The sequence below is a fragment of the Colossoma macropomum genome, unplaced genomic scaffold (assembly GCF_904425465.1).
Source record: "Colossoma macropomum unplaced genomic scaffold, Colossoma_macropomum, whole genome shotgun sequence".
Classification (NCBI taxonomy): domain Eukaryota; kingdom Metazoa; phylum Chordata; class Actinopteri; order Characiformes; family Serrasalmidae; genus Colossoma; species Colossoma macropomum.
In genome coordinates, this window is record NW_023494801.1 from 26111459 (window position 1) to 26183547 (window position 72089).

General features: G+C 38.7%; 4 protein-coding genes across 4 annotated transcripts in view; 1 reads left to right on the forward strand and 3 right to left on the reverse strand.

Moving 5' to 3' along the window:
• The first annotated feature begins 24408 nt into the window (after positions 1 to 24408).
• Positions 24409 to 27464, forward strand: atoh1b (atonal bHLH transcription factor 1b). Its single transcript, XM_036590559.1, has 2 exons — positions 24409 to 24761; positions 25281 to 27464. The coding sequence occupies exons 1-2, from the start codon at positions 24602 to 24604 to the stop codon at positions 25865 to 25867; spliced, it is 747 nt and encodes a 248-aa protein (XP_036446452.1). The 5' UTR covers positions 24409 to 24601; the 3' UTR covers positions 25868 to 27464.
• Positions 27023 to 43242, reverse strand: dok3 (docking protein 3). Its single transcript, XM_036589444.1, has 5 exons — positions 42811 to 43242; positions 37005 to 37298; positions 35087 to 35174; positions 31268 to 31437; positions 27023 to 27949 (listed from the first exon to the last, which is right to left on the reverse strand). The coding sequence occupies exons 1-5, from the start codon at positions 42865 to 42867 to the stop codon at positions 27023 to 27025; spliced, it is 1536 nt and encodes a 511-aa protein (XP_036445337.1). The 5' UTR covers positions 42868 to 43242.
• Positions 43243 to 43738: 496 nt separating this feature from the next.
• On the reverse strand, positions 43739 to 59797 carry LOC118821433 (probable ATP-dependent RNA helicase DDX41). Its single transcript, XM_036590033.1, has 17 exons — positions 59658 to 59797; positions 57684 to 57776; positions 57315 to 57468; positions 57060 to 57134; positions 55475 to 55535; positions 55051 to 55187; positions 54864 to 54936; positions 54556 to 54709; positions 52904 to 53040; positions 51564 to 51726; positions 51210 to 51341; positions 49088 to 49159; positions 47175 to 47271; positions 46685 to 46834; positions 46460 to 46531; positions 44606 to 44716; positions 43739 to 44271 (listed from the first exon to the last, which is right to left on the reverse strand). The coding sequence occupies exons 1-17, from the start codon at positions 59682 to 59684 to the stop codon at positions 44135 to 44137; spliced, it is 1845 nt and encodes a 614-aa protein (XP_036445926.1). The 5' UTR covers positions 59685 to 59797; the 3' UTR covers positions 43739 to 44134.
• A 3360-nt stretch (positions 59798 to 63157) lies between these two features.
• Positions 63158 to 72089, reverse strand: part of fam193b (family with sequence similarity 193 member B) — a 20255-nt gene continuing 11323 nt past the window's right edge. Inside the window, exons 7-10 of the mRNA XM_036590232.1 lie at positions 70201 to 70434; positions 68037 to 69126; positions 65301 to 65376; positions 63158 to 65199 (exon numbers count right to left, since the gene is read on the reverse strand). Coding sequence (XP_036446125.1) covers positions 65103 to 65199; positions 65301 to 65376; positions 68037 to 69126; positions 70201 to 70434 — 1497 coding nt within the window. The 3' untranslated portion in view covers positions 63158 to 65102. The remainder of the gene's footprint in view (positions 65200 to 65300; positions 65377 to 68036; positions 69127 to 70200; positions 70435 to 72089) is intronic.

Consider the following 72089-nt stretch of genomic DNA (forward strand, 5'->3'; position numbering starts at 1 on the left):
TACGTGGAAGAAGTACCACATCGGCAGATTGTGAAATGTTTGTTAATGTTTATCATCAATGGGAGTCCAAACCCCCTCACCCCCACCCCACTGCCACTTGCCCTAGTCAGTAGCACTCATGCTAGCCACCAAGCGCATGCTCAGCTGCCATAAGTGATATCAAGCTAAAAAAGACCTTTTTAATTGGTGCAAAATGTTTAGTTAATGAAAGGGATTGTCAAAGTTTACAGTTTATAACTATCTGAGCTGTTTTTCAGTCCATTTCTGTGACATTCATCTAAGCACTGTAGGAGAAATAAAAATGGGTAACTTTAGTCAATGGAACAGCATCTATGACACCAGATGGACCACCTCAGCAGGAGGACTTGAAAAATTGAATTGTTTTGAATTGAATTGAATTGAATTGAATTGAACTGAATTGAATTGATTTGAATTGAATTGAATTGAATTGACCTGTCCTTTGTGTTTCCTGCCTTTTGGCCAATGACCCTGGAAGATGAGTGGCTTACAAGATGGATGGATGAATTGAATTAAACTAAATTGATTAAAATGAAATGCACAGACAAACTAGGTAATTATTTATGATCAATAATCAATCATTATTTGGCTAATTGAACCATGATGCCATCTGTTTTTTCCTCTTGCTTTTTCCCTGTTACAGCGATTACTTATTTTATAGTGCAACAAAACAGCAGTAGCCATATCGCCCCCTACACTTCCTGTAATGTACTGCAATCTGGCAGAATTGCCATGTGGTCTATATGAACATTGCAGAGCATTATGGAGAAATGTTCCTTTTAAATAATCATCGCATCAGCTTCTTTCAATAGTCAACGCTGTTGATGACTCGAATAATCGTTCAAGCCTTCCTGAAATTAAGGCAAATATTTAAGTTATTAAATCTTCAATAACTTCCACTGGATTGCACTGCTTTCAGGAAACTATAAGACCGACCTAATAAGATCTCTCTAAAATGATAAACGGTTAATTAGAGGAGCTCTAAGAACATTGGCTTCAGCAACAGCAACACTGGACAGAATACAGAGGGACAGAAGGAGCCATTTCAGAAAACTGGGAGATAGCTCCTCATTTACACTCAACAAATATGTGCTTAACCCAGGTCCAGCCGCTGACGCGCTGAACAAAGACGCACGAGCCAAGGTCTACGATTGATGCCTGAAGACTCCCTGCAGACGACGCAGGCATGATATGATTTACAACGTTCATATTTAACACAGGAGATTAATTACAGGACAGAGAGTGACAGAGACAATGGGAGGAGGAGCGTGATGCATCGCTCTACTGCTCTCTTCCCTCTCTCTATCTCTCTCCCTCTGTCTTACCTACTCTCTCTCTCTTTTTCCTGCCTTTATTCCTCCCTCCTCTTCTCTGTCTGCTCTCTTTTTTTGTATCTCTCCCTTTTTTCACTCTCTCCTCCTCCCTTCTGCTGTCTCGCCCCTCCTTTTCTCTTTTCCGTTTCTCTTTCTCTCTCTCTTCTTCACTATCTTTACCTCTTTTATCTCTTTCTCTCCTTTTTAATGTCTTTCTCTCTCCCCCTCTTTTCTCTGCCATTTTCTCTTTTCTCTCTCTCTCTCTCCGCCTTCCTTCTGCTGTCTCACCTATCCCACACTTTCTGTCTCTTCACTGTCTGTCCTTCTCTCTCTTCAGACCCCATATCTCACTCTCTCTTCTGTTCTTTTTTTTCTCCCTCTCTCTTTTTCTTTCTCTTCTCCTTCTCTTTCTTTCTCTCCCTCTCCTCTTCCCTCTCTCACTCATTTGCTCCCTCCGTCTCTTGCTACCTCATCTTCCCTCTTCTCTGTCTGCTCTCTCTTTTTTTATCTCTCTCTTGTTTTTCACTCCCTCCTCCTCCCTTCTGATGTCTAGCCCCTCCCTGTCCCTTTCTCTTTTTCCATTTCTCTTTCTCTCTCTCCCTTTTTTCTGCCATTCTCCCTCTTTTTCTCACTCTTTCTACCTTCCTTCTGCTGTCTCGCCCATCCCATTCTCTCTGTCTCTTCACTGTCTGTCCTTCTCTTTCTTCTGCCCCATGTCTCACTCCCTCTACTTCTCCCTCTTCCTTTCTCTCCTCCTTCTCTTTCTTTCTCTCTCTTCCTCCCTCTCTCATTTGTTTGCTCCTTGCATCTCTTGCTACCTCATCTTCTCTCTCTGTCTCTCTCACACTTGTTCGCTCACTCCCTCTCTCGCTCGCTCTCTCTCTCTCTTTCTCACTCTTTCTGCAGAAAGGAGCTGGCAGCTGAATGGGCTCCATGCCCTTCAAAAGCCCTCCGGACAGAGAGAGTGAGAGAGAGAGTGAGAGAGAGAGACAGAGAGAGAGAGAGAGAAGGGTGAGTAATAGCAAAATGGAGAGAAAAAGGAAGAAGAATACCGAAACAACAGGAAAAGGCGGAACAAAGACAGAGAAGATGAAGAAAATCACAAGACAGTGAGAGCTAATCAGAGAGAGAAAAGAGAAAGAATCTGAGAGAGAGAGAGAGAAGGAGCTTGAATGTGCCAGAAACAAAACAAAAATAAACTCGCGTTGGTCCAGCCACACTGAAGCTTTCAGAAAACTCTCTGAGTCGTCCACGTTACCCACGGCAACCACGGCCTGTCCCTTCAAATGAGCAAAAGAATCGGCTGAGAAATGCAAAAAATATGTTCTCATTGAGGGAGGGGAAAGAATCACCTGCTATGAAAACAACTCACACCTCTCCACAAAGATAAGATAAAACAGACAGCACAACTGCATTTTTCTTTATATCAAGCAATCCTTACTTTAGTCGTACCCAATTCCACCCAGGACTTAGGACTCCCCAATCACACAATACCAACAGTGCTAGGAGGGCGAAGGCCAGCACAGGCTTCCTCTGAGACCTGTGAAGCGCCACCACATCTTCTCGAACTGCCACTAACGCAACGTCATTGGACAGCTGATCGCGCTCAGAGGAAAGTGCCAAGCGCCAGTTCTGATACGTCAGCTAACAGACACCTGCACTTATTAGCATTGTGATGGGTGATGGGGGGAGAGGAGGGGCCATCCTACTCACCCATAGAGCAAGGCCAATTGTGCTCTCTTGGACTCCTGGCCATGGATGGCTGTAGCATCACCAAGGATCAAACTCATGATCTCCTGATGATCTGGCAATCCTAAACAGCTACCTCAATGGGAGATAGCATTAGAACACAATAAAAACACTTTTAGACATGTTTGCTTACGTGCTCACCTTCAAAGATAAAAAAAAAAACAGCTCACTTCCTTCTTTTTCTATATCATACATCACTGATACATATTCTATCAATGTTATTGAAGAAAAATTAATAGTGCAATAACTGAGGGACCTCCAAAACAGACCCAAATTACATTTTATGGCTGCTGTGAAAATAGGTTAGTGGCAGTTCACAACCATCTGCAAATATATAAGTAATCATGCTAATATATAAGTCTACGTTAAAACATTAATCCTTTTCTATTTATATAGCTTCTTTCATACTGTGATTCAAAGTGCTGTACAGATTGACATCACTTTGAGAAAGACCCAGAAAAGCTCATTAAAAAAAAAGGATCAGGAATAAATGTTTGCAATAATAGTCACTTTAAATATAAACCCAATTCTGGTTATGCATTATGTGAAATGCTAAAAAACAGAAAACAATGATGTGTAAATCCACTTTGACCTGCAATTCGAAAGCAGTACAAGATTTAATTTAGAAGATTTAAAATAATTAGCAGATCCTAATTTTTTAATTCAATTTAATACTTGGAATGTTGTTAAACGTTAAAAAAAAAAATAATAACATTTTAAAAGAGGTGATGTAATCATGCTTTGGAATAAAATGAGCATCCAGGAAAGGCTCCTTTATGAGCAAGGATGGGTCGCCACTTTGCTGAAAAGGTATCAGCAAATGGTCCAACGGTTTCTTTAATGTGCTTTGGTAAGGATTTTAGGTACTTCACCCTCTACAGTGCATAAAAGTATTAAAAGATTCAGGGAACCCAGAGAAATGTCCGCAATGCCAAAAACCCTAATTGAATGCCCATGACCTTTGATTCCTCAGCTGGCACCACATTAAAAACTGGCATCCTTCTTTAATGGAGATCACCACATGGGCTCAGGAATACTTTGACAAACCATTGTCAATAAACACTGTTCATCGCTGCATCCACAAATGCAAGTTAAGACTGTATTATGCACAGTGGAAGCCATATGTTAACAATACCATGAAACACTGCCGACTTCTCTGGGCTTAAGCTCATCTACAAATGGACTGATGCACAGTGGAAATGCATATTGCAGTCTGACAAGTCAAGCTTTCAGATTGTTTATAGAAATAATGGACGTCATGTTCTCTAAAGCAAAGAAGAAAAGGACCGTCCTGATTGTTACCAGCGTAAAGTTCAAAAGCCAGCATGTGTCTTGGTATGGGAGTGTAGTAGTGGGTAACTCTCACATTTGTGAAAGCACCATTGATATGCTGCCTTTTAGACGCCATCTTGTTTAGAGACGTGCATGTTTATTTTAATATGACAGCGCCAATAAACATTTTGCATGTGTCTCAACAGCATGGCTGCATAGTCAGTGATGCTGATGCTACACTGGCCTGCCTGTCTTTTATTGACTCCTATCCCGTCTGCTATCCTTCTATCCTGGTTTTATTAGATCTTAGGGCAGCTTTTGATGCTGTTGTTCATAAGATTCTATTCCATTCTCTTGAATACTGGGTAGACCTCACAGGCACAGTTTTAGAATGGTTTAAATCATATTTAACGAATAGGCAGTTCTTGGTTTCACTGGGAAATCATTTATCAAAAAATGTAACATTTCTTGTGGAGTCCCACAAGGTTCAGTTTTAGGGCCTTTGCTTTTCTCTTTGTACATGTTACCTCTAGGTGATGTCATTAAGAAAAACATACATTTTAATAGCTATGCTGATGACACAATTATACATTTTAATTTCTTTTGATAGTCAAGACCCCATTGACAGGCTTTTCAGGTGTGTGTCAGATATTTTTCAGTGGATTTTCTATAGTTAAATCCCCAAAAAAGCTAAAATACTAATCCTTGGTACTAAAACTCTGCTAAAGCTGCTTTATGAGAAGTTCAGTTCTTTACCTTCATATAACAAATCTGAAGTACGAAACGTGGGTGTAATACTAGACTCTGAGCTCTATTTTATCCCGCATGTAAATGCAGTCACTAAAGTAGCTTTTTATCATTGGAGAAATATTGCCAAAGTTTGGCCTTTTCTATCTCAGAGTGACGCAGCGAAACTTGTTTATGCATTTTTTACAAGCAGAGCTGGTCTCTGTCATGATCTTCTTACTGAACTTCCTAAATACATCCTTTACAACTCATACAAAATGCAGCAGCACAGATCCTAACAAAAGCAAAACAGAGAGAGCATATCTCTCCATTTTGAAAGAACTGCTCTGGCTGCCTGTATCTTTCAGGACAGATTTTAAAGTTCTAGTTTTTAAGGCTCTAAATGACCTTAAATCACCACTTATATCACAGAATATCTGTCTGCTCATGTTCCAGCATGCGATCTTTAATCTGCAGACACTGAACTTCTGCAAACACCTTCTGTAAAATACAGTAAATGTGGACTCTTTCAGTTATTATGCTTCTAAACTCTGGAGCTCAATTCCACCTTTTATTCGACAGTAAGTCTCAGTTCACATGTTTAAGAAATGTTTGAAAAAGTATCTCTTCAACTTAGCATTTAATTAAAATTCCACATCTTTTGGCATTTATCTTTTTCATTTGATCTGTTTCATTGTCTAATATGGTTTTAAACTGATGCTCATAATTTCTTCTTTTGCTGTTAAGCTTTATCACCTGTCAGTAAAGAATTTTTAGATTCCACCAGCATGAAAAGTGCCAAATAAATGAAGATTTTGTTTCAATTATTATTATTATTGAACACATCTGCAAAACATGACAACAAAAGCCCCATGAAGTTGTGTAGCTGAAGACTTGTATAATATTTTGCTTTCACAGACTGGATCATCCGGTGTCTTCAGTCCCCAGATGATTACGAAGTGTTGTTCAAAGGAACGATGATGTCAGAAAGTGGTAAATATTCTCCTTGCGGCGTCTGTTCCATCTTTTTTGGAATGTGTTGCAGGCATCATTTTTGGAATGAGCATATTAATGCAGTTGATAAGGTGAAATATTCCATATCAAGTTTTTTTGGCATTTCATATACTGTCCCAACTTCTTTGGAACTGGGTTTGTAAAATACAGTGAAATCGAATAGAAGCAGGTGGCAAAAATAGTAGCCAAAGGATTTTCTTTATTCAGATTTGCCACTTTTTGTCTATTATCAGTGTTACATATAGACATACGTGGGTTCACTGTTGGTTCTGGACAGTAAATAAAATGACTATATTTGTGTTGTAGACATCACAACACCTGGATTCTATGATCAGCACTCTAAGAAAAAACTGAGTCTTACATATCAAACCACTTTGAATGACTTTGTTTACATCTCAGTTCCCTCTCAACTTCCCTTTTAACTAAAAGGTATGTCTTTTGGTGGATGGTTCTAAAGGGCCTATGTCAGCATTGTTCTTGTATTCAGCCTACTTATAAGTATTTTTGTGTTGTTTTATGTACCAAAAACAATCACAATTCATTGTAACATGAACATTTTTAACCTCTACATCTCTTAGAGTCAAACAGGCTGTCCTTTTAGAACATATATATATGTAAATGACCCCTGTTCTGATTGGCTGCCTTGCATTGTGCCTTATTCAAAAAGCAGCCCAGACTGAAACACTGCTTGTAACTTCAGTGTGAATGGGTAGGGCCAAGCTGCTGTAGGCAGTGTTTACATACATCATACTCTTTTATTTGACCGAAGTGAGGAATTTTTGTTTTTCTATGATATGAGCCTCGACAAATGCATTTGTTATTTAGATTGTTCTGAAAGGTCACTTCAAAATGACCAAAAGGTCTAGTTTTTTCCATAAATGAGCTTTTTTCTTGGTATTCTTTAAGTGGATCCAACATTGACAAACATATTTGGAAAGTACTCTGACATTGAGAGTTGTCAGTAGTTGCCCAGCTTTCAGTGCAGAGCATCAAAGTCTAGTGTCCAGCAGTTGATGCCTTTTGCACACAGGTCACTGTGCCCTGTAGTCAGAGCAGAGAAGGAGAATAAAGTGGCCCATGTGCTGTCTTGTTCAACTTTAATGGTCTGGACTGGCCCATTTGGTGCACTATAGGTCAGTTTTGGGCCCAACCTCAAAAAAAGAGTAATCTTTCGATTTAATTAGAGGCCTCTTTGTTGACCGTTACACACAATATCATAATTAATTTTAACATTAATTTTCCAACCTCCCTTTATCTCATAGAATTAAACAAACTGTGCTGTCATGACTGATATATGTAAATGACCTTTGCTCTGATTGGCCACCTTGAATGGTGTCCTCATTCATAAAGCCATGCTGAAACACTTCTTATAACATCAGTGTGAACGGGCGGGGCTAAACTGTTGAATAGGCTGAATAGACCAAATCAGAGAGAATATATATAAATATCTCAATCAATGAATTTAAATAAGCTGTTTTTGCAGTTCTCATATATGGGCTGTATGGACTAGGAATGAATGTTGTGCTTTGATCCTTTAACACTGTTCACATATTGCATCAGGCTTTTATTTGACAAAAGTGAGGAATATTTGGTTTTCCGGGATAGGGACCCAGAGTTAGAGCCCAGCAGTTGATGCCATTTGCACGCAGGTCACTGTGCCCTTTGGCCAGAAAAGAGATTAGGAGACCCATGTGTTGTCGCATTCAGCTTTAATGGTGTGGGCCAGCCGATTCGGTGCGTTATAGGTCAGTTTTGGAGCCAACCTTGAAAAGAGCCGGCTCCCGATTTAATCAGAGGCCTCTCTGTTGACTTTTTCACCGAGCAAGCTATTGATTAGTGATGTCACTAAAGAGACGCAGTTCACAGGAAGCTCACCTTCCTCTCAGTCAAACACAGTGAGGGGAGGGCCAGAGTCAGATGGGTAGGGGTGTTGGGGGCAGGATAGGCGGAGGGAGAGTGAGAGAGAGAGAGAGCTTTGATGCATCCTGTGAATGTCACTTTCATTCTCATTATGAGCCTTTCCCACAGGAAATGCCTGATGGCACCGGTTAATAAACAATCAATGGCTGCCAATTAAAAAACTGCTAAGAGTAATTGACAGAGTGATTGTAGACGATGAAGTTATTAAAGCCGCTCTTCGTAACACCTTAATCGGGTGAAATATAACCATCATTAAATGATGTAAATGAAATGTATTGCGCCCTCTTACACGCCAAGCGTCCCGGGTAAAGTAAACAGGATGGGATCACAATTCATCCGCCGTTACATCAGTTTACGTTAGTGCTAATTGCACCCCTGGTGAGTTTCCCACTGTCTATCAGGTAATGTAATGAGCCTGTTAAACCATCTGAATCCAGCACCAAAAAAAAAATGGAAGACAAATTATGACACTGTAGGACGCGAGGGGGGGCCATCTTTTTCGAGTGCCGAGATCAGAGGACACGGAAGGCCACCTCCACCATGACGCTGCGACCTAAGACGTGGACATGTGCTCGGAGACTGAGAGGCCACGCCAGTCATGAATCTAAATTCCAGGTACCAGCAGGACGTTCTTCTGACCAAGCATTTAATTACTGAGGTTTCTGAGGTCACTGGAGGAAGGCAAAATGAAATAGCGACAAACGAAAGAGCGCTACTGCCCTCTGCTGGTTGCTGGTGTAACGCACAGTAGGATGAAGGCGGGTTTACTGTAATGAAGAGCAATGAACCACTTTATATGACTGTAAGATATGTATATTGGAATTTAGCAGTTCAGCAGTTCAGCCATCATCTCATCATATGCAATTATGAAAGCTAAATAAAATATTTAAATGTGCACTGAATATGTTAGGCATAAATAAGGTTAACAGTATCTTGAAGGGGAATCCCACTGATTCTTTTGGTATAATTCTGCATTATTATATGAAAAATGTAGGCATTCAAAGTGGTTTGATGTGAAATGCTCCTTATAGATTCAAAATGATTTACAGTGGTGGTGATAGGAACCAGACGTCTGAAGAGTTTAATGCTTCTAAAAGCCTCTAAAAGTAAACTCACAGGAAGTTAATATATGAAATGGTTACCAACACTTTGTCTGATGCCTTGAGAAAGATTGGATATTTTGAATCATATATTTTTTTAATCAGTTCATGGTGGTGAGGTACATGTAGGGCATTGAATGGCAAAATCAAAATATTAGCAAAATATGAAAACTAATCATTTCACATCAGAACAATGACTAAATTGTAAATTGTGCCAAATTTTTGAAAAAATGGGTGGAATTCCCCTTTAAAAAGAGAACTGCAGGCAAATAGTCCTTTAGGTTTTTAAGAATGTGCCATTTTGTTGGAATACAAGTTTAAGCTCTAGCTTAGTGGGGTCTGCTATACCTGCGTATTAGAAAATATTAGAATCTCTATGCCTAATTGTTATTTGTAATTTTTATTATGGTTATTTTCTTTTCATTTATTTTTGATTATTCATCCTATGTTTTGCCAGACAATTAGGCCTATAAGTGTAGCTCTATTGTTCTCTCTTGAGTCATAGAATATAAAATCTCTTTCTTTTCTTGATGCCTGAACAAATAATATAAATTAGAAATAATAACTAATTTGTACAACAATCAGATCTATAATTAATCATAAACAACAATTCAATTTAGATCTGAACGCATTTGTGTGCCTGAAACTAAATTGCGATGCATCGCTGCCATCTAGAGGACAAAGAGGGAAATGCGGGTGAATCCAATGTAACCTACTGTTTATGACCCAAAAGATAAATGCTTCATAATTTTCACTGCAGCTCAGAGGTTAAGTCGCTTGGGTCTAAAGGAAACTCTGATGCGATAAACTGACGGCTTTGCTTTTGTCCTAAAAGGAAGAGACCAAGAAATGCTCCAGGTCTCTTTCAGAGGGCTGCAAAATAGGGACAAAATAACTATGAACTATATTACAGTTTGCTTTGCGATATAATAAAACACACTGTGCCTTAAGTAGGTTATAACCTGCTCAAATCCGGTTGAATATGTATGTATGTATGTATATGTATGTATATATGTACATGTATGAGTGTGTGTATATATAGGCGTATGGACGGGGAAAGCTGCAAATGACTTGCCCTTTTTGGGATTAATAAAGTACTCTGAACTGAACTGAAATAATAATAATAATAATAATAATAATAATAATAATACAACCACCATTATTATTAGCATTGTTGAATTTTATAGTAATACTAATAATATTAATACTAATAACTACCTTGAACATTCTTCTTCTTGCTATTAACAACAATAATAATGACCTTGTATTAAAACGTTGAAATATGCAAGGATTATGCTCTTCAGAATTCACGATTCTAATGTTTGCTTTTAATATCTTAATTGTGTTTAGATAGAAATTCCAGGTAGTTGCTATGGTGTTGCTATGGTATTCCAGCTTGTTATTCAGGTGCAGGAGGTTATTATGCTGTTGCTAAGATGTTGCTAGGCCCTTGCTATGTTATTCCAGGTGGTTGCTAGGATATTGTTGGCAGTTGCTGTGGTATCCCAGGCCTCTCCAGCACAATAAAAAATGTAGGGATTATAGAGAGCTCATCTCCATATGACAGTGTTCAGTTATACTGATACACTAAAAAGCTGATACTGTGACACTGATTCTGTATCAGTCAGCCTCTCTCTGTGTAGAGGTTTCTAATGACTGACTGATCTCAGTGAAGACATGCACACGCCTCTCTCAGTTACCATATGCTCTACTGACCACACACTTATTATTATGACCGCTGAAGGGTTATAAAGGGTTATAGATTAGATAAGCAATCTCATAATTATGATGTTTGTGTGGTTTTGTGTACCAAACACAGACATAATTCATTATACATGACCATTTTTTTTGCCTGTTTCTCCTTTTAGTTAAGTCTGATGTATGTAAATACAACCAAGCTGATTGGCTGTCTTGTATTGTGCCTCATTCAAAAAGCAGTATGGAGTGAAACACTTCTTATAACTTCACCATGAATGGGAGGGGCTAAACTGTTGTATGCTGAATAGTGGGATGTATGACATCACAAAAAATGAGGTGCTTGGCTTGCATATATGAACTATGTGGACTGAGGAGTTTACTGTATGTTTTGAAAAATGTTTACATTTTACATTAAACTTCTTTATTTAAAAATAGGGTGCAGTAAATTCCATTTCCCATGATATGGGCCTTTTAAGTTTTATAGTTCTAGATATTACAGAAGTTATTGAGGCTTTTCCCTGAATTTATCTACCTAATATATTTAAAATGGATCGCAAATGTAAAACACAAAGAGCAGATTAGTTTTGTGTTGCCGTTTTCTGTTATAAATGGAATGCTATTAAGCACTAAAGGTACATTAGTCTCAAGTTGGTCTTTTCAGTAATAAGATGAAATGCTTATATTTATTTTTTTATTATTTTATGCTACAGCAGTTGCTGCTGCTTTCAAAGAAGTACTTTGTTCAATTAAGACTTTTTTCTAAGTTGTATTACAAATTATTTCATACTTTTTTGGCAAGCAACAAGCTGCCACTCCAAAGTATGGAATAGAAAAGCAAAAGTATGGATACTTTACATTAATTAAGCATTACTTTGAAATGTTTATGGTCATATTATATGCAGACTCATGTCAGTATGTTCTATAATAAAGTGATAAATACTTTATCTTTGGTCCTTTTCTATGCTAAAATGGGGGTTTAATGACCCGTGATAATTGCCAGCAGATTTGCTCCTTGTTTAAGCTGCCTGGACACTGCGTACAGCTGCAGCCGATCCTGAATGGACTTTGAGGTCAGGATGATGACTGCTCCTGTCTGCCGTTCCCTCTTTAATATTCAAGTCATTGCAGCGAAGCTGTGGCCTTGCATTCCCGTTCGCTGTCCTCCTGAAAGTTTTCCGAGACTGAAAGTTTCCCTGCTGTGAAGTTTACTCTCGCTGCCCTTTCTGCTCCTGAGAAGATCCTGAGACCCTGCTGAGCAGAAACACCCCTGTGACCCCCCCACACAGACCGCCTGAATCATTCCACAGGCTATTAGGCCGGACGAACACACTGGCTCACGTCTGATTCACACCTAGAAAAGGTCAGAATGCTGCTGCTATTATTAGATCATCATCTAGGCAACATCAAATTCAGCATTCAGATACTTTTTTCATACTTTTGAATGTTTTTAACTTCAGTTTAATACTTTTGTTTCCATGGCTGACCATGAGCTCTGTCCATCTGCAACAGAAAGTAAAACAAACCAACAATAATAATAATAATAAGAGGAATAAAAACAATAATAAAAATAAGAAAAAACATAACACCAACTCATGTTTTTAATAACAATAATGAAAACTATGTTGATGATATTATTATTGTTATTAGCAAGAACAACAACAACAACAATACTAATCATAATAATAACAATAATAATGTTTGTATTTTTGTTTTAGATGTTTATTATTGTTATTATTATTATTATTATTATTGAACAAATAACAATACTCAAAAATGGCACCAACATTAGTGTTATTATTATTAATTATTACTATTGTTGTTATTGTTACAAACAGCAACAAAACAATAACAAGAAAACAATAACAGCAAGAACTTATTATTAGTAATAAAAGTAGTAATAACATTGTTGATAATCATTTTGCTGATATTATTATTAATAGTAGTAGTAGTACTACTAATAGTAATATTATTATTAATGTTAATATTTGTTCTGTTGTATTTGTGTTTTTTAGAAAACAATAATAATAATAATGACATAGTAAAATACAACCACCAACATTATTATTGTTATTTATTATTATTATTATTGTTGTTGTTGTTGTTGTTGTTGTTGTTGTTGTTGTTGTTTTGTTGGTGGTGGTGGTGGTGGTGGTGGTGGAAAAATAATAATAGGCAAAAATACCACCAACATTAATGTTATCATTATTAATTATTACCATTGTTGTTATTGTTACAGACAGCAACAAAACAATAACATGAAAACCAACAAGAACAACATTAATAATAAAAGTAGTAATAACACCATTGATAATCATTTTTCTGATATTATTATTAGTAGAAATAGTAATAGTAGTAATAGCAATATTATTGTTCATACTTAGTTATTATCTTTGTATTTTTAGAATATAATAATAATCATAATAATAATAATAATAAGAAGAAGAAGAAGAAGAAGAACATAGTAAAACACAACCACTAACATTATTATTATTATTATTATTATTATAAATGTTAAAAAATACCACCAAGATCACTATTATTTTTTCTGTTATTATTGTTGTTATTATTGTTTCTATCAACAACAGCAACCATACAGCAACAATAACAATGTGATTGTTTAGATTGGATTAAAGATGAGCCCTCCAGGCTGTGAGGGGAGATTCATGCTGGAAAGATCCCCTCTTGTTCCTCTCTGCACGGAGGAAGGCCTGCATATATATATCCACAGTGCGCCTGTCCTCCACTTCCCCTCCACTATTAACCCCGGAACGCCTAATGACGGGGTAATAACGGGGTAAGTCCATAGAGCAAATTGTTAGAATAATAGTTGATCAATTGCACTTCCCCCCAACCCCCTTCCCCACAACAGATAGCGTCACTTTAATGAGCCTCCAGTCAGAGCGGAATATCACTTCCCTTCCCCAAATTAATGAGGCCGATAATTTCCTTAATTTGCGGGTGAAACCGCCCCGCAGTCGAGCCGCAGTGGCAGCTCCGCGGCCCTGAACCGCCTCCGTGGCCGCGGCTGAATGGGAGTAATTATACGGCCCACACATCAAGGCCTGTTTGTGTGGGGGGGCTCTTCCCCTCACAGGCTCTATTGTGTGAAAAGTGGAAGCGCGCGCTCTTTAATTAACTCGAGCAGGGAAAACACGGGCGCGCGCGTCTCCATGCAGATCAGTCAGGCCTCGCTTCAGTGGGCCTCGAAGAAAGAGCCCATCGTCCGTGCCCCGCGCACCTAAGGAGGGGAGACCCCGCACTGCACTGTGGTCGAGGACTGATTTAGCTCGGTTTGTGCACGTGGCCGATTGTTTTAGAAGTGTGCTTGCGCGTGCGTTGTTGGGGGCGGGGCATGGTCCGCATGAAAAATACATATATAACACACTGTATGTCCAAAATGAAATATTCTGCTACACTCTTTAAATAGATGGTTCTTCAAGGGTTCTTTAGTAAAGGGAATGGTTCTATAAGCCATGAGCTCTATAAGGTAAATAGGATTCTTTGCATGATTGTTGGAGAACGTGTTGTGTATATATATATATATATATATATAAATATATATATATATATATATATATATATATACACCATAATGGGATGCTATATAGACCATATACAACACATTCTCCATCAATATGAAGAACCATTTTACTAAGTAAAGAACCATTTAGGCATGAAATGGCTCTAAAGAACCCTTGAAGAACCATCCTTGTAATGTGTTCTTTCGTGAGATTCTCCGGAGTAGCCATAAATGAGCCTGAAGTCACTATGGATCACTCCAACTCATCCTAAAGGTAGTGGATGGAGCTCCATCACTCCAGACAACACGGCTCCACCGCTCCACAGCCCAATGCTGAGAGTCTGCTAGCGGAGGCTAGCATTGGGCTGTGGAGCAGTGGAACCGTGTTCTCTGGATTAATGGAGCTCCATCCACTACCTTTAGGATGAGTTGGAGTGATCCAGAACTAATTAACATCAGAACCCGGCCTCACTAATGCTTACGTGGCTGCCATCAAATCCTCACAGCAATGTTCTGAAATCTAGTGTAGCTTTTCCGGAGGTTTTTTGTAAGATCCTTAACTTCAGGAGAAATGGATGAGCAGGTGTCCACAAACTTTTGGACATTTAGTGTATACCACTTTATTTTTAAATAGGCTATGCTACAAGTGTATGTAAATTACCACTGTTTCAATACTGTTCATGTGTAGATATATGTTTAGATATATAGATATTATATTACATATAGATAGACATTATAACATTAAGCACTAACATCATTTGACATATGGCTATGTGGACCATCTAACTGAAATAGTTCAAACTGCAGCCCAACAGTAGAAATAAATAAATTATTAAAAAACGGTGAAGTATAGAAATCTTAGATATTTACGAATATTTGTTGTGATCTATTTAAACCCAAGGCATTCATAAATGTATTAACACACTAAATACCTACAAAATCATCTTTTATGGAGCACCTTCTAGTGTCTCAAACCCTAAACCCTAAACTTACACTTGTGAAAATAACTTTTTTGGCATTTTTTTTTTCTTGTAAATAAAAGTTGAAATTTTCTTCTTTTTTTTCTTTTTGTTTTCTTGTAAATAAAAGTTGAAATTTTTCATGAATTTAATTTTTAAATGAAAAAACTGTTCAAAGCTGTCCCACAATTTTGTGTCACTACCAAAACACACATTTTTAGTTCATAGGTGGAGCCTTATATTAGCCACACCCCTGCATTAGGGAAGGAAGTGAGACTGCATCCCTGTCCCTCATGGCCACATGGTGAGCAGTTAGATCTCATTGTTTTGAAGTAAATGTGTCTCAGTGTCTAAAAATCAGCATGTAACAATACAAATTTTCACTACTGTAACACACATTTTCTACAGTTAAGGAAACTTTTTTCTGTTTTAATGAAAAATATTATGATTTCATTTGTGCACAACTGTTCAAAGCTGTGCTTGCTAGGTATGCACTGGCTAGCATTTTTGCATTATGCTCAAAATTAGCTAAAATTGTCTCTACCGAAACAGTCAAATGTGTTTTGAAACATTTGAAACAACTCTAAAAAAATCACAATGTTAGGAAATACTGCTGTCTATATAAAAACAAACTTTAACCCTAACTTTTCATTTAGTCTATAGCTCTAAGACTGAGGAAGACAGCGCTGACATTCTTTACAACAGTACTAAACAGCTGGAACTTATATTAAAATATTAAAATATTTTATTTATCCTATAACAGACTTCAGTGGGCAAATATAATCAGTGAGATTAAGCTACTTCACAAACAGACGCATTAGACCAAATTCAGGCACTAACACCAACTCCACTCACGTGGATTGTTCTGAAGAAAGACTCAGGAAAGACTTCACGTCATAATCTGTGTCCGTTTGCCTTCCTAATTATTTTATAGGCTATAAGAAAGATAAATACATATTGAACATTAACAGAATATGACAATGCCATGAGATAAAATGCCATGACAGCATAACATTAGATGACAACATTTCCTATTCATAGCAAACATTGTGATGTTTGCTAAGATTTACTCACATGAAAAACTCATAAATGTCTTAGTAGTCACCAAATAATTCATAGTAGTTACTGAAATCAGTTACTATTGTGCAATCTATGAATATCAGTATGGAGCCAATCAACTAATAAGCATGATGTAGTTAGGTCTGGCAACTAATTAGCTGTCTCATTCCTCAAACTTTTCAATTTTATGACATGTAAAAGCATTAAGTACACCAGCATTCTATGTTATGTATGCACAAGCATTTTTGCGGGTTTTTATTTATTTATTTATTTATTTTTAAATGCTGGGAACTCTGTGAGGATGCCATGTTAGGCAAACAAAATGGTTTCCTGTGTGATTGTGCAGCTTACCTATATGCTGTAGTCCCTTTTCTTCAATTTGTCCATGACGAAATTCATTGTACCCATTTTCTAAAATGATACAATGGAAAAATTGAAAATACAAAACGTTTTGGTCACAGTTCTTATGTACAGTCATATGCAAAAAATTGAAAAAGTCTGGTCAAATTACACATTTTGTAAGTCTTCTAAGTGAAAATAAGACAAATCTAAATATGCTGATTTTCTCCAAGGTCTAACCCTCTAAATGGCCAGGCCTACTAGTGGGCCCAAAGTTTTATTACGCACGTCTATGAACTAAGAATAGTTTACCCAGTGTGCATTGAAGTCCCTGTAGTTGCTGAGTAATAAGCCTTAGTATGTAATAAGCTTGGGATTTTAAGGGGTTAACATATTGCTGTGTATAATATACTGGGGAAAAAAGGAACATAAAATATGAAATATGCCATAACTTTTGCACAGGCCACAATAATTGTGAATTAAAGTGTGCAGACGTTTGTAGAGAATGTATTACATACTTCTATATGTGTTTATGAGGTATGAGGTCCATGGTTTCACTTGCCTTTGATGGTGAACCTCTACAGATCACTGTATTATTGCAACAGAAATATTTCAATATTTCTGAAGACTATTTGTTTAAAGTGCTGCCAAAATTATGCCAACAAATCTGGAAAACCACTCAGTGGCAGGAAGAATGGAAGAGGCCAGTTTATATCCCAATACCAAAGAAAGGAGATGAATGAGTGCAAACTATTGTACAATTTCCTTAATGTCACATGGCAGTAAAATTACGCTCAACATCATTCAAAGCAGACTAGAGCCTTGCATCAAAAGCGAACTGCCAGATGTGCCAGCAGATTCAAGAAAGGTAGTAGAACAAGTGATATTATTGCTGATGTACGCTGTATTATTAAAAAGGCCAAGGAGTTCAAGAAGGAAGTCATCTTTCTTTGACTACAGCAAAGCTTCTGACCATGCCAACCACAAAGGCTATGCCATTTCATCTTATTGTTCTAATGAGTAACCTCTAGGCTGTTCAACAAGCCACGGTCACAACAAAAAATGGACAAACAGACTGGTTCCCCAAGGCAAGGCTGTCCACTGTCCCCATACTCGTTTGATTGATATGCAGATTACTAGAGAAAGAGGGCAGGAGGAAGATGATCAAGGTCTCAAGACTGATTGAAGAAACATCTTCAACATCTGGACACAATGGTGAAAACTCAAGACGGAAACTATGGAACTTCAGCTCAATGTGAAGGAAACAAAGGTTTTGAGAACAGGAGCTTCACCACTGATGGTGAAAATGTAGAAGTGGTGCACAGCTTTTGCCTGCAAATGATCCAGTAGTCAAGAAATAGAACTCAGATTGGTTCTCAAGTAGAACAAGGATGAAGGAGCTTGAGAACATCTTCAAATTTTAATGATGTGTTTGTATAAACAAAGATCAGAATTGTCCAGGCTTTGGTGTTTTCTGTGGGTCTTTATGGGTGTGAAAGCTGGACAGTAAAAAAAGGGACAGGAAAATGTCCTCGAACTTTGGTGGTGTTGAAGACTTTTGAGAGTATCTTGATTGACGTGGAAATCCAACAAATGGATTCTCGACCAAATCAAGCCTCACCTCTCACTCGAAATTCAGATACCCAAACTGATTTTGGACATAAGATGAGAAGAACCAATTCATTGGAAAAGACATTATGCTTGGATGAGTTGAAGGTAAAAGAGGAAGAGAATGACCAGCAACAAGATGGATGGACAGAATTCGCGGAACCATGAATAAGCCGTCAAGAACCTGGCTTGAAGACCAACAGAAGTTCTGGGGAAACTTGTACATATGGCCGCCAGGAGGCATAACCAACTTGACAGCACTAGGACAAACTAATTAAATAATATTTTCAATGTTCTTTTGAACATGAACGTAACCAAATCCACTTTCCTAACATTTTTCTTGGACAAAGTACAACCCCATTTCCAAAACAGTTGGGATGCTGTGCAAAAATGATGTGCAAATCATTTAAACCCTATATGTCATTGAAAATAGTACAAAGACAACAAATGTTGAAACTGAGAAATTTTATTATTTTTTTTGAAAAATATATACCCATTTTGAATTTGATGCCAAAAACATGTTCCAAAAAAGTTGGGATGGGGGCATGTTTACCACTGTGTTTCATCACCTCTTCTTTTAACAACACTCTATAAGTGTTTGGGAACTGAGGAGGCACTGCTGTCGTTTTAAAAGTGAAATGTTTTCCCATTTTTGCTTAACATAGGATTTCAGTTGCTCAACAGTTCAGGGGCTCATTTGTCTTATTTTTACTTTCATAAGGTGCCATATGTTTTGAGTGGGTGACAGGTCTGGACTGCAGGCAGGCCAGTTTAGCACCCGGACTCTTAATACAGAGCAATGCTGTTGTCATACGTGCAGAATGTAGTTTGACATTGTCTTGCTGAAATAAGCAAGACTTCCCCTGAAAAAGACGTCATCTGGATGGCAGCATATGTCGCCAAAAGATGTATATATTGTTCAGCATTAATGGTGCCTTCACAGATGTGCCAGTCACACATGCCATGTGCACTAATGCCCCCCTGTACCATTATGAATACTGGCTTTTGAACTGTGCACTGATAATTATGGTCTTTAGCCCAGAGGACACAATGTCCATGATTTCCAAATAGAATTACATATTTTGATTCGCCGGACCACAGAACACGTTTCCACTTCCCTTCAGTCCATTTCACATGAGCTTAGGCCCAGAGAAGGTGGCAGCATTCCTGGATCCTGTTTATATATGGTTTCTTCTTTGCATTTGTGGATGCAGCGCCGAACTGTTTTCATAGACAGTGTTTTTCAGAAGTGTTCCTGAGTCCATGCAGAATCATGTCTGTTTTTAATGCAGTGCAGCCTGAGGGCCTGAAGATCACGACCAGCAAATACTGGTCCCTTGAATGCAGAGATTTCTCCAGATTCTCTGAATCTTGTAATGATATTATGTACCATAGATGGTGAAAAGCAAAACTTCTTTGCTATTTAACATTGAGAAATGTTGTTCTTGAATTGTTGCACTATTTGATCATACAGTCTTTCACAGAGTGGTGAACCCCTCCTCATCTTTACTTCTGAAAGACTTTCCAATCATGTTACTGACCTGTTGCCAATTAACCACCAGGTGTTTTTTAAGCATTACACAACTTTACCAGCCTTTTGTTGCCCCCATCCCAACTTTTTTGGAATGTGTTGCTGGCATCAAATTCAAAATGCGCAAATATTTTTCAACATTTAATATGTTGTTTTTGTACTATTTTCAATGAAATATAGGGTTTAAATGATTTGCCCATCATTGCATTTTGTTTTTATTTACATTTTTCATAGCATCCCAACTTTTTTTTGGAAATGGGGTTGTATTTTAAGGCCATCACAGTGAGAGTTGGGGGGATGTGTCTCCAGCACGTGGCCCACAGCCATGCAGCCCACTTGCTACTTCAGTGCATTGTTCCAGGTCAGTGTCCCAATCCTCAGATTTGTGTGGAAATGTCTTAACTCAAACTGATATTTGACCGTACTGAAGTGACTTATCGACTGATCCAGCCTGCAGTCTGTTGGACCATGGCTCTTGCCCAAGTGACCGTCTGCCCCAGTGTGCTTCAACAGCAGCACCGCAGGGGGGGTGTTTGGATTGACCTTTGATGTGCTCCTGACACCTTCCCTGCCAGCCCCCCGTCTGCAGGCCGCAGCAGATGGGGAGTGTGTCCCACTCTCCTCATTCTCTATGCGGCAGGGCTGCAGGCTGTTGCGCCAGCAGTAGGCTAGCGAGAATTAAATATGCATGGAAAAAAATGAATGGACGGAGAGCGTGGCCATTTATTCAGCTCGAGCAAGGCTCATTAACCCGATGACGGGGTAGCAGGTCACGCTGATTTCCTTACTTAAATTTAATATTTACTGCCTGTCTAACACACACACACACACACACACATTGGTATAACTATCTTTGTGGGGACTTCAGTACCAGCAGCTGTAAATGCTGTTGTGCTCCATCTAACTAAAACCTTAACCTCAGCATTCAAAAGATACATTTTCATTTCTTTTACTTTTTCTAATAAAAGCTGTAGTTTTGGGGTAAAAGGCATTTTCCTTGCAGGGGGCAGCCAAATGCATAGAAGCCCATTCACACCAGGTAGAGGTTGTTTTGTTTCTCCTCCTTTTCTGTTTCTGGCAGAAGTATGTCAAAACATTCATTCACTATCTCAAAACAATACAATTTTCTTGAAATATTGACTGTTCATCTTGAAATAATGACTTATTTTCTCTAAGTATTGACTCAGTCTCTCAAAATAATGACCTTTCTCTAAATATAGACTTATTATCTAAAAATAATGACTTATTTTTTCAAAACTTGACATCTCAAAATAATGACTTATTTTCTCTAAATATTGACTCAGTATCTCAAAAAATACTTAGTTACTCTAAATATAAACTTATTATCTCAAAATAATGACTTATTGTGTCTAAATATTGACTCAGTATCTCAAAATAATCTTATTTTTTCAAATTATTTACTTAGTACCTCAAAATAATGACTTACTGTCTCTAAATATTGACTCAGTATCTCAAATTAATGACTTATTTTCTCTAAATGTTGACTCAGTATCTCAACATAATGACTTATTTTCTCTAAATGTTGACTCAGTATCTCAACATAATGACTTATTTTGCTCGAAATATTGACATCTCAAAATATTGATTTATTTTCTCTAAATATTGTCTTAATATCTCAATATAATGAGTTTCTTTCTTGAAATATTGCCTTACTATCTCAAAATCGACTTATTTTCTTGAAATATTGACTTTGTCTCTCAATATAATTACTTATTTTCTCAGGATTCTAAGGTATTATGTTGAAATAATAAGTTTTTAAATTTTAAGAAAGTAGTTATTTCAGGATAATAAATCATTATCATAAGCTACTATGTCAATATTTTGAAGAATATGTGATTTTTTCTCTTAAATGTACTTCCCCCCTCACAAAATACCCTCACACAGTCTTACACAAGCACAAGAAAGAGATTTGAAGCTCTGAAAAGACTGCAAAGACTACTGACAATTAATACATATAATAATAGTAATAGTGTTATATGAACAATAATATATTAAAGTGTGTATCTCTCTATTAAAAGAGAAGATTGTGCAACAACGCATTACATAAACCACTTGTATATCCTAAGAAATCCTATCCCAAAAAAGTATCCTAATACGAAAAGAAACTCTTGCAGGGCCAAAGAGTCTCAGCTGGGTCTCAGAAGACAGCAGTAAAACTCTGTGATTAACTCTTTGTCACGGCTGGTGCTGAAGTTAAACTCTCCCCAGACACAGGACGGCATATGGGAGACGTGCAGGGCCTCTGACTGTGTGACGGGTGCCAGGGGACAGCAGCCGACGGGGCTGAGGTTGGCCCTCTATTCATCTCTCACTGAAGAGACACCAGCATCTCTGGGGCCCCGCAGTGGCCCACTGAAGCCTCCACACCCACCACCTCCCACACCAACCCCCACCAACCCCAACACACCAAAACAAGGCGATGCTATGCTGCTGATGCTCTGCTATCTGCAGATCTCAATGCAAATGCTAACAGGGAGGAAATGCAGAGCAGTCAGACTGTTAAAAAGTGATTGATGAGTTTAAAAAAGTGAGTAAGCTGTAAACACAGGTTCTTTGAAAGTTAAGTAAATTACTTTAAAAACATAATAACTTAAACTTAAAGAAAGTATAAAGATACTTATAAAGTTATGCAGTTACATGTTTATGTGTAAAGAGCTTGTATATACTGTAAAACACGGCTTTATTTTCAGAGATTGTACTTTCACCCTGTAGAAACTGAACATGGAAACATTACTGTATGAATCTAAGGCACATTTTCAGCCAGTTCTTATTTTTGCAGTTTCAAAAAATGCTTTGAATTGAGACACATAATATAGAATATAATGTTTCAATGGAAGAAATAAGACCAAAAAAACTGACTTTTGTACAAAGGCCTCAACAGGCCTCAATTTGAATGGTGATCTAGAAATAGTACAGATATTTACTATGCATTTTAATTATTTCATAGAATCTATCTATCTATCTGTCTGTGTATATATATATATATATATATATATATATATATATATATATAGATAGATAGATAGATATATAGATAGATAGATAGATAGATAGATAGATAGAATGTGTTTGGAATCACTTGGATTGTAAAAAGCTGAGTGCAACCAACTTCTAAGACTGAGCTTTGGAAGTATGGAAAAACATCCCTACAGATTTCTTTGAAAAACCAAAAGCAAGCCTTTCTGGAAAGAATGGAAACTGTAATAAATGCAAAGAATAGACAGAAAAATATTAATATTATTATTTTTAATAATAATAATAATAATAATAATAATAGCTTCCTTAACTTTTATTACCAGAAAAGAAACTCTAAACTATGGAGCCCTGCTGGTGACATCCCATATAAATAAAAAGAATACGTGGTCACTCCTTATTAACGCATGGGAACGAGATCCTAATGCATGGCCACGACTTAGCAAGGTGTGGGAATGAGATAATTAAGTTGTGGCCATGACTTAGTAAGCCATGGGAACGAGATCATGCTTTACTAAGTCATGGCCACACATTAGGATCTCATAGGATGTCCGGTCACCCCTGCTCAAATGACCTGTTTTGTTGATTTTGAAGTGAAAGTTAACACGTCCTCCACAGAGAACACATTTATGCATCATATATGAGTAAAACTGAAAGTAAGCGTACTGTTGCTGAAAGCTGAATTTGTGCTTAATTATAAATAAGTGTGTGTGAAATCAGTGTCACTTTTCTGCAACATTATGTTGCGCTCGCATCCGATACAACTGCTCCGTGACTGCCACGCCTCTCCATATTATTCAACCAAATATTGTTGCTCTGAATGATTCATTACTTGCCTGGAGTAAAGTCAGGTGTGTGACAGGTGCTTACCACCCTTACCTGCCTTCCACCTGTTCGTTTTATGGCTGCAAACAGGACACTCACTTTTACAGTTTATTTGAGAACAGACACAAACGCGTCTCACGCTGCTCTCGCAGCTTCTGTCCTAATTTTACTGCTTGCCAATTCCATTGCTGATCATGAGAAGCTTCTAGTTTGGGCTTTTTTCCATCATTATTTTCCTAATTTTTCACTGAGTAAATAATAAAAGCAAAGATGTAGCCGGAACTGACCATAATCTTCAATTTTGGACAGTACTTATGGCTAATTACTGTGTTTTGGTCTACATGCATCCATCCCATTAGGTCAATGCAGTGCAATGTAAAGTAGTTTTTAACGGAGAAAACTGGCTCACTCTGAATTGACTTCACATATTGAAGGATTACAGCTAAGACAATAGAACTGCAATAATGAGTTCATTAATTAGTCATTTAATGAGTTCAATCTTTGGGGAAATGTAGTGCTTTTTTCTTCCTCCAATAGATAAAATGCAAAGCCTAAAAAAAGAATCACCTATTATAATTGTGAGACATCAATCACCCGAGAACAATTGTCATCCTACAGTGTGAAAAACACAAATCCTCCTTTATTCCAGAAGACTGAGGAGAACTTTTTCTATTGGCTGCACCTCCAAGGGGAGGAGGGGGGGAGGTGGAGGCGGGGGGACTAAAAAAGGCAATCAAGGAACCTGGAGCAAGGCAAGAGAGAACCAAGAGGCAGGCGAGAAAGGATCTCAAGAGGGTTTTTTGGTCTAAGGCTGAATCCGGCTCGGCTCCAACTTGCGGAGTTTTGGATAACCGCTCTTCAAGCTATTTCACCTTTTTCCGCAACGTGAGGTCAAGGCCTATATCGAGGCCCGTAGCTTAATTTCCAGAGCTGCCACTTATTTTTCTTCTTAAGGAATGGCTGCAAACGGGAAACTTTTGAGCTGGTCAGACGTAAACGTGCCAAAACAACCGGAGGCTTTCCCTCTTTCCGAACACCCGAGAGTGGGCCGCAGTGACCCGAGAGGGTGGATGACCCCTGCCGGCCACCCATACACACCCAGCGGACTGCGCACAGGTCAGTAAGCGATAAAAATCGGTAAAAATCAGTAGCATGACTTCATTGAGTCAGTTGAATTTAAATAGTAAGGTAACGACAATAACAACACCTATCATGATGTCATAATGGAAGTTAACCAGTTGACCAGTAAAGCCGATATTTTATTATTATTGTGATAAATTACGTCATAATTCATTATTCTGAGGTATTTTCAGTACTTCTAGAACTGCATCTATCATAAAACGGACCAATTTAGACTGTAAACAACAACAACCAATTGAATGTCATCAAATTATATCATTATCTTGTTGTATTAATTAATTAATTTATTTATTTTACCTTTTGATTTACCTGCTGTTCCTTCTGAAGTTTATAATACAAATTATAAATCATTTATAATTATAAATAATACAAATAATTCAAAACTCACAGCCTTTTTAAAACATGACGCTACAGTTTTATGGCTGTTCCGAATGAAATATCGTGATACATCATAAAGTATCGTGATGTTAAATCTCGTTCTTATCACCTTCACAGTGTACGCACATGCCTCACTGGACGTCACCCTGGACAAATGCACTGGAAACGCCACTTCCGCAGTCCCTGCAGAAGCTGACACAGGGAGAGATAAAGGGCCAGGGGCCAAGCAACACCTGACTGGCCCCCAGAGGCACAGGCGAGTGGCGGCCAACGCCAGAGAGAGGCGGCGCATGCACGGGCTGAACCGCGCTTTCGACAAACTGAGGAGCGTCATTCCTTCGCTGGAGAACGAAAAAAAGCTGTCCAAGTACGACACGCTGCAGATGGCACAGATTTACATTGCCGAGCTGTCCGAGCTGCTGGAGGGCGTGGTCAGGTCCGAATGCAGGGGACAGAAAAGCCCCCATCGGTCCTTCCAGGCCGAGCGGATTGTAAGGACTTGCGCAACAGAGACGCCCTCTCCAGCTCCAGTGTGCCTCGCACGGGACGCCAGTGTCCCAGAAGGACGCCTGCTTATCCTGTCCGCTCCTACTGCCCACTACAGTCCGGAAAAGACGAATGAGGTCATCGCGTTGTCCAGTGCCAGCGACGGAGAGTCGTCCCACTTCAGTGACACCGAAGAAGGCCAGTCCAGAGGCTGCTGACCTTCCGAAGAGGGGGGAAAAGTGGAAAAGCTGTGCATACTGGTACTGTGATACAGGGGCACTCCAACACAATATCGTCTTATCTGTCTGTGTTTTAGTAGACATTAAAAGGGACCAAATAGAAGCACGTAGCTGTTTAGTAGCCTCCTGGATTACCCATGATTACCTGGCACGACACACAGAATGTTATACCATAACAAAGTTGCATTTCGATGTCTTTTCCAAGCCCTGTAGCTGCACTTTATTGGCTGAACAGAGCCTGCATTGTGATTTGCATATACCTTTGATTTAAGTCCACCACAAATGAATCAACTGCTATTTATGGATGTGATTTGTGTTTTTTTTATTATCATTATTATTATTATTATTAACTCGAAATTGTTTAATAAAAACTAATTTAATAGACAAAAAGCACTTGCTGGTTTCCATTTCATTTATTTACACCATACCTTGATTTAAACTGCAGATTCACAAAGGATAAAGTTACTTATAATAGAAGTCAACTGGCAGGTGCTGAAGTGCATACAAATACATTAGATGTCCAAAAGTCCGGTAAGCACCTGCTCATCCAGCATTTCTTCTGAAATCAAGGGTATTAATAGGCAGTTTATCCCAACTCTTCGTCCTCAGAAGCCTTTGCACTAGACATTGGAACATTGCTGTGAGGATTTGATGGCAGCCTTAGAGCATTAGGAAGGTCAGGTACTGATGCTGGATGATTAGTTGTGGATCACTCCAACTCACATTTAAAAAGTAATGGTTTGAGCTCTTTAACTCCAGAGAACCCAGTTCCACTGATTCACAGCTCAATGCTGGGGGCTTTATACCCCTCTAGCCAACCTTAGGCTCATGTGCAGCTGCTCCAGAGCATCCTGCTCTATTTGCAGAGTTTTTTATGGAGATTATACAAACTGTATGTGCGCATTTGAACACCTGTGTCACCTTAAAGTAGCTAAGTTCACTAGTTATCAAGGATGTCTTGACACTTCTTGACACAGTTTACATCGTAGCTGAACGGATGTAAGAGATACAGCAGACAGAGGTTGAGAAACACTGGAATACTCCTTTTAGCCTGGTAGAGAGAGCACTGAGAGTGACTCTCGCACGACCGTCTTATTTCCACATTGATGTGTGAAGCGTAAAAGCGAGAACAGTTCAGTTGTTGATCTCGCAGTAATCCACATCATCCATCTCAACGTCCAGTTTAGCCAAGCGTTCAGAGCTCCCTCCGTATGACCTGGGCGCGATCCGGGTCAGGTCTTTGAAGAGGACATTGGACAGCACTTGTTTGAAGTCGACGGAGATTTCGGGGGGGCTGATGGTGAGAGAATTTTGGTTGGGTGTGGTTTGATCTTGGCTGGCCTCCATGCTACATTTGTTCTCCTGTCTGTCGGGAGTCACTACTACACTGTAAACCGTCTCTGTGTTAGGAATGTCCTGCTGCACTTCAGGCACCTGCCTCAAGTTACAGTAGTCAGAATCAGGGTCTTCATCGGATATGCAAAGCTTATTTGTTTCCTGCTCTTCCTCTTGTTTCTGCTTGGGTTCGGGGGGGCTGTAGTTGGGCACAGGGGGCAGTTGGGGAATCTTCGGAGGTCCAGTTTTGACCCTGGGCTTTGGTTTAGGTTTTATGGTGGCGTATAAAACTTCTTCAGTGGTGTCTGCTGGGGGTTTGGTTCTCACTGCTGGGGGTTTGTTGAAGATTACTGGGGGTTTGGTGCTGACTGCGGGAAGTGCTGGGGGTGCTGGAGGTGCTGGAGGTGCTGGAAGCGCTTTAGGTACCGGAGGAGCCGGTAAAGCGAGATTTCTCCGAGAAAGCGGCGGGCAGGGTCTGTCCTTCATGCCCCTGGTTGGTGAACCCTGACCACCTTTCATCCGGTCATCTATCAATGGTCTTGGTGGAGGCTGCTGGGTTGTCGAATCTTGCATCTGAGAGGTTGCTTTGGACAGCAGGTCTTGAACGCTCTGGTGCATGATTGCCTCCTCAATGGCCCTGTAGATCTGAGTCCCCTGCTTGGACAGGAAAGTGAAGTGACCCTCCCCTGTGTGACAGCGACGGCCAGCCTCAATAGTGACCCCCCCCTGCAACAAGACAAAAAATGAAGGGTAAGATTATGCTTATATATAAACAATAAATTGTTCCAGGATCTGACTTTATTTTTACTGAGGAAAGTGGGTTACACTTTACAATAGTATATACATACATAACCCTTCATGACAACTGTCATAAACCTACATAAACATTTATAAACAAGTATGCCAGTAGGCATTATTTGACATTGGCTACATTTGCCAGTTCTGAAGTTGACATAACAGCTATGTCTGCTGACATAGATTTTTCTCTGGCATCACGTTGTATTATGACACTTTGTATCATGTATTATTTGTATTTGTATTATGTATTTGTATTATTTGTATTAGGTATCTTTCTAGAAATTACATCAACTCAATGTAAGTCACATAAGTCCTTACAGTCACTGTGATGTACACTAAGCTACAAAATCCAGTGTTTTTAGGCAAGTCAAGGCAAGGCAAGTTCATTATAGCACGTTTCATACACAAGCATTATGTTTTACATAAATAAAGCAAAAGGAACATCAAAGGGAAAAAATAAGAATGAAAAACAATAAAAGATACAAATGGACACAATGGATGTGTTTTAAAATTAGCTTATTAATGATAAAGTGCAGTGTGAATAAAGTGCAAGTTATAGAGCTCAATTATAGTCACATGAAAAAAAAATCTTTTTTAATCTGGATTTTAAAATTGCTGCATTTGGGGTATATCTAAGATCTTGGGGCAGTTTGCCCCAGTTACATGTAGCATACTAACCAAATGCTGCTTCATCATGTATAGTTTGGACTCTGGGCTCTACTAGCTGAACTAGAGTCCATGGATCTAAGAGGCCTACTCAGTTTATATTCTTTAAACATAGCAGAGATGTATTCTGGGCCAAAACCATTCAGTGGTTTATAGAGTAGGAACAGCACTATTATGTGCTATTTCACCCAAGAAACTGTCATGACAACCTAATGTCACTTGACAGAGCTGACAAAAGCAGCCTTTATGTTGGACAATACCTATTAAAAAAAAGCCAGTAACACTTTCTATAATAGCGATGTCTAAAAGAACCTAAGAACACATTCATAACATGTTATAATGCACTAATAAACGCATCATAAGCATGGCTATAAATATGTATTGCATAAAAATGTTAATAGAATGCATTGCGAGTAGTGTTCATATAGCAAGTTATATTGTGCCAAACAAACCCCCAGCTTGTACAATACATTACAACTAACAAACTTGCCTACTCATAAACACACACAGGATTTCTATATTTGGAATTATGGGTATATATTATTATTATTGATAGACATATGATGTTATAACCCCATTATAAGAGCTTGTAAGTTGTATTTGTCAGCTCTAAGTACAGTGAGGCCTACTACACCAAAGCCTCCTCCAATATTATGAGTGAAGCATCAAGTTGAGGTTTTTACTGAAGGATTCACTGAAACACTGCAACATATAAAGTAAGAGCTTAACTTAGCGGTGCCATCAGTAATCATTAGTAATATTTAACCCGACGTGGGAAAGTAAATGTACACCACTGTTAGCTTGGTGCTTACCTAACGCTGCACATCCAGTAGAATGCTCTGGTGGTTTCTGGTGGTTCATGTTAGAACCAGTCAGGAGCAAATAACAATGATGGCTCTCTACTAATTTGCCTCTCACTCTTAAGGCCTTCACTCCAGAATAACTTCATGCTCAGTGATGTCAGAGGGGGATTTCAGGGGAAAGGGCTGATGGGTACCTGAACTGCTGTGATGTAATGTAAATTTTAAAGTGAGACTGGTGAGTCAGCACAATGTATTAATAACTCTATTCTAGACAACTTGTTTGTGTGGGTGAGAAATACAAGTAGTTGGAAATGTCATGCTGTGAATAAACATCTGTGTCTCACTTTACTTAGAACTGACAAACACAGCTTACTAGTTCTTATAATGGGGTTAAAATACCATATGTTTATCATAATTCATACTCGGGACAAGTAATGACAAATTAATTCTGTGTGTGTTTATGACTAGGCAGGTTTGTTAGTCATGATGCACTCTGCAAGCTGAGACTGGCTTCTTTGGCACTGGCAATACAACATGTTATGAACACTACATAATGCATTGTATTAACAATCATAATGCATAATAAACATGGCTATAAAGTTTAATGCATTTTTGCATTTAAAGTTATGCTTATAAGGCCTTATGAATGCATTATAATGTGTTTCTAGATGCTCATAGACATGGTGCTCATAGAAAGAGTTACGAATAAGCCTTCATAAATGCTTTTGTAGGTTTATGTCAGTTGTCATGGTGAGCTTCTGTAAGTGTTTTGCATTCATTCTTGAGAACACTTTCTATGAATATCATCGTCTTTAAGAATCTATGAACAGATTTATTACACATTATAAGGCATTCATAAGGCATTATAAACATGTCCATATATATTTCTAAAATGCATTATGCTTATAATGCATTATGAATTGGTAACATCATGTATTCTGCATTATATACATAGTGCATAGTACATGCATAGTGCATTATAAACTCACACTGAGCCATGCTACAATTTATTTGAATAACTCATGAACTGAAATGGAATATTGGCTTATAGCCAGTTTTAATGTATTGTAAGAAGTAAATAGTCCTTGCATCTGTGGATACAGATTGTTATTGATAAAGATAGAATATTATAACTGCATTATAACAACATATAAGTTGCATTTGTGAGTATAAGTGACATAAATTACTTAAGAAAGGTTTATTTAAGCCATGGCTCAGTGTGTGTTTATGACTAGGCAGGTTAAAATGCATTTTTCAATTCATTATGAGACTAAATTCCTTTGTCACTGACAATATAATGTGTTATGAGCACTACTTATTATGGTCAAAATTAATAAAGGTTATAAAGTGTAATGCATTGCGAATGCATTATAATGCATTATAAATGTATACATAGTGTCTTTATTTATGCCACCAAAAACATATTAGTACATTAAATAGTAAAGCACAGAACAAATACAGCTATATTTATTATGCATTGGATATTCCATGGTGAAGGTGGGTCTAAATGATGGAAATGGAAAAAAATGATCAGGATGTGTAAATCGGGTTGGCCTATGTGTAAAGGACGGTTAAGCCTAACAGTGGTCAGTCTACACTATTAGAGATAGGATATTGACATTGCTTATCTGTATGGTCAGGGTGTGACTTATGTTTTGACAAACGATGAAACCAGTCATCTGATTATCATTGAGTCAAATGTATATTTATACACCATCCAGGAAAGACCTGCAGTCTCCACCCAGGAGATCGTCAGTGTTATGCATTACTTACTTACCTTAATCTGGCCAAATCTACGCAGAAACCGGTACGGCCAGTAGAACGCAGTCTTTCCAGTGTTCAGGTCCAGAAGGCACAGGGCATCTTTCTCTGGGGATAACAGGTACGATCCGGACATGCAGCACCGCACAGACGCCTGAGAGCTCAGCACTTTCACCTGGTATTGGCCTGCAGTCACAATGACATCCCTTTATCATATCACTGTATATAGACAAACCTCTAAGTGATATACTGTATGTTCCACAGATTTATCGGCATAAACACAAATCTTGCTGTAATATGTTAAATAAACATGAGAAAATGTCTGCAGAAGTGTATTCTCTAGAGGTTGAGTTAACTTATTTTCAATCAACAAAACGTCATTTAGCCACCTACAACTACCATTTTTGCCTACAACTGCCTACAACTGTATAAGTGGCTTAATATTTATGACATTTGAGTTTCTGTACAGTTGAATTTTGACAATTGGGAACTGAAAATTATATTTCATAACTGCCTATTATATAAAAGCACACCTTTACTACAATCTGCTTAATTTTTGAACATGTAAAATAATATCAGATGACAGTAATGATTATCCTAATTTTTAACTCCTTAAAATTGGTGATAATCTTCATGTTGATGGGGCCCAAATTTCTATACAGTGAAATAGAAAATTTAAAAACGTGGACTAAGCTTAGTCTAGAACTAAACCGTAATGTCGGTAACAGGTTACTTGAAGGGTGTCTAAATAACACATTCATAACATCTTACATAAACACTTCGTAAGGTGTTAATGTTAAAATCAACATTTATAAAGTCTACATGTTTTACATGATATTAATATGGACTACTATGTCTTTTACTGAGAGACATTTTTCAAAATAGAAGTCCTCATTTTTTATTATGGAAAAGTTTATTATTTTCAGTAAAATGCCTCATTTCTGGACAGCCTAAATAAAACTGACCTTGATATATCCCCTGGTCGTGCTTTGACACTCAGGCATGTTTCACCTATACTTTAGATTTCTTTCTAATAGTTTTTTCTCAATCATTTGTTGCTTTGCATGTCACTTTACTTACATGGACAGTAAATTACTCATAAATATGCCTAGGAACAATAATTCAAATATGGTGTGCCTAAGTGTCAAAGCACTTAATGACCAAAGGAGCATAGCAAGGTCATTTTTAGCTCAGCTATCTAGAAATGAGGTGTTTTACTGAAAATAATGCAGTTTTTCAAAATAAATTTTTTAAATTTATTTTGAAAAATTTCTCTCAGTTAAATGAGACAGTAGACCATATTAATATCATGTAAAACATACATGCTTTATGAATGTTCATGAGCATGTTATGAAGTGTTTATGTAAGCAGTTATGAATGTGTTATGTAGACGCCCTTCAAGTGTTACCATCAGCGGTGTTTCAACCTTACAAATCCTATCAAGTCCAAGCTTAGACTTAATCTGGGTCTGGGAAACAGGCCTAAAAATGAAAAGATCAAAGATTTGAAGTATTAGGAATATGAAGATGTGAACATGAATAACAAGGGTTTAACATGAGTTTAAGCTTAAACTAAACCCAATCGATGGTCAGTGTGTGACTGATTTTGGCCATACAACTGATTTCAGGTTGAAAAAGATGAGCACCTTTGAAGGAAAAACAAGCAGTGAGAGTCAGAGACGCTACATAAGTATAATGTATTATTGTTATTATTATTAAGCTGACGATCAACATGAATTCAGCTGCATCACTGATGGTATATGTGTGTAAGTGTCAATCACAGATTCCTTATCTTTCACTTTCCTTCTGGTAATGCGACTTATATAGTGTCATATACAGTGACTTCTTGATTTCTCTATCTCATACATACATCTCTTTGACTGCACCACAGGCAATGGAAACAAATGTTAAGACACATCCTCTTTGCAAGACACTGATAAGAATGAGGCAATGAGTTGCAGATGACAAACCCTTCTATACAGGCTCAAAGAATAGTGGAGAAACGAGGACTGTCATGATTAATCACTGAATTCAACGAATTAGTTTAAATAAAGAAACTTAGTGAAAATAAGCTAAAACATCCTGTATATAGAACACACCTACATATTTTAATGCACAATTAGCCTTTATCTGCAAAATTTAACATATTTGGTGAAAAGAAAACATCAAGTATGGCCTGTAAAAAGTTTACATTTTCTATTTTAAATATTTTTTCCAATATGTTAAACTCACAAATACACAGAATTCGTACACTAAAATTTGCAGAAAAATGCCATATTTAAGCTCCATGTAGACTTACACTTAGAAAATCAACAAAACATGTACCTTATATATACTTGTACTTGTAAATATATATACTTGTAAACTTTTATAAATCATTTTTAAACTTTGGATACGTGCAGTGCATTGGCAAAAGTATGTGGACACCTGACCATCACACCTATATGAGCTTGTTGAACATCCCATTCCAAAGCTATGGACACTAATATGGAGTTACTTCCTCTTTTGCAGCTACAACAGCCTCCACTCTTCTGGAAAGGCTCTCCACAAGATTTTAAAGTGTAATTTGTGCATACTAAGTCAAAAGAGCATTTGTGAGGTCAGACACTCAAGTTAGACGAGAGGGCCTGGCTCACACTCAACGTTCAAATTCATGCGGTCAATGAGGCTGAGGTCATGACTCTGAGCAGGCCAATAGAGTTACTGCACACCAAACTTGTTAAATCATGTGCTTACAGAGTTCGCTTTGTACACAGGGGCACAGTTGTACTGAGGCAGTAAAGGGCCTTCCACAAACTGTTGTCACAAAGTTAGAGGCATATATTTGTCTTAAATGTCTTTGTATGCTGTAGCATTAACATCACCCTTCACTGGAACTAAAGGGCCCAAACCCTGAAAAACAGCCCCAGACCATTATCCCTCCTCCACCAAACTTTACTGCAGGCACTATGCATTCCGGTAGGTGGTGTTCGCCTGGCATCTGCCAAACCCAGATTTATCACTCCAGAAAAACGTTCCCACTGCTCCAGAGTAAAGTTGCGGTGTGCTTTACACCACTCCAGCTGACACTTGGCATTGCGCATAGCAGTTTATGTGCAGCTGTTCAGTCATGGAAAACCATTTGATGAAGCTTCTGACACACAGTGCTGATTTTGCTTACAGAGGGAGTTTGGAATGCTGTAGTGAATAAACAGGCTATTTTTTCTGTGCTATGTGTTTCAGCACTAAGCAACCCTGCAAGAGACCATGCAAGAGTTTGCATGGTCTACCACTTTGTGGCTTAGCTGTTGTTGCTCCTAGATGCTTCCGTTTCACAATAATAGCACATACAGTTGACCGGGGCAGGTCTAGCAGGGCAGAAATTTCACAAACTGGCTTGTGGCAGAGGTGCCATCCTATGACAGTACCATATTTAAAGTCACTGACCTCTTTAGTATGACCTATTTTACCGCCAGTGTTTGTCTATGGAAACTGCATGGCTATGTGCTTGATTTTATACTCCTGTATGTCAGTCAGCTTCCTGACTTCTCGGTTCACTCCAGTCATCAGCATTGGAAGTTGCACATTACTGCATCCATTTATTGAGTCTTTTAAAGACGTTCTAGTTATTTTTTTCAGCCAATCTTTCTAAAAGACTATGCATAGTTTGAGTTAAGTTCATTATTATTGCTTGGGCACTTTTTCAAACTCTGATCACTCAATTGATAATGAAAATAATCGGTAAATTACTCAATTCCTACTATAATCAGTACTGACTTAAGACACGAATCAAGTGCAAAGAGCAGACTCCATTAGCTGAAGGCGTGGTCTTGGAAACAGGTGCGGCCACAGCTCACCTGGACTCCAGGTGGAGTAGAGGTCGTTGTCAGACATGGACGTGTCGTCTCTCTGCGTTCTCTTCGAGTCGCCGCCCCCCTCGTTCTTCTGAGAAACAGAGAGACAGTTAAAAACGGTGCACACAAGCAATTCCTCTTTTCTCTTACCTTTTGTTGTTTTTTTTATGATATCAGTGTCCTTTGAAGAGCAGCCAAAAGTGATCTTGTGCAAGCATACAGTGAGATGTAAAGAAGAGATGCGGGTTATCAGCACTTCCTCATTCGACAGGTTCAGTTATTGCGCAGGAACTCGGCGTAACCCACCCTTCCCCCGATGCACTCAGCATAACATGGGATCTAAAACTTACTGCTTTATTATTATAGCCTATGAAACAAACCCCTTCACTGATGTGATTTTGCTCGTATGCTTGTGTTTGTCGGATTGACTGGGGCTGTTCTGGGGCCCTGTGCTACCGGGTACCTCTGCTAAGGATCAGGTTTGTTTGACACTGGCACAAATAGAAGAGGAAATTGGTCTAAGATCACCACTGCTACTCTGAGACTATTATCAGCCCTCATGTAATTAAAGGAAGACAGCATTTTTCAAACTAATCTTTATTTGCCGCATTTGTAGCATATGGTCAATTAGTTTGGACAGTAACTGACTCAAAACTCATTTGCAATAGAGAAGAAAGGCTGTAACACCTGCCAATTGCCTTCTATTATAAGCATGTTTGGAAAACAGGCTTATAAAAGGCTTATGAAAACAGGCTTTCTGCTTCTGGGAAGTTGTGACATCCTCAGTTTTGGAATTGAGTTAATGCCACTGTGACATCATCAGTACAACCCTCAATAAAATGTAATTGATGCCATTGTGACATCATCAGCTGTGAAATGTAATCGATGTCATTGTGACATCACCAACAGCACCCTTTGTAGAACTTAACTGATGCTACTGTGACATCATCAGTGGATTCAGTAGAAGCGAACTGATGTTATTGTGACATCATCAGTGGATTCAGTAGAAGTGAACTGATGTTATTGTGACATCATCTATAGAGCTCTGTATTAGAATTCGGCTGATGCCATTGTGACATCATCAGTACAACCCTCAATAGAATTGAAGTGATGCTATTGTGACATCATCAGTAGATCCCTCAGTAGAAATGAATTGATGCTATTATGACATCATCTGTAGAGCCATCTGTAGAATTCACTTAAGGCCATTATGACATCATCAGTTGTGGAATTTAATTGCCGTCATTGTGACATCACCAGCAGCACCATTTGTAGAACTTAACTGATGCTATTGTGACATCATCTGTAGAGCCCTCTGTAGAATTCAGCTGATTCCACTGTGACATCATCAGTTCTGGAATTGAATTGATGTCATTGTGACATCATCCTCTGTAGAATGTAACTGATGCTATTATGCCATCATCAGCAGAGCCCTTTATAAAATTTAACTGATATCATTGTGGCAACATCACCTTTGGGATTTGATTGATGTCACTGTGACATCATCAGCAGAACTCTTAGCAGAGGTTAACTGATGCCATTGTGACATCATCGGTCCTGGAATTTAATTGATGCCATTGTGACATCACCAGCAGAACATTTAGCAGAGTTTAACTGATGCCATTGTGACATCATACATTTTGGAACTTAATTAATGCTCTTGTGACATCACCGACAGGATCCTTAGCAGAACTGAACTGACGCTATTGTGGCATCATCAGTTCTGGAAGTGAACTGATGTCATTGTGACATCACCAGCTCAGAACCCTCAGTAGGATTTAACTGATGCAACTGTGACATCAGCTGACATTTCATTCACACCAATGTCTGGAAGGGTAAAGACCTCTGTAGTGGCAATTTGTTAATGCTTTAATGGTTCCTTAATAGTGCCCCCACCTCCTGCTCCAGGTGGAGCCTTTACCTGAAAGGCCAGCTGGCAGAGGGTGGGCACCCACTCGTCCTGCTTGGGGCCTGCCAGCGTGTAGGTGCGCTCGGCGGTGTTCAGGTAGAAAGCGGCGCACTCAGTGGGGCAACTCTCCCCTGGGGCTGGAGTGATGCTAAGACAGTCAGCCAGCCGGACCACCCGCTTGTCGACCTTCTTCAGCCCCGCGGGCTTAAGGGGGGACACTCCGTCTCGCATGTCGTACATCTCTATTCGACCGATCCCCGTGGGACTGGGCTCAAACAGGATCACCCAGGTCTTCCGCCAGATCCTCTACAAAGAAGCACGAACAAGCACACCAGTTAGCACTGACAGATCCAGGGGAAGGAAAGGCTTTACGCTTTAATTCAACACCTTACGACATCAAACAGCCTGGTTCCGCAGCCTCTCCATCGAGACCGGTTAAGCGCTTGAGGTGAGCAGCTGAAAGGCAGGCGGCGTTGGGGAACATCCAGCTCCGCCCGCTCCCACATGCATGATTCATGCCCTTTAAACGCTATCATGCAAATGGAGGCACCTCAGGTGCCCAAACAGCCGCAGCTTTTCCTGTCATCAATAATGCAGCGTGTTAATATCAACCTGATGCACGCGCGTTCTCAAGGATAGTCCTTAATAATTTAGCAGTACTTTAATTTTGGTGTATTTGTGCAATGGGTAAAAAAATCTACAACAGTGTATCAGATCGTATATAAAATCACAGCCATGCATGGCCAAAAGTATGTGGACAACCCTTCTGATCGATTCATTTGGCTATCTGAGTTGCACGTTTTGCTGACAGGTATAGAAAAGGAGTTCCAAACTGCATCTAGAACCAATGTCAGCACAATAACTGTTTATCGGAACCTCAATGTGATTACTTACAGTGTAATAAATTACAGTATAAACTTTTGTAATTATATTACAGTTGCATTTGTTACTTCTTCAATTATAGACTGTAGTCCATCTGTTGTTCTGCATACATTATTAGCCCCCTTTTACCCTGTTCTTCAATGGTCAGGTCCCCCACAGGACCACTATTTGGTTGGTGGATCATTCTCAGCACTGCAATGACATGACGTGATGGTGGTGTGTTAAGTGTGTGTTGTGCTGGTACGAGTGGATCAGACCCAGCAGTGCTGCTAGAGTTTTTAAACACTATGTCCACACACTGTCCACTCTATTAGATACTCTCCTACCTTGTTGGTCTACCTTGTAGCTGCAAAGTCAGAGATAGTAGCTCATCTGTTAATGCACAGTTTGTGTTGGTCAGCCTCTCGTCCTTCAACTGTGGTCACAAAAAGCTGCCCTCAGGCCGTATATTTTTAGTTGGTGGACTATTCTCAGTCTAGCAGTGACACTGAGGTGTTTAAAAACTTCATCAACACTGTGGTATATGGTTCATGCAAAACACACCACCACCACCACCACCTCAGTGTCACTGCAGTGCTGAGAATGATCCACCCAAACATTACCTCTGTGGTGGCCTGCAGCAGTCCTGACCATTGAAGAACAGGGTGAAAGGGGGCTAACAAAGTATGCAGAGCAACACATGGACTACAGTCTGTAATTGTAGAACTAGAAAATGCACCCATATGGTAAGGATCAACTTGGTGGAGGAGATATAATGGTCTGGGGCTATTTCTCCTAGATAAGGCCCAGTAGTTCCAGTGAAGGGCAATCTTATTGCAACAGCATACAGACTTTCTAGAGAATTGAATACTTCCACCTCTGTGGCAGCAGTTTTGTAAAAGGCCCTTTCCTGTTCCAACATGACTGTGCTGTCATGCTCAAAGTGATCTCCAGAAAGAAACGATTAGCTGAGTTTGGTGTTGAACTTGACTAGCCTGCACAGAGCCCTGACCTCAATCCCATTACAACACCTTTGAGATGAACTGGAATGCCGTCTGTGAGCCAGGCCTTATTAGCTACCTTCAGTGGCTGACCTCTCTAATGCTCTAGTGGCTGAATAGTAGTGAATGCCTAAAGATATGTTCCGAAATCTACTGGAAAGAAATATGAATACCCATCGTTTTGAAATGAAATATATATAAATTAAACTTAAAAAATGTAAGGTTTTAGTTAGGGGTGGGCAATATGACAGTGTATTGTTATTATCATGATAAATATGTCAAGATACGCTTTTTTTTGAGTATATCATGATTATCAGTACTTTGTCAACACCTTTGTCCGTACTTTTACAACACTGAACAGCTGCATGTACAGGGACAGGATGTAACGGAAAACATACATAATCATAATACAGAATTAATATTATCCGACATCCAAATCTGCATTCAGTCCAAGCTACATTTTTAAAAGGCAGTAATCCGAATGCAGTTACCTTTTAAATTTTTAGAATACTTTTACTACATTTAAAAACTACATGCCATCTTTAAAAAAAACACCACAGATGCTAGTTTATTATGTTAAAAACAAGTGCATAGTATGTAAAGTACCCTATAGAAGAACTCAATAAACAGCTTCCGTACAAACCCTGTAGTTCCTGCTAAAGCCTGACTGGACTGATAAATCGATGTGATGATCAGTTATGAATCTAGCATTGCTAAACTGAGGGATGACTAAACAGAACAGCCTCTTCAGCAGTAGATATGTTCAGGACTGATTGATAAGCTTAGTGTCTATGTTGTGCTGCACTTGTGCATACATTTTGTGGCAAGTTACATACATGGCATTCACTGAAAATCACACGAGAGTTTTTCTTGAAACTTATTAACGGAACAATTAAATTAAGAAAACTGCCAACCAAAAACAGAGAGGAACAGTGTTGAATTAAATACAAATTACAACCGCAGTTTTTTCCCATCTGCCTCATCAATATGTATTCTGAATATATTGCTTTATGTATTATCATAGAATACGTTACTGAATACATTTAGAACAATGTATTACGTATCCAGCCATCACTCCTTTTTCAAAGTATTCTGCCCAACCCTGTGCATGTATCATAAAAAAGGTTTAGATATAGATCAGTTATAGAGAAACAACTACTGTGTAGTAACTGCATTATAACTGCATTATAACTGCATTGCAAGTAACTGATTGGCTGTCAACCAACTTTTTTTTCATGCAGCAGATTAAGTTGAAAAACATCTACTGAAATGTGGCTCACATGCATCTGACTCACTTCAGAAGCTAGTTATCAGGCTTAGTAGGTGTCTGATCAGGGAAATTACCAAACTGTGTAAGCTAGTCTAACGTCAGCCAGTCACAATAATCTCTAAACGCTCCTGCATCTATCACTTGCTGTGAGAATGTGGGTGGAAGTAAATCATTCAGCATTATTAGACCAATAAGAAATGTGAAAAGATGTTACTGATCTTTTGGAGGTTTGGCGCTGTTGTTCATTCATCCCTAAAGTTGAAAAAGTTCTAGATTAACCTTTGTGGACCTTTACAGTTCAGTGGCAAACCTATTATAAGGCAGGCAAGTTCAATCTGGGATAACATCCTTACAAAAATCATTTCTAAATGATGCCTAATGATAAATAACATGACAAAAAATGTCAAAATCACTTAGCGAACATAGTTAGCATTCATTAGCTTAGCTGTATAATGGATGCTAGACTACCAAGTAGCCTGAAATTAAAGTCTGGTGGACATAGCAACAACAGCTAAAAGAGGCAGGACTTGGCAAACAGTCAATTTCCATAGGAAACCCTTTCAGTAGCGATATGAGTTTTTTTTTTATGTGATTCTAGAATTATTGATGCGGTTTTGGAATTAAATTGATGCTATTGTGACATCACCAGCTGAACCCTCAGTAGAATTTAATTGATGCTGTTGCTATATGTGGAACATCTGCACTGTTGGTGCATGTTGTTTATTCCAACTTGTTCTCATTGTGCATCATAAAAAAAATGCCTTCATGTATTGTGATGTTAGATTCTGGCTATAATCATCCATGCTTAGTTTCAGTACATCTGCTTGAAACCAGGAAACATTAAGCTTTAACCTCTTATTCACCTCTTATTCAGGCAAATTATTCAGTAACTGCATGAAATAAATTGCTGCTAAATGAAGTAAATTTTTATTTTATTCTATTTTTTAAAGCTTCCCTCAAATTAACTGAACATGTGTTTCATGATCATACACATATTGCTATATGCTTACAATTTACTGCTGAAAGCCAAAAATCTTAGACGCTGTGTATTATTTTATAAAAATCATTTTTACAGAGCAGATCACTGAAGAGACGCCATCTGTTTATAGTTTATAGCCCAGATTTGTGGAAAAATCGGTCGACTTTTAGTAGACAAAAAATTGTGAGTTCAGCTTCTTTTATTATTAGGGTTTAAAATTACATCACCCATCTATTTGACTGGAAAGAAGACAGTTACAGCTCTCATACGACACCCACCTTTTGAATGTAGCTTATGAAATATGAAAGCTATGAAGAATATGACGAAGTGCGTTTTGGAACCACCGGTGGTCCCAAGGAGTTAAAACTGTATTAACGTCTCTAAAATCATGACATGAATTCAAGCACATATGAAACTGTTAAACAAACACCCAAAAAGAATTGCTGGTTCATGTTTACCAAGTTGGCCAATGCAAAGAGGAAGACTTGCTCAGGTCAAAAACCACAGTAGATGGACACCTGAACGGTGAAAGTTGAAATGAACTATATGTGAACCCAACCACCGCGCTTTTGTAAGGTGCATGGAAGATGAATTTAGGAATTTATTCTTTATGCGTGGTTCCAACTGTAAAGCATGGCGGAGGCAGTGCATGGACTGGGGTTGGTTTGCTGGCAACAGCTTTACCAAACTCCTGACAGTCTTAACCATGGCCATCACATCTGAGATCACAGCTAACACATATAATTACTCAAAAGATACCTAATTTGTTGGTGAGGGAACATGAAGGACAAATAAAACTAAAGATCTGGCCTCTCCAGACTCCAGGCATTAGTGCCATAAGTTTTGTATAAGACTGGACAGAGAAGTAAAAGAAAAGCAACATATTATTGCCCCGAATATATTTACTAACTGGACGGCTCATTTGAGAAACCAAGACTTGGAGTCAGTTTCACAACTTTCAAAGCTTTTAAAATGTAAACACTTAATTTGCCAGCTTTATCAAGCAGATTCAAATACAAAGATTCTATAGACCTTTATATGCCATTTCTCTGGGCAGTAGATGTGTTTTTGTTTAAAAAAAAAACATTAAAATAAATACAAATAAACAATACATTACAATTCGATGCGCAATCAGTCCTTCATTATATTAAATCAGGTGGTGATGGAATTCAACAAATCCATGCAATAGCTAGTTTAAGCCAAAACGTCAGGAACCAAACCTGTGTTCTTCTAAGCAACATATTGAAATACAATTTTTTTTTTAATCTTGCTCCATTTTACTGGGTTTGTTTATATGTATTTCCTCTAATGTCTAACGTCATAGTGTTTTAACGTCGCTGTCCAACAAAAAACAAGTATCTCCAAAATAGTAACTTTACAGGAGAGGGCAAAAATGCTCTTTACTTTCAATGTAAGTTAATGGAAAAAGTTTTTATTCTAAGCAGTTTTGGAGCATTTCTATTGGTCCAATCATCATGAAATGTGCACACAATGTAAAGGACAGCTGCTGAGCTCAAATGATTCAGCAAAGTAAAAATTGCAAGAAATAGAGATACGTTTTTCATTGGACAGCGACGATATGCAAAAACAAACCTACTCTCGAGTATTGAGTTTAATTTAAAAGACCTTTGCACAGTACTAGCATACTTTGTCTCCCCTCTAATTAAGCTAAATATTAGAAGCTATTAAGTAAAATCAAATACTCACTTTTCCAAATTTGACCCCCTGTATAAACAGGGAGCCTTCTTTTGCAACCACATCCATAGCACAGCTTCACTCCACGTCCTTCAGCTCTGGTTCTCAGAGACACTTGACAGCGCAGCAGCGGGTGAGGGGAACTTCAGCACTGCGTCACAAACAAGTGGCCAAAAATGGTCGCCTGAGTTTCCGCTAAGCCTTGCACATCTACAGCGCACACAAATTGCGCCACACACCAGCCACCAAACGGGTACATACCGCATCCCTTCTTGATGATGTTCGGCTTGGTCAAAAAACATGTCAGAGAAAGAAAGTGTGAAACGAACAAAGCTAATCCTCTGTACCTCAGTAACAGGGCTGAGGATAAAGCGTGTAAGCTAAAAGAAGCATTTTCAACTGAGAATCACAGTTTCATCTTTACCTTTTTGCTGTGCAAAAGTCAGAATCTACCTTTCATTTACTGAATTTCCAGTCAAAACAGCCATGAGGTGCAAAATGTTCATTTTTCAGCATCAGAAAAAAAGAAAACGTTAACAGAAAATATCACATTCTTTGCCTTTATTACAGCTTTCATTCGTTTTTCAAAGACATCTGCAGGGATATTTTTCCACACCTCCAAAGTTCAGTCTTAGAAGTTGGTTGTTTTCTAAGTCTCACGATACATGAAATCTCAAATACATTCAGTGATGTCTGGACTCTGGGGTGGACAGTCCATTATTCTGAGAACACCAGAAGCTTCTGTGTTCAATTTCCAAACTTTCTTCCCTTTTTCTTTTCTAAGTGACGTAAACATAAAACACTTTTATTTAATGGCTGCTCTAAATGGAAATTAAATAAATAAAGGGTGGTATCTGACTTTTGCGCAGTACTCTATAAACAAAAGCTAAAATGTCTGGAAGATTTAACTACTGTGCAGAAGATCTGTATACACAGAGAATGAGCTTTATCTTCATTTTAATGACACAATAAATTCTGTACTTGTAAGCTACAGAAGGGGTGCTTTATATCAAAAAAAGAACATTTCTCATTGTGGACACAGGAAAGGACTGAATATTAAAACAAAAAAAAAGACAGCTTCTAAAATAAAACTGTCAACAGAAATTTAAGTACTCTTAATAACAACAAAGCAATACATCGGTTCCCGTCCTATTCCTATGCAGCATGAAAAGAATGCACGTCTGCGCATGATCCACTGCTGTACGTCTATAAAAGTCTGCAGCAATGAAATTCTTTCGTGTATATTTTCCCGACCAGCAGCTGAGTTCTGCCAACAGAAGAAGCCATTCCTCATCCATAAAGAAACAAAGTCCAGGTAGCAGGCAAGTCCAAAGCCTTAGAAGTCCATGGAGCTGTTGGCCAAGCAGTCTCTGCGGCTGATGTTGGTCACCTGCTTGGTCTGCATGGCCTCCAGCTTGGGACAGTCTGTGATACGATGACCCAAACCACCGCAGAACGCGCAGCCTCTCTCGCCTTGATAGAAAAAACATGTGGTCACATTTGGTAAAACAAGAACGCCATAGCAGTCATAAGTAAACCTTGTTTCTCCTATATGAACCTTGTTTCTCTCCACTATAATGTACGCAATGTTATGAGATTTTGATCTACTAATTTTAAAATATTTCTAATGGTCAATCTTCATGAAATGCTAACACAATGTAAATAGAAGCTGTAATGCTCTGTTGGGGTAAAGAAACCTTTAGTCTTAATTTTAAAAGAAGTTATGAAGTTAATAAGACAGCCACTAAATAGTTTAAAATTCCCATGGAGCTGTTAGGGAGTGTGATTAAAGTCATGAAATGCTCACCTCCGATTTCCAGCATGGCTTCGTCCCCTGTCTGGAGGACCTGCAGAACAGGTGGAACTTTCTGCTTGGCTTCAACCAACAAGGCCTTCAGATCCATCAGCACTGACTCTTCTGCAATGAGAAAAGGACACGGAATCAAACACTGCATTCTGAACGCATCATCACACTGGCTACAGCCCAGTGGTGAACAGTAATGAAGTACATGTACTATTGTATTTTTTTCAAGAATACTTTATTAAAGTATTTCCATTGGTTTTATGTTTTACTTTTATTTACTAAATTCCTAAGTAATCAAATAATCACTTTCAAAATCATAGCAAACCAATCACAGCACACTTTTCAATAAACCTCGCTCCTAATTACTGATTGTCCAGTCATAGCTTAGCAACTTTAACAAGGCTTGGGCACCTCTGACTAGCTTTAAGAGTTTATCCACTAGCATTGTGTGAGGCATTTTTGAATAGCATAGCCGATTTTCTAGGAGTTTGGATGGGAGAGTTAAATTTTACCCAATTCTAAACCCTCTTGTTTTCTTTAAATTTACTAACATCATTTATTCTTGGGATCAAACTGACCTTGGCAATTTAAACCACCAGGAAATATCAAGTTCTTATGGGAACTGTTTTCCCCTCCCCCATGTCTTGTGAAATATCAGACAGGTACGGTTATGTTAGATTAGGGCTCTAAAGCAGAGGGATTTTTTTTTTAAGATTACAAAATTGTATGTTATAATGACCTTAATTATCACTCAAAACAACTAAAACAAATATGTGTAAAACGTTGATATTTCTTATGCTTCATACAGTTAAAACAGCCAAACTGACCCCAAAGAACACCAATGCATAAAAAAATGTGTACAGGACACTGAAAATATATTACCATGTTAATTTTAGGTTAATGCAGTTGACCCCATAAAATTAGGAACAGTCATTAAATATGAAGCAAAAAAAAAAAATTATGTTTATCATTTATTTAGAAACAATGAATGGGGTCAAATTGACCCCAAAGATAACAGGAGGGTTAAACAAAAGACACTGGCAGAAACACTGTTACACTATAATATTTTCATACGTTACTCTATAATAGCTAGATCAACTCTCAGTGGTATTACTTTTGATATATCAGCACATTTAAAGGACTTGTGTCATGGAAAACAAAATCGCCTTGCCATTTTTTTTTTTTAAAGAAATGTAGTATGTAAACATTGCTTAAGTTTCAAAATGTAATATTTACCCCGCCCCAGTTCACACAGTCCATACATAGAAACTAAACTGTAGAAACAGCTTGTGCTGAATTTGTTGTTTTGGTGGTGCCAAATATATATCTGCATATTTAGCTTACGGAAGTTTAGCCCTCCTGTTCAAAATTAGGTTTCTGGTACATAAAACCACACAAATGTTATAAGTAGACCGCAAGGACAAAAATAAAATAGGAAGAATTAAAAGCTAGTATTTTTGCACTTGAACTCTGGTAGAAATATAAATAGAGGACTCTGTAACCTTGTTTGATTAGCATCTTTTCCTCACAGTGGAAGAAAATAGCCTACTGCTACACAGTCTAACCCAAGGACTCTTAATGGTACAGTGTGGTGCAATTTGCCTGGACAGGGAACTGAAGCCTAGTCTGCCACACTTAGTTATAACACAAATAATAACCATTATCCATTAACCGTCCATATAACAACTGATGATTTCAGTGTATATTAAGACTTTCTTAAACAACACAACGGTACATTTGGTCACTGCTATCACAACAGGAAACTGTAATATGTCCCATAACTACAGTATTCTGATTTTATTTGGAGTGGCCAGTCGAATGATCTGACATTTCTTGTGATTGCACTTTCATTCTTACCGCATCCCTTATTGATGAACGTTGTGGCTATTCCAGTCTTGCCCGATCGACCTGTCCTACCAATTCTGTGGACTGTGGAACAAGTACAAACATGCATGTTATGTATTCAGTGTAAACAAAAACAATACTAGTGATTGAATAACTAAACACCCGAAAACATACACAATCAAAAGAATCAGCAGTCAAGCAAATACTGTGCACTGGAGCTATGATGGTAAATCTCACCATAGTTCTCAATTTCTTCGGGCATGTCGTAGTTAACCACATGCTGGATAGCAGGGAAATCCAAACCCTTGGAAGCCACATCAGTGGCAACCAAAACATCTTTCTTCCCCTCCTTAAATGCCTCAATGGCTTTCGTTCTCTCCTCTTGGTCTGTAAAACAGCAAGTGGTTTTTTTAGTGTTTTCAAAAAGCAGAAGAAATACAGATACTCATAACTCATGACTTCAATTCTCATGTCATTAATCTGACATCAAATAACTGATGTATATTTTATTACTAAAATTCAAGATAAGGCTTTAAACATATTTAAGAATATTTCATCATTAAATTATATATATATTAATGATGAAATATTCTTATATATATATATATATATATATATATATATATATATATATACACATATATATATATATATATATATATATATATATATATATATATTTATTATTACTTGTTACTCGACCAAGTTTAAAGGAGCTTTATGGTACCTTTGCCTCCATGGATAGCCACTGCCTCCACACCTTTCAGCAGCAGATACTCATGTATGGCATCCACGTCTGCTTTCTTCTCAGCAAATATTAACACCTAGCAGTGAGGGACATGTGGAGTTAGTTACATAAGCTTGTGTGTACAAGGTCATCTGAAAAAAATTCTTTATGAGAACTTCACTAATTCTCTGCACTCTCAAAAAAGAAAATTTTCCTGTCAGATTCAGTTCAGAGACATGTACTATTAACTGAATATTAAACTGCCACCGTGTTCTTGGGCTATGTTTAATCAGACATTTTCAATTCTGATTTAAAACCACTTTCAAATATATATTTGCTGTCAGAAAAAAACACTTGTATCTCCAAAATGCTCACTTTACAGAAGAAAAAAAAAACATTCAGGACCTTCAATATAATTTAATGTAATTTTTTTGATTTTTAACTTCAGACAGTTTCTGCAGCTGGTATTTTCAAAAAATGTCATAAAGACAGAAGGTTTTGTTTCATCAGCAATGATCCACTGGCATTTCATTTTACTAGACCTGCATTACGTTTACAAGAAGCTACATATTTTGGAAAGCTCATTATTTAGTGCTGTTTGTTAAATGTTGCGCTGACTGTGTTTCTGGACAGGCTGGTTGTGAATGAGTTCAGCTGATTTTGTGCTGTTTATCTCTGGGTTGATGCACTTGATATTACAAGAAACAATTAAGGTTATCACAGGAAGAACATTCTTTTCATCAGTTAGATTATGAATTAACACAGGCAAATATAGCTAATGAATAGTGGGATGGCACAGAGGGCCATTACCAGTATCTCACAGCGGAACAGGAAAGCAGCAGAAGCTCCCCTTCTGCTATCATAGTTACACTGAGTAAATGCATATTTTTGAACAACAATAAACATAAATTCTCTCTTTGAAATACATGAATGTGAACGTCAAAGATGCCTTAGCTTGGCTGACAACTGGAGTGACTGCTGTTTAGGTAGCTGACTAATGTGTGGCAGTACATTAAAATTAAAACTTCTGTAGCCTTAGTGTACAAGTTGACTGACTAAACTGGCTACCCCCCCCCCGCCTTCTGCCCTTTGGCCCTGCGGTTCCTCATGCTGATATCCAAACAAATTGTGTGCTTTCATTTCATCATTTCTTTGTAATAACAGTAACTTCCTGTTTTTTATCATGCTCCTGTCCCCTTGCACTTTGTGCAGGTTTTCTACATCTCTCTCTAGCTAGTTTTCACAGTTTAAGTTTCTTGGTTCTTTTCATCATGCTTTTTTAGTGTGACTGGCCAATGGCCCTACACAAAGAACGCAGTGGGGCCACTAACATGTCCAGATATGTGCACTCCAGTGTTTGTCCGGCACATGCCGTTTGTCCCAAATGGTATCGATTCATTTTATACAGGACACTATATATACACACACACACACACATTAGAAACGACCATGTATTTGTCTCTTTCTCACTCCCTCAGTGGCCCACCAGGAATCATCCTAGTGCTCTCGATGGCCAGTCCAGTCCAGTCCATGTGAACAACCAAACAAAAAAAAAACGACTTGAGTAATATATGAGAATTGGGCTATTTTTACCTGCAGTCTGAGGGTAATACTGGAGGATGTATATGTGGAAGAATCAGAAAGTTTTGTCATACTTTTTAATGGTTTTGTGGATAGAGAAGTCAACTGTTGCGTTGTACTGACACTTTCAGCAACCACAGATGTTGACCATGCACTGACAGAAGTTGTTTGGCATAAAAATGCCAACTTTACTAATAACGCAGCTAGAAAAGTCATTTAACAATTAAGTGTATGCTGAATAGTCACTGCTGGCACACATTCATTCCATGCCTCATCAGTGATCCTTGAAGACACAGTTTTAACTAAAGTGAAAGGATGTCAATGCTACATACTGGAGGTGGCGTCTTCTGTAAACACTCCAGAAGATACACCATTTTAGCTTCCTCTTTGACATACTCCACTTCCTGTGGAAAAAAAAAAACAAGAAAAGCAAGATGTTATGCTGGATAAAGCGTGAGAGACTAACACATTCACTCCTACACTACATGCAGACAAGAATTCTCAGCTGTACAATCTCTGCGGCAATCTGTACATCAAGTTATGCTACAACTCCACTCACGACTCAAATCCTGGAGTGTCAAGGATCAGCATTTCCCATTTAAAATCACTTAACTGCCAAGCCTTGCATGAGCCAAATCAGGTGTGTTCGTACAAAGAAACTTTTAACTGCTGTCCCTTTTACTGGCTGTGTTACAGCCCCTGTGGCAAGCCTCAGAAAGTAGGGCTCTAAGTAGTGTGTAAAGTAGGGCAGGGAGGTACAGTGTCCTCCACAAATATTGGCACCCCTAGTAATTAAGAGCAAAGTGAGCCGTTAAAAATATTCTTACTTACGGATCCTTTTGAGCTTTCATTCAAAATATCAGCGTGAATTTAATCTTAATTAAAAGGTATAATGATTGAAAGAAGAAAACTAAATGTAATGAAAAAAATATTTTTTCCAAAACTATATGTGCCACAATTATTGGCACCCCTAGAAATTCTTAAGAGTTAAAACTAAGCGAAGAGCATTCCTATTCATATTTTATGTTTTAAGGTTTAACTGAGTTATAAAGAACACTTAAATGGTCAGTCTTAACGTCCTGTGTCAGTAGAGAATATATATATATATATATATATATATATATATATATATATATATATATATATATATATATATATATATATATAGAGAGAGAGAGAGAGAGAGAGAGAGAGAGAGATGAAACTAAAGGTCAACTTCCCTCAGTCACCCTTCTTTACTATGATCAGAGAATAAAGACCGGAGAATAAAGCACTGATGTACGACAAGAGGTTGTTGAGCTGCACAAATTAGGAAATGGCTAAAGGAGAATAACCCAAACGGTTGGAAATGCCCATTTCCACTACCAGAGCTATAATTCAGAAATTCAAAGCAAAAGGAGATGTTAAGAATCTGCCAGAAAGAGGATATATGTCTATACTGAACCCACACATAGTGAGGAAGATGGTTTGAGTGGACAAAGACTCTCCAAGGATCACAGATGGGAAATTGGAGACATTAGTTAGGTCTTGGGGTCAGAACACCTCCCAAACCACAATCACACACCACCTACATAACCACAAGTTGTTTGGTGTGGTTGCCAGAAGGAGGCCTCTGCTGTCAAGGATCAACAAAATCAAGTGCCTATAATTTGCCAAATGTTGCTGGAACTTTCAGGGGGGGCATGTTGTGTGACCAGATAAAACCAATACACATGGACACAAAGATAACCATGCAAAAAAGCACTTCATACCCACTGTGAGGTATGGTGGTGGATCTGTTATACCATGGAGCTCTTTTTCTTCCAAAGGCCCTGAACAACTTGTTTGGATTCATGGTCTCATGAACATCAAGTACCAGCAGATATTCAATCAAAACCTGACTGCTTCAGCTAGGAAGCTTAAACTGGGCCATAGTTTGGAACTTCCAGCAGGACAATGATCGAAAGCATGTTACAAAATCAACACAAAAATGGTTTACTGCCTGCAGAATTCAAGGTTCTGCCATGGCCACCCCAGTACCCTGACCTAAACCCCATAGAAAACCTGTAAGCTGAGCTGAAGAGAAGAGTCCACAGTGTGGACCTCAGAAGTCTGAAGGACATGGAGAGATTCTGTATGGAGGAATGGTTTCAGATCACTTGCCACATGTGCTTCAGTCTCATTATGCATTATAGGAGAAGACTCAGAGCTGTTGTCTTTGCAAAAAGAAGCTGCACAAAGTATTAAATGAAGGGGTGCCAATAATTAATGCGAAAATGATTTGTTTATCGATAAGATTTTTTACTTTTTCAAATAAAAGTTCGATTTTTGTTAACATTATGAGACTGCCATATGTCCAATTCAAAACGTGAGGTTAGAAGGACAGACAACTACAAATGTTTTTATAGGTGGCTATAAGAATGAGTATTTCTTGTTTGGAATCCAAAGTCTTTAAACTCTGTTCGGGCCTTTTACCTGAATGACGTCCAAGCTAGCAGCTCCAGCTCGTCCCACATTGATGGTGATGGGTTTGACCAGCGCGCTTTTAGCAAAGTTCTGAATCTTTTTGGGCATGGTGGCACTGAAGAGCAGCGTCTGTCTCTGGCCCTAAACCACAAACACAAACAACATCAAGCATGCATTGCTCAATAAAGATGTGCAAATGCTCAGAACAGTCTGAAACTACAGCTGAAAATGCAAAGTGACATTAAACTTATGATTACGGATTGCAAAAATATCCTACAAGCATCACAAATGCTAAAAATAGTCTACATGGACGGATACAAAGCAGCTTAAATGCTTTATGTACACAGGCTCATTAATTCGTACCTTAAAATAAGAGAAGATGGTTCTAATGTCCTCCTCAAAGCCCATGTCAATCATCCTGTCAGCCTCATCTAGAGCCAGGTAGCGGCATATATCCAAACTCACCATCTTCTTATTCAGCAGATCCATCAGCCGGCCTGGGGTGGCCACCATCATATGCACCCCGCTGCAAAATACATTACCCTGGGTTTACATCAGCCTTCAAAGGCATGCCAATTAACTGGTTGCTCCCACATCTTAGTTTTTAGCTTGTTTATTAATGCTACTAGTCTTTTTGTGGTGCCAAACTAAAAGAAAAAAATCTACCATATCACACTGCAACTACATCTACTTCCCCCTAAGTGTTTCTTTAGAAAAGGCAGCCTCTTACTAGAAGTTTACTAAATACACCTTAGCATTACTAAGAGCAAGAAGCTATGATTATAATCAATAGAGGAAGTATAAGAATACACTAACCTATACAATCATCTACTACCGCTTTTACTTTCCCCTTGACACATATATTCTCAAAGTCTCCCAAGACTAGCATACTGCCATAAGGGCCGGGGTCAAGCAAAGGGACAAATTCAATTTAATGATGAATTAATTGGTTAAATAAAAACAACTTAAAAATGATCAGTGAAATCCACTAAACTGAACCAAATGCCCTGAATCGATCTCTAAACCATAGAATAAACTGTGTAATAAACTGTTTTTTTAATTTGGATTTCTTTACATCTCTGCATAATTCAACCGTTGGGATGTAAAGGAAGTCATTCAAAGCATTTTGATGCAAAATGCTCTGTTCAGATTTTTCGTTTCTACAACAGTGATAATGTGAACCAGACATACAAAGCATTTCATGCTTCTAAAAGCTACCACACAGGAAACTGAAAAAAATGAAATGGTCACAAATATGTTGCCTGATGCTTGAGACGTCATTTTATGACAGTTTTTGAGGTGAGGTTTTGGGCTAAGGCTTTCGCCTGTCTTTTTAAATACATTAATTGAGGAGAGGTACATGCAGGACGAAGTAGTCCCCAAAAATAGTCCCATTTTCTTGCATTTACCACAATTTTACCATTATCAAAATACATATAAAAACTTATAAGACGCGTGTAGATTGGCCTGTCATTTTGGATAGTAAATAAAATTGCTGCATTTTTGTTGTACGACATTACGACCCCTGGTTCCTATTACCAACCCAGCAAATAAACTATAATTTTTCACAAAGTTTTTCACCAATGGTCCATTTCTCATCAAACCACTCTGAATGGCTTTTAGAAAATCTCAATGATTTAACTATGATATTTAAAAATAAAAAATAATAATAGGTGGCATTCCTCTTTAAGCCATGGACTTACTGTTTGACCACTTCCATCTGCTCTTTCACTGACATCCCTCCGATACACAGGGCACAGCGCAATTGCGGTGCACCTTCATCCTCTAGCAACTTGCAGTAGTACTCAATGATCCCATGAGTCTGTCTCGCCAGCTCCCTCTGCAGGCACACACAGGCACAGCAACAATCAACACCACCAAGCTTGTATCAAAATGCTTTCACCAGAAAAAAAAAAAATCTATAACTTTTAAAAGATTAATCAGTTTTAAAAGAATGTTTTTAAAAATGAGAACCCTCACTTTACCATAACTGTTACTGAATCAAATCAGCTTAAAAGATTCAACTCAAACATTTTAGGAGCTCTCTCTATAGTGAGGGGGGTATTCGGATGCTTATGTTTTTTTATTTAAAATACTTTTAGTGCATTTATTCATTTCAGATCTACAAACATAATGTTTTTTAATCTTTTACTTGTAAGTATATTAAAAGAAGTAAACAAATATATGCTGAAAAAACTAATTTAATAGGGAAAAAGTATTCTGACACAATATTAAAAATATGTAAAAGTTACAATCCAATCTAGACATTATTGCTGTAAAATAAATACATCTTGTTTAAATTTCCCCTAATGTCATTATAAAAGAGTTTGGAAAGATTTCATGCAACAAACAGCAATCACAACGAAACACTTGAATGAAAAAGGCTACAGAGCCATAGCAGACCTTAAACATCCATGTCAGTACAATTCGATAATAAGTGGAAAGTTTCACAATCATCTCAGTTCTTACACCCAACATTAATATAAGCACAGAGATGTGACATTTGCACACAAGTGCTTAGACAATTCCAAAGTCTTTTGGAACAATGTACTCTGCTCAAAGAAAAACAACAGAAATCTTTGGAAATAATTCAGCTTGTCAGGTTTGACAAAATAAGCGTGGTTCAGATTATTCCAAAAATAAAACACCATACCCACAGTGAAGTATGAAGGTGGGAGTATCATGATATGGTGCTTCTTCTCTACAAAAAGTATTACCCATTAATGCAGCAGGACTGGGACATGTTGGCGGAGAGTTTAACCTCATTGGCCAAGAAAGTGAAGAAGATGAACTGGAGAAGATGAACGTCAAGACAATGAACGTAAAGACAATGACCCAAAACATACAGCCAAAACAACTTAAGACTTGTTTCTTCAAAAGAAGGTGAAGGTGCCTGCATGGCCTAGCCAATCTCCTCAATCCTAACAAAAATTTAAGAAGCATTCTGTCTATCAGACCCTTGCAACCTTGGGGAATTGGAGATGGTTTGAAATGGGCCAAAACTGAACCACAATGTTGCAAAAAGCTAATTACTAATTAATAATTGCTAATTAATCATTTTTAATACATATATTTGTTTATGCTTATTAAGTCATACTTTTTACATTGTGTATGCAAATGTATAGTGGATATGTATATTTAGTATATGCACTGGAAGTATATTAAATAACAAAAACAAAAGTGTCTGAATACTGGTAATCCATATACTGGTCATGCATATGATCCCATTCTCTGATTCAGACTCCCAAAGAAAAGGAACTTAGCAGCTATTCTGTGATTAAATGTGCTTAATAGAATATCAGCCTAATTATCTGTGGTGTATAGAGTATGTGTGAGCATATGCACGCATACATACAGAAGGACAGATGATGAGTCCATAAGGCCCCTCTCTCTTGCAGAAGGGCAGTCGCTTCTCCTGCTCCAGACAGAACATGATGATGGGCAGAGTGAACACCAGAGTCTTTCCTGAGCCCGTGAAAGCGATGCCAATCATATCTCTGCCAGACAGACTGCATGATAAGAGGTAGAAACCATTAACTATTTACAGGAACACGCAGGCAGTCACGCTTCACTTCAACCATGCAGGATGGAGAAAACAGTACTTCTGTCTCTATATTTGGTAACAGGTCTGGGAAGTTACAAGAGCATTCAAATTGAACTTACATGGTAGGGATTCCTTGGATCTGAATAGGTGTTGGATGCACAATTCCTTTCTTCTTCAGGCCTTTCAGAATAGCTATGAATAGTCAAAAGACATTCGTAGTTGGAGCGTATTCACAGATATATAAACTTTGAATTACTTTAATTAGAAAAGAAAAAAAGAACAATACTCCCTAAAGTTTTCCATTACCTTGAGGGAACTTCATTTCTCTGAAGCTCTTAATTGGAGGAGGAATCCCATCACCCTCCACCAGAATGTGGTACTTCTTCCGCACCCTCTCATGTCTTGCTGTTGGCATGGTTAAAATGTAGCGGGGTGCCTTCCAGCTTAATGCAGTGGAAAGAAACATTGAGAAACTTTGAGAATGCATTCAGCACCGCATAGAATGCAGCTGCTTTACTCAACGTATAAACATTTAATTAATCTGAATACACACTGAAAGCAAGTGAAAAAAGCTAAAAATGAATGAAAGCCAGCAAATCCAGGTAAAAAAAAGAGATGTGTAAATGCCAATTCGCTAAGTGCTCATCTCCAGCTTTTATTCATTATTATTCAACTTATCAAGTGATATGTTAAAATACAGCATTATGCAACTGAATCTAGTATGCATTACCTTGTTTTAATAGGGTCTTCATAGGTGATACCTTTGGCCATTTCCTTGACAGACATTAAAGCTGAAACAGACAATGATACATCAACTCATTTGAACACTGCATTCAGTACACACTAATGTACACCACCGTTCAAAAGTTTAGAATCACTTTTATATGTTTTATGTACAATAATAACTGTATCAAAGTGGATTCCAATATTATAAACCATTTTCCAAAATATATCTTCTATGTTTAATTCAAAATTTGATCTCCATTTTTTCAAGTATAATGAATAACGGATATTAACTTTATTTACAGTAATTCTTATTTATTTAATTGCAAGATTTATTTCATTTATTATTTAATTCATTAATTAATGTAACTTCTCAATGCTATGCAGCTTTTGGAATCATCCACAGCTCCCTTCATCATTCAAACATGTCTTAATTTTTATTAACAGCCTCCTAGTATCCTGCAAATTATTACTACTAGCATTACTATCATATTAAAACTAGAAAAGTGCATTTCCTGAACAAAATGCAGAGTGATTGTGCAGCTTAAGCAGTTGCCAGCCTGTTGCTAGGGTGTTGCCAAAAGGTTACTATGGTATTTTAGGTGGTTGCTAAGCTGGGTGGTCGCTATGATATCCCAGAAGATTGCCAGGTTGTTGCTAGGTGGGTGCTATCATATTCCAGGTGGTTGCTAAGGTGTTGCTAGGCACTTACTATGGTGTCCCATGTATATACTAGGATGTTGCTAGTGTACTGGTATCATCATTCCATAATCACAAATTAGGTTTGGGCATTTCAGTTCAGTTCACTTCAAATTTGCTACTGCAGAATCAGGCATTGCATAAAATCAGGGTATGTTCAGATATCCTGGGGAAAATGTTGCACTTTCAGTTCTAAGAATAAACATAAATTACTTACTAAAATGTATACAGATTGGCTGAATAAAAGACAGTGAACTACTTGTCAGGGGGAGTCTCCAGATTTCTCTGCTGGCTGTAGCCCCCAAAATTATATGTGGCTTAAATGTAGTCCTGCTGGTCATTTTTATACCCATTTTTATAATGTACCTGCAATCGTATTACTGTCTTTAAGATTTCCTTCTTTTGTATCCTTATCATATAACACCATTATATGTATTCTGTTACTGCCCTGATTGTAACACATGAAATTGATGCACTGATATAACCTTTCATTTGGGACCAGAAAATAATAACAAACCATAACAAAAGTTCTGCTCCAAATAATGAAACACATCCCTTTTTTATAAACATAAAGCATTGCCAAGGAAGTTGATGAGAATGGGCACTTTGTTATAACTACATCGTAACTGTCAGAACAAAACCTTGTATCTCTATTTTATTAAAGGAATTTGAAAATGACACCTGTTCTTTAAACTGTGTTCAAGTTTCATGATGAACAGACCGACAGAAATCATCCAAAATTACTTGGAAATAAATATTGCTCCGATAACTTCTATTCAAAGTTAAAAGTTAAGACTGAAGTTAACAAAGTTATATTATTTTGCAGATACAAGGTTTTGCTGCAACAGCGATGATATATAAACTATACAACTATATAACAGTCATATACTTGCCTCTGCCTTCAGCCACACTTTCCAAAATTTTCTCTTCCTCCTTCAGCTGTTTCTCCTTTGCTGATTCCTTCCGGGCTGCACGCACACAAAATTCACAACATAAATTTACAGGCCCTACAATAAGCTAAATATGGGAAGATAGCAAAATGGCTTTTAGAAAACAGACTACTAATAGATGGCGCAGTATTCTTTTAACAAAAAAATAGAAAACTGTGTGCCAAAGTCTGCCAGCAGAACCTCACGTATGTATCATACCCTCAGCTTTCTCCTTTAGGTGCTGGTGCTGGTCCAGCAGGCTGACGTTGGATCGGGGTCCAAGACCCTCATCTTCATCTTTTTGTTCTCCTCCACTGTCCTTCTGCTCCTCCTCAGTCAGACCCTTCCCTCGCAGACGCATCATTTTTTGCAGCTAAGAAGCCATCATAAAAGTTAATTACCAGATCAGAAATTTGTTATGAAGAAATCTACAACATTTGGGTCATGAACTGGGCATTTATTACAATTTACAGACTTATAACAAACTGCATTTTGCCTCTATCCAATTTCATGTCTAAACCATAATTACTCCCCAAAAATGAAAAGGAAGTGAAGTGTAAAACAAAACACACAACATTCAGTACTTACCATCTGCTGTTTTCTAATCTTAACTGGAACATAGGGCACATAGTCATCCTCATCAGAAGGTTCGGATGGAGACTTTTCCTCTGCATAGTTTCGCTGAAAAATAAAAGGTGAAAAATATGACCTCACTTTGTGGTATACAATGTGTCCAAAAGTTTGTAGACACCTGCTCATCCAATGCTTCTTCTGAAATCAAGAGTATTAATAGTGAATTTGTCCCCCTTTTTGCTGCAGTTGCAGCCTCTGCTTTTCTGGGAAGGCTTTACACTAGAGGTTGGAACATTGCTGTGAGGATTTGACTGCTACAAGAGCATCAGTGAGGTCTGGTACTGATGTTGGATGATCAGTTCTGAATCAAAAATGCCACTCTAACTCAACCCAAAAGAACTGGATGGAGCTCCATCATGCCAGAGAATGAGATTCCACTGCTCCACACCCCAGTTTTAAAGAACTTTATCTCTCTACAGTTTGGAAATACTTTGTATATGAATTTGATCAATTAACCTTTGATGATTATGAGATGAGACACCTCTCTAAGTATTACCTGCTCCAGCAGTGCACCGATCAGCCCTAACATTAAAACCACCTCCTTTTTTTTTTTTAAACACACTTTGTCCATTTTATCAGCTACTCTTATCATATAAGTGCACACTGTAGTTCCACAATTACACACTGTAGTCCATCTGTTTCTCTGCATACTTTGTTAGCCCCCTTTCACCCTGTTCTTCTATGGTCAGGACTCCCATAGGACCACCACAATGCAGGTATTATCTAGGTGGTGGACCATTCTCAGTTCTGCAGTAACACTGACGTTGCGCTGGTACGAGTGGATCAGACCCAGCACCGCTGCTTAAGTTTTTAAACTGAGTATAGTCCACCAACCAAACATATCTGGCCTGTGGACAGCATCCAGTGACCACTGATGAAGGATTAGAGGATGATCAACACAAACTGTGCAGCAACAGTTTGTCTGTAGATCTACACGGTGGACCAACAAGGTACGTGTGCCTAGCAGAGTGGTCCGTGAGTGGACACAGTGTTTAAAAGCTCCAGAAGCACTGCTGTGTCTCGTCCACTGGTACCAGCGCAGCACACACTAACCACCACGTCAGTGTCACTGCAGTGCTGAGAATGATCTACCACAAACAAATAATATGTGGTGGTACTACCCACTGAAGAAAAAGGTAAAAGGGGGCTATTAAAGTATGCAGAGAAACAGATGAACTTCAGTCTGTAATTGTAGAACTACAAAGTGCTCCTATATGGTCAGTGGAGCTGATAAAATGGACAATGAGTGTAGAAACAAGGAAGTGGCTTTAGTGTTATAGCTGATCGGTGTATATAAATGGCCTGACACATGTAATCTCACTAAGGACTACATCATGAGCTGATGAGCAAGACCAAGTGTCCCGATTGAGGGAAAACTTAAAGGACAGTAGTTCCCCGGGACTGGAGTTGAGAACCCTGGCTCTGTTTATTTGGTAACCTAACTAGCTACAATTACAGTATTAGATCAGAGTTTTTGACCATTCTTCCCCGTAATCTTCCCGTTAAGTTACTCCCTGCTCCATTTTAATCTTGTGAAGGGCTTGGTAATTAGCTAGCTGATGAAGTGAATCAGGAATTACAGTGCAGGAAACAAAACAATGTGCAAAAAAGGAGAACTTTACACCAGAAACAGGTCAGGAAAACATCTAGCTAGAAAGCTAGCGAGCTGGCTAACTGTGTAACCTGGTTCTAATACCACGCATAGAACATATAACACCACACATTATCACACTATCTATACAACTCAATCCAGGATCAGAGAACATAGTCAGCTATCTAGGTCATACAAACGCGTTCACTTAGTTAATGAGCCAGAAAAACCGGAGAAAATGAGCGAAGCAGCTAACTAGCTAGGTTAGCTTACCAGCAAGTGTGCTAACCAGCAAAATGTCCGCGAAGATAGTTATTTAAATAACTAACTTTACTCACCTTTCTCGGTCTAGCTTCCGCGTCCATTGTGCGGAGAGACAGGTTTCAATTCTGTATTTGACTTTTGTTACGTTAAGGTGGGGAAAATCGGTTCAGTTGTTCAGAGAACTGCTACTGTTTACAGCCACAGCACAGAAACACTGACGAACACAGCACGAACTCTACGGCAAGCGGACGAGGCCAAACTAAACCGCGTGGGGAAAAATGGTGTAGAGGACAAAAATATCAGAGGGATAGATAATTAACTGCAAATATATTAACTGGCAAACAGCAGATTTAAAATGCTTAAATATGTAAAGTATTAAATGTTGTATCACTCATTAAAAGAGAGTAATGGTTATGGAATGCACAATGACGTGTAAAGATTAACCAAAAATAAGAAATCGGCATTTAAATGCAGGTATACATAACATCACAGGACAAAAATCACAACACTGCTCGATTATGCATAAAAAGCAAACACACACACACACATATATATATATATATATATATATATATATATATATATATATATATATATATATGATGGGGGTTTTTTTTGCAAACTTTAAAGGCCTGAAATGTGAAAATGTATCAAATCAATCATATCACTCAATAAGAGAGCACAATGGAATCGCTATGGTAAGCACTTTGATTTTTGCAAAGAAAAAAAATACTAAAAAGAGCAAAAAGCTGAAGAAGGAGCCATATCACAGAAAGTGACATCTTCCTCACTTTTTTCCTTTGATGCTGTAGACTTTATTAGTAACACCTGTGCACATACTCATTCATGTAATTATTTATTCAGCAAATCATGTGGCAGCAGTGTAGAGCATAAAATCAGGCAGACATGCAGCTTCAGGTCATGTTCACATCAACCATGAGAATGAGGAAAAACACATGATCTTGGTCACTTTGATCGTGGCATGATTGTTAGTGCCAGACAGGCTGGTGTGAGTACTTCCTAAGATTTTCACACACAACACTCCCTCGAGTTACTCAGAATGGTGCAATAAAGAAAAAACATCCAGTGAGCAGAAGATCTGCAGACGGAAACACCTTGCTGATGAGAGAGGTCAACGGAGCATGGCCAGACTGGTTTGAGTTGACAAAAAAGCTACGGTAACTCAGATAATCACTGAGCAGAGAAGCATCTCAGAATGCACAATACATGGAACTTCCTGTGTGATAATGAACCATATACCTTAGCATAAGTCATCTCAAACTGGTTTCATGAACAGGACACTGAGGTCAATGTTCTTCAGTGGCCTTCCTAGTCACCAGATCTGAATCCAACAGAACACCTTTGGGTGCACACCCTTTGGGTGATCCACCTTTGGGTGGATCAGACACCTCATTGTCACTGCTGGACTGAGAAAAAAAGTCCACCAAACAAAAATATCCAGCAAACAGTGTCCTGTGACCCCTGATGAAGGACAAGAGGATCACCAACACAAACTGTGCAGCATCAGATGAGCTACTGTCCTGATTTTACATCAACAAGGTGGGCCAACAAGGTAGGAGTGTCTAATAGAGCGGACAGTTAGTGGACTAAAACTCCAGCAGTACTGCTGGTCCACTCATACCAACACACCACCACCACGTCAGTGTCACTGCAGTGCTGAGAATGACCCACCACCCAAATAGTACCTGCTCTGTGGTGGTCCTATGGGGTCCTGACCATTGAAGAACAGGGTGAAAGGGGGCTAACAAAGTATGCAGAGAAACAGTAAACAACAGTCTGTAATTGTGGAACTACAAAGTGCACCTATATAAAATGGACAATGAGTGTAGATACAAGGGGGGGTTACTAAATGAAGTGGCTGGTCAATGTAGATCCACTCATTCAGCCTATCAGAGTTTAGCCCTGCCCATTTATGGAAAGCTTGAATGTTTCAGCCTCGCTCCTTTGTCAATCACAGAAAATTACAAATTCAGAAGAGGGATCATTTGCATATATCGGTATTAAAGCCACACTAACGAAAACTTTGAATTATAAAGAGCAAAAAGAGTTTGGAAAATAGTCACATATAAATAAACATCTGTGTGAGTTTATGTACCAAAACAATCATCATAAATAGTCTGGGGAATAAATACAAGTAAAATGTATGTGTAAATGGATGTGGAGAGAAAGGCTTGTATGTACGGAAAAACCATCAGTCGCATGTCTCTCTCAAAAAGCCCACAAAGCAATGCATACAGAGACATAAAGTTAAAAGTGACAAAACAGAAGTCTGCAAATATGAAACGATGACGACACAGATTTGAGTTCTACACAAGACTAATTCTCATATTTACACAGTTTCATCTAACCAGAGATATGAAAGCAGGGGCAGTCATGGGCTGGTGGTTAGAGAACCAGCCCCGTGACCAAAAGGTTGCCGGTTTGATCGCCTGAGCTGACAGTACATGACTGAAGTGCCCTTGAGCAAGGTACCTAAACCCCAACTGCTCCCTGGGCACTGTGGATAGGGCTGCCCACTGCTCTAAGCAAGTGTGCTCACTGCCCCCTAGTGTGTGTGCCTTCACTAGTGTGTATGTGGTGCTTCACTGCACAGATGGGTTAAATGCAGAGGTGAAATTTCCCTGTTGTGGGACTAATAAGGGTCACTTAAACTAATCTCTAGAGCTATTTTTTATTTATTATTAATTCATTCATTCATAAATTTGGAGTCTGGTATTCTTTATTCACCCTAAAAAGTGTTGGGCCATATCATTTTTGTACATTTACGAGAAAAAACACTTGAAAGAGGAATTCCACCAATTTTTCCAAAGTTCTGCATAATTCAGTCGCCGAGACGTAAACAAAGTCATTCAGAGTAGTTTGATGTGGAAGGGCTGATTGTAGAGAAACTTACCAACTGAGATTTCTTTATAGCTGTCAGAGGAACCAGGGGTCATGAAGTCCACAGGGCAAATTGTTAGCATTTTATCAACTATCCAAAGCAACCAGTGAACCTACACGTCTGAGTTTTTACATGCAATATTGATCATAGTACAATAGTGGAAAATCTTTAGACGTATCATTTGACATATCATTTAGACGTATCAACTATTTTGCCTCAGCACACCCTGCATGCATCTCTCTACCATTAAAGGATTAAAAAATGGTTTTAGGCCAAACTTTGAAGCTATTTTAAAACAATGTATTAGGCATCAGGCAGACTTTTAACCGTTCTGTGTAATAACTTTCTATGAAGGAGCTTAGAGACATTAAATGCTTCTGCTGTCTGGTACCTATCACCACCACCACCACAGATTCTGACTAAGCTGTTCTAGAATGGCACATTTCACATCAAATCACTCTGAATGACTTCTCATCTCAATATAATTATGCTAAATATTTGAAAAATCTGTGGAATTCCCCTTTATTTCCAAATCAGGACTATTTAGGAAATCTTGTAACAATGAAATCTGTCTAGTTAATCAGAATCTTACGGCACTTACCTTTATATGACAATCTTGCACCATAGCAAGATAATGGCAAGCAAAATGAAGCTAGAAAGCAAACATGACACCTTTTTGTCAAAACTGTAATGTTTTAATCTTTCTGAACGAAAGATTTTCACAGTATCAAAAGTGAATAATAATAATTAAAAAAAAAAACAAAACAAAAAAAAACAAAACAGAAAGCCAACATACACTTGGCCAATAATGGTATAGTATAAATCTACATTCCAAACGTTTAAGATAATGTCTCCTAGTTTAATATAACCTGGATAGCATCAGAGATGTAGAATATGAAAACAATAGCTTGAACAGATTTTAAAAACCCATCTTTGTTTTTCATCTCAATCCTTCAAAGCAAAAAACGGGAGGGCAAAAAAATAAAAATGGTACATCAGTTATCATAATCCCAGGTCCCAATTCCCAACATAACGTCAAATTTTATATTTCTGATTCTTAATCAGAAAGGGATCAGCTTCAAGAATACATGTATAAATGTGCGGACACAAACGTGCAGAGCAAATGTCAGGGTTAAGGTCGAGTGTTGTACCATCGCAGCGAAGCTTTGAACTCCTCACACATGAACAGAGAGAAAAAATAAAAACGTCCTCGATACCAAAAGTCACATACAAACACCGGGAAAGGAGAGAACGGAGAAAGGAGAGAATCCCGTCTGAATTTAGAGCGTGTCAGTCTATCCAAACTACACAAGCAGCACTACGGAGAGTGGCTGGACACCAGCATGCAGCTGAAACGAATGCGTCGCAGCGCCGGACCACCCTGCTGGAAAACCGCCTGCTATGGAGCAACAGAGCCGCCAACATGGTCACATTACAGAACTATATCCATAAGACTACTAAGGATTCTTAAGAGCACAAAGACAAGACTTTAGCTGAAGTCAGGGAACTCTTCTAACTGTCAGTACTGACCTTTATCTGGTACAGAAAGAGAAAGGGAGTGGACTTTTGTCAGTTTTGAGCATCATGCAAGGGAAATCTTGTCAATCTGTCCCCTCTCAGAGGATGTAATAAGTGTTACAGATATGAGATACATGTTTTATAAATCAGAGTATACATTAGTGTTCTCTTTTTTGTTTTGTTTTGGCAAATGTCCAAGTTAACTCACGTAAAAAGCATGGAATTCCTTAGTTTGCATGTACTGCAACCTTCTCATGTGAAATAATTAAAACAGAGCAAGGCCCATATTTATCACGTGCCTCAGGAGTAGCCACTGATTGAGGATCAGGTCCTGTCCATGTATCTGTATTCGTTATGCTCGTTATGTAAAACATAAAACCTCTGAGAAGTTCAATAAATACGAGCTCAGACCAGTTCACTCTGTTTCTCGACAGCTAAAAGACCGCACAATTTAAATAGAGCAATATTATTGTTTTTTTTTCAGTCACTGTAATAAAAACTGTGATTCAGCATTGTTTACTTTGATAAAAAAAAAAAAAAAACATTTTGTTTGTATTTTTGAAGAGTGAACTGTATCCTCTGAAAATGCCCATGAGCCGGTAAAAAGTACCTTTTGGAAACGTAACTATTTAAGGGAAAAAAACAAACAAACAAACAAACAAAAAAACAACGGGATGATAGGTCGAAGCGTACTGTCATTCTGATTTAAAACATTTTATTGTAAAATAACTGTTTACATACTACAAATGAAGTAAAGAAATGCAGGAGCGGTAACCAAATCACATTTTGGTGCATTACTCCAACGCAACAGAGACAGATGGGGCTGAAGGCAGGCCTGCGTGTGACCCTGCTCTACCAACAGGTACGACTGGAAAAAAAAAAGAAAAAAAAAAAGAAAAACGTTCTGATGGATGATTATGTAGACAGAGGTCCCGTGGCTTTAGTGATAAAGAGGGCATAGACAGCAGGGTGACGTCCAGCCAATCAAGTGTTGAGTAAAGTGGCCATAGGCCGATCAGGTGTTCAATACAGTGAGTCACACGTGTGTTGAGCAGTCTTGTCAGGAAGTTGGGGGCTTCTTATAACCATCGTTCATGTGTTACTGAGCTGCGTTTGAGGGCATCTTTTTCAGGCTGAAGTTGGACCAGTTCACAGCCACCTTCTGTCGAGTTTGTTTAGCTGAATCGAGGCAAAACCTGGAGAAAAAGGTGAGCAAAGTGTCAGCGAAAGAACATCAATAGAAACTCCGATTAATAATTCATTGAAGTTGTATGGTCTCATATTGACAGGGCTTCACCTCTTGAAGTATTCGACCTCACGATCGATCTCATCCATTTCCGTCGGATCCAGGTCTTTGGGAAGGAACACGTCATCTGTTGAGGAAAAGGAAACAATATTTAGACACTGTTCAAATATTACTAAAAACAAAGAGAAGATCAATATATTCTTCAACTGCTGAGCAAATCCAGGTTAAACTAGAGCTTAAGTTCTTAAACACATATCCTGGATGGCTGCAGTGCTGACCAGTGCTTTTCCTGCTCCAGCACACCTGATCGGACTTGACAGTTATCCATTTGGGTATGCTAGAGGAGAGAAAATTCTGCAGTACTTGGGCTCTACTAGCCACTGTTTTTTTTTTTTTTTAAAGGCATGAATGCACCAAAATTTCAGCTACTGAATGCACACTGTTTGCAGCTTGCGGAAGAAAAAAAAAAAATTACACACAAAAAAAGCTTGAAATAGGTCTACAATAATGTGTCAAAATCTAACACTTACATAATCAGAATAGTAATGATAATGAGTAGTACTGACATTAAAAAAGGGTTTAGTTCTTTTTACTCCCCTGCGCCAGTCAGCACAGATGCATTCAAAGAGTAGCAGATCGACAGGGAAATACAGTGAGGTAGCTTTGTATACTCGTCCTCATCTTACATGCTTTTAGCGTTAACTAATTTAATGAAAATCTTCAATAATCTTACTCATGATTAAATAATGTTATTTCCCCTGTGTGTGTAAACTGTCCATTATGTATGGGCTAATAACATCAGCACTGCTAGCAGTAGCTGTGCCTGAGTGTGTCTTGAAATTCTTTCGATCCACAATTTTCATTTTGGTGCATCATTATTTTTAAGTATGCTACTGGTGCTGGTTAAGAATGCCCTGCACTGAACAAAGCTCCACCAGCATCTGTGAAATAGAGGTCTGCACGAGGCAGGTTCACCCGCGGGTCCCACGTGATCTGCTAAATAATTTGCGGGCCAAATTAGTTTTGAAGCACTGTAGTCAACAGGTTGCGGGCTTGTGCAGGCGGGTACTATGGCTGGCTGAATGGAGTAGACTTGGACAATTATTGGCTGCATGTAGAAACAAACAAGCAAGCAACAAATGAGCTGCAAGTGTGCAGCAGAGAAAAACACGTTAGTAATCACAAGTAGCAAAACACATGAAGCTATAGAACATTCAATAAATACATTCAACCTGAACAACTTCTGGTTTTTTAACCTGTGCCACGGCCTTAGTTTCTGTTTTGGCTTTAATTTAATTTCAGCTGACTTGTAGATGTTTTATTGAGTAATTAGCTAATAACATGATGCTGACACAAATAAATATACTGTGAGTAGCGAAGCCAAGCTGCTACGCTTTCATGGCTGTGGTGCTGCCCGCCTGTCTGTGAAAAGTGACGTCAAGTGACGCTACGTTCACTGTGTGGTAGTGCTGGGCGATATGATCTAAAATCAATATCACGATTAATTGAATATTTTACCTCGATTACGATTAATGAATGATTATTTTGTTTGTTTTTTTTTTTTGTTGTTTTTTTGCCCTTATAGTTCACTGACAAAGCTTGTACTGTAAATATGCTCTGCATATCTTAATGTAAGTCATCTCAGCCAAATCGGAATTCACGCAGCTTTTATGTCAAGCCAACTCAACATTCGTCATAATTCCGCGCTGCTGAGACCTAATAAACATTTGGGGTGATATTTAGAAGAGACTCATCCAAAACACCTCCGTGTTTGAATAGATTTTGAAATAAATGGCCGAGCGCAGCCGTAGGAGAACAAGGCTGCTGCGTCAAAGAACAGTTATAAGTCTAAGAGCAAAATTTAAAGAATCCGAGGACGCAAACCAAAGAAGTGACCAAACCCTTTTTACGACGAGCCCAGCTATCACTCAGTGAAGCTTAATGACCACTCCTGTGATGCTGGCGAAGATGAAACTGAAAGCTCTGGGAGCGACCGGTGTTCGTTCATAGTCATGATTGTTTACCTCTGGATGAGCCACGTGAAGCAACGTGGAGCGCTGTTCTTTTGCGCATGCGGGTCAGTTTGGGAGCTCATCTGTTCAGACTGATGTCGCATACAGGTCACATTTAAAAGATTGTTAACAGCCAAACAAAAAAAATCGGATTTGGTAAGAAAATCAGATGTCACAGAGTGGACGTGGCAAAGTCACGTGACTACACCTGAAGTAAGTTTTTAAGGGGACAGTACATGAACACACAGAGTGGGGAAAGGATTAACAGAATAAAAAAAATAAATAAATAAATTAAATAACCGACATTGCGAGATTAAGTCTGTTAGAGGTTCTGAATGTCAGTTTCGATTACTTTTCAATTAATTGCCCAGCCCTACTGTGTGGTGCCATGTGCAAGTTCACATGGCTTTGATTAGCCTACAATACACAAAATATTTACTTTTACTTTGCAACACAAACATTTAATTTCGCTACTGCGTGTGTGAAGAAGTGATGGGTCTGGAGGCTGCTCTGCCATGTCATCAAGTCCTACATCAGTGGAGCAGCTGACAGCAAACACAGGTGGAAGTTGACAAGGACGATAAGCATACCCCAAAGCAGACAGGTGCAGGCAAAAATGGTGCAAGGTTTTGCCGGCATGAGTGGGTAAAAATCACACTAGATGTTGCGGGCGCAGGCGGACGTGATTGGTGGTTGGCTGGGAATTAATAATCAGGTCGGTGCAGACCTCTACTGTGAAAGACGATTGAGAGTATACAGTAAAAAGTTACATTACCAATTGCACTACTGGACTTGTCCGTCTTGCTCTTGCTCTTCTTATTCTTTCCCTTTGACTGTTGCTGCTGGGAGTTCGAGTTTGCTGGAGTGTTGGAGTTGGTTTTAGCATCTGCCTCATGCTCCGATCTGTTTCCTCTCATGTCTGTGTCATTCTTTCCTTTGTGCGAGTTAGAACCTGAATGATGGTTCCCGTTCGCAGCTCCATTGGAAGTGTGCTTGGAGGACTTGCCTTCCTCTGTCTTTTTATTCCCCGTTTTTGGAGTCTCCCCATGCTGCTGACTCTGCTGGCTCGCTTTGGATCCTCCTCTGGGGCCCTTCTCTGCCTCAGCTGCTCTGCCCTCTTGGGTTTTCTCTTGGTTTCCAGGTGTTGCTTTGGCAGACTTGGAGACAGCAAGCTGGTCCTGTGAGACCTGGTCTTGTTGCTGCAGCCTCTGCTGCTGTTTTTTGCCCTTCTTCGTCTTGGCTCCGGCCCCTGTGGCGTTCTTGGCGTCTGGGGCCTCGTCTTTGGGTTTGGGCACGGGGGCTGTGCTGGCCGTGGTGTCCTCAGAGCCGGGTGGGGAGCCTCTTTCCGGGGAGCGGACCCGGATGAGCTTGGAGAGGCTGGGGGTGGTGTGCAGCCGCTGGACGTCTTTGGCCGTGGCCGCATTGAAAGAGGTGGTGTTGCTGTTGATGCTGCTATTGGCGCTGTCCATACAACTGTGTAGCGTATCCAGCTCCCTCTTGAAGTTCTTCAGCGAGAGTGGTGCTAAGTCCAGGTCAATCTGCTGCAGGTCGGACGAGCCATTGAGGTGAGACAGCAGGTGGTTGCCCTCCAGCGTGGCAGCTTTCTTAGGGAAGTCGTTGACATCCAGGTTAAGATCGTACATGCTAAAGGAGGCCCTTATGGAGTCTTTGATGGTGTTCTTGATCTCTTCTAGGCGGGAGGTTAGAAAGCTGTTCACGCGCTCCAGCTCCAGCTGAGGCCATTCCAGCAGACGACCTGCTTCACCATCCGGGGCGGACTCTTCCTCTACTGGCTCTGGGGGAGGAGAGGATCGCTGCTCAGTGCAGGATGTCTCCACTGTACCCTGGAGGGCACGTTCCCTCTCCTGAAGGACACATGGAGAAACATTAGCCAGTTACAAAACAACCAAAATACACCATTTTCATTAGTGTGTGCAGTTTCTCACTGGGGAAAAATAGTCTAAGTAGTGGTCATGTGACCGGGGACACCACACCTCCGTCAAATTACATTCATAAAATATTTCAGCCTTGCACTATACTTATATCATGCTCAGGTACCTTGAGGAATTTATATTAGCACTTGAAGTATTTGTACAACCCTGACAGGACCTGAGTAAACACATCTGGTTTGGACATTGTTTCTCAAATATCTGTCAGTCTTTGACTGGGTTCAAATTTCACATATGAGTTTCTCAAGTCTCCTCCATTTAATGGATTTTGGCCGGCTTTCAACTTTTAGTTTTTTTCTGCCAACCTTTATTGTGTTAAACCATTTTAACCTTGCAACCTCGAGTCACTTGTGCCACTGGCAGTGAGGTCCACAAGGTCAGTGTGAGAATAAAGCATTAATCTATATAATTTACATATAGCTGTTGTCGGAAGAAAACCTTGTATCTCCAAAATGATAACTTTACAGGAAAAGGGGACTACTTTGCTTTTAATATAAGTCAATGGAACCAATCTTTTTTCCAAGTGATTTTGGACCATTTCTTTTGGTCCATTCTTCATAAAATTTACAGACAATGTAAGGGCAACAGGCATTTTCAAATTATGTCAAAAACGGAAAAACGACAAATATGAAGATACTAGGTTTTCTTCCGACAGCAGCGTTAAACTATGAAATTACACAATGTTGTTCAAATGCATTAAAGAATAAATGAGTTAACGTTTTTTCAAAATGAATACAGCTTAAGATGATATATTTCTTTGACCAGAGGTGTCCAAACTTTTGCATGCCTCTGTACTTAATTTTAGTTGGCAGATAACGAGGCTATTTATTTTTTACATTTTGTTTAGTGACGATCTGACTATAGCTGTTATTGCCAGTCTCTATGATTCATACTATTTGTTCATCTCTTGCCTACTTAGACACGTCACAGAAAGGAGACATTTAAATTATGGAACAACTGAATCAGTGAAAGCGTTGAAGCTGATAGTACCTTCTTCTTCTGTTTGTGCCGTGCACGCTTGGCTGCCTTGGCGCTGTTGACTGGCTTGGGTTCGGTGCTATTGATAAAGTCCAGCAGCTCGTCCACGTCGCGGTGGTCGATTGCGCTGGGTGTGGTTGGATCCATGTCCTGCCTCTGAGGCAACTCCTCTTTACGGCGAGTCAGCCGGGACCGAAGCTTCTCTCGGATCTCTGCATAGTTCCGACTGGTGGGGGCTGCGGGTGGCTGAGGGATGGAAGAAAGGGGCAATATGGGCCGTCAGTAAAGGCGCTTTACTGCATAATTCTAACCTTGAGCTAATCTTTTCAATTATTATTAAGACCATTTTTTGTTATTATTTCCTTAAAGGGGACCAGTCATTCTGTCTTGCTTAATTTTCCAGCCACCTAAATAAATGTTTGGAACAAAAGTCATGACAGTTTGCGATAGGGTTAAGCAATACTATGACATTTTATGGTTTTCGTGACACAAAGCATAATTAGTCCTGCCTAATTGTATTTAGAGCAACAGAGTACACTAACATTGAACAAAAATGTATTGAAGTTTTTGAAAATGTGGCACTACTGCTTCTGTTTTTTTCTTATCAAATCTCAGAAACACTAAATATTGTGACAGATGTTGTGTATCATGAAAATGTCTTCAAGTTTCATGGGGATATATTTTTGCCATATTGCCCACCTCTAATTTGCAGTATGCTACTAAAGATGTTGATCTGTTTTATTTGAAAACCTATAAACCTAGATTCCTACAGCTGCCAGAGTTCCTTGCACTGTTTCCAATGGTGGAGGCGTGACTATATCAGCATGGCCACACCTCCTCATCTACCACAATTCATTTAGCACTGCAACAAGTCATCATTTGTTCTGAGAAACATTTTAGTGTGTTCAAAACATTTCAGGCCATAAAATTCCAATAAGGTTTTCAAGTTTTGAACCAGCATCAAATCCAAATTGGAACTCTGGATGTATTTTATTGAACATTCAACAGAAACAGAACACCTGAGCTGAAGTAAGCTGTCTGTAATAACAGAGTTCTCCTAATGTAGCAAAACTCAACTGAGCTTATCCAGAAAGCACATAGTCTGAAAGGGTCACAGCATCATTAAACAGCAGAGGGGCCACATAATGGCCACAACACAGCTCAATGCATGTCTCCACTGATCCTGCAGGGTACGCCCCTTCTCCAGAAAGACATACACACCCATATACACACTCGCAGATATGCATGCATGCACACACGAGCGAATATGAGCACATCCACAGATATAAACAACCAGCACAGGTGGTTTCCGTTTTGGTTTGCAGTTTCTTACAGGAAAAGAAGTCTAAGCCGTGGTCACATGACCTTTTGACACCCCATTCCTGACACAATGCATATGTGAAGGATAGCAAACTTTCAATGTGCAGGAAAACAAGACAAAAGCACCCCTCACAGATAGATATACTGATGCTGGTAGTTGGGGGTCTTTAAAAGAGACCACTGATTTTCTTTCAACTATCAAAATACAAACACAACCAGGATCTAAAGGAAATCTAAATAAACCAGGCATATTTGGAAAGTCACTGGTTACAATTAATGAGAGTCTGAGTATTAAAAACTGAAAATGAGAGTGTTCACAGCAATATTAATTTTACATCCGGTTCTATTAACACTTCCACAACTAAATCAAGTATAAAACACAGACCTACGTTGATGTCTTAATTGTGTTTCATGAGCTTCAGAATTTATTGCATTGTGTAGTTAATAATTCAGTGCCTGGAGAACAAACGGGTTTGCAAGTTTAATTTCCCTCTGTCACAAGTCCTCAAGCTACAGGGATGCACTGCAGGCTCAAATTAGTTCAAAACTAAATACTCCTTAGAATTAAATATTCAACATGC

Coding starts and splice junctions, on each gene's coding strand:
- atoh1b (XM_036590559.1), top strand. CDS start 24,602: ATGGCTGCAAACGGGAAACTTTTGAGCTGGTCAGACGTAAACGTGCCA. Junction 24,762..25,280: donor ACCCAGCGGACTGCGCACAG/GTCAGTAAGCGA, acceptor TCACCTTCACAG/TGTACGCACATGCCTCACTG.
- dok3 (XM_036589444.1), bottom strand. CDS start 42,867: ATGGATGTGGTTGCAAAAGAAGGCTCCCTGTTTATACAGGGGGTCAAA. Junction 37,299..42,810: donor AGGGGGTCAAATTTGGAAAA/GTGAGTATTTGA, acceptor GCTTCTTTGTAG/AGGATCTGGCGGAAGACCTG. Junction 35,175..37,004: donor TCTGCCAGCTGGCCTTTCAG/GTAAAGGCTCCA, acceptor TCTGTTTCTCAG/AAGAACGAGGGGGGCGGCGA.
- LOC118821433 (XM_036590033.1), bottom strand. CDS start 59,684: ATGGACGCGGAAGCTAGACCGAGAAAG. Junction 51,727..52,903: donor CAGATGGAAGTGGTCAAACA/GTAAGTCCATGG, acceptor TGTATTTTGCAG/CGGGGTGCATATGATGGTGG. Junction 46,835..47,174: donor GGCTATCCATGGAGGCAAAG/GTACCATAAAGC, acceptor GCTGTTTTACAG/ACCAAGAGGAGAGAACGAAA.